The sequence below is a fragment of the Cetorhinus maximus genome, chromosome 3, assembly GCF_964194155.1.
Source record: "Cetorhinus maximus chromosome 3, sCetMax3.hap1.1, whole genome shotgun sequence".
Taxonomy (NCBI): domain Eukaryota; kingdom Metazoa; phylum Chordata; class Chondrichthyes; order Lamniformes; family Cetorhinidae; genus Cetorhinus; species Cetorhinus maximus.
Genome location: NC_135881.1, coordinates 203,756,919 through 203,829,007, shown reverse-complemented (window position 1 = coordinate 203,829,007; position 72,089 = coordinate 203,756,919). Strand labels below are relative to the sequence as shown.

At 44.6% G+C, this 72,089-nt stretch overlaps 1 protein-coding gene across 1 annotated transcript; it reads left to right on the top strand.

The window, feature by feature from the left end:
* The first annotated feature begins 21,799 nt into the window (after positions 1-21,799).
* Positions 21,800-71,041, top strand: LOC144679211 (glutamate decarboxylase 1-like). Its single transcript, XM_078539645.1, has 15 exons — positions 21,800-21,854; positions 31,352-31,513; positions 37,404-37,646; positions 40,589-40,679; positions 43,198-43,310; positions 45,700-45,815; positions 47,125-47,204; positions 49,086-49,140; positions 56,010-56,126; positions 57,542-57,606; positions 57,714-57,792; positions 60,227-60,376; positions 63,577-63,684; positions 67,768-67,857; positions 70,858-71,041. Exons 1-15 carry the CDS (start codon positions 21,800-21,802, stop codon positions 71,029-71,031), a joined length of 1,698 nt encoding a protein of 565 aa, XP_078395771.1. The 3' UTR covers positions 71,032-71,041.
* The last annotated feature ends 1,048 nt before the right edge of the window (positions 71,042-72,089 follow it).

The following is a 72,089-nucleotide window of genomic DNA, read 5'->3' as shown; positions in this document are numbered from 1 at the left end:
CCCCACCATCGGGAACATCCTTCCTGCATCTACCCTGTCTACTCCTGTTAGAATTTTACAGGTTTCTATGAGATCTCCCCTCATTCTTCTGAACTCCAGCGAATATAATCCTAACCGACTCAATCTCTCCTCATATGTCAGTCCCACCATCCCAGGAATCAGTCTGGTAACCTTCGCTGCACTCCCTCTATAGCTAGAACATTCTTCCTCAGATAAGTACACCAAAACTGCACACAATATTCCAGGTGTGGTCTCACTAAGGCCCTGTATAATTGCAGCAAGACATCCCTGTTCCTGTACTTGAATCCTCTTGTTATGAAGGCCAACATACCATTTGCCTTCTTTACCGCCTGCTGCACCTGCATGCTTACCTTCAGCGACTGGTGTACAAGGACACCCAGGTCTTGTTGCACATTCCTCTCTCTCAATTCATAGCCATTCAGATAATAATCTGCCTTCCTGTTTTTGCTACCAAAGTGGATAACCTCACACTTATCCACATTATACTGCATCTGCCATGCATTTGCCCACTCACTCAGCTTGTCCAAGTCACACTGAAGCATCTCTGCATCCTCCTCACAGCTCACCCTCCCACCCAGCTTTGTGTCATCTGCAAATTTGGAAATATTACATTTAGCTCCCTCATCTAAATCATTAATATATATTGTGAATAGCTGGGGTCCCAGCACCGATCCCTGCGGTACCCCACTCGTCAATGTCTGCCATTCGGAAAAAAACATGTTTATTCCTACTCTTTGTTTCCTGTCTGCCAACCAATTTTCTATCCATCTCAATACACTACCCACAATCCCATGTGTTTTAATTTTACACGCTAATCTCTTATGTGGAACTTTGTCGAAAGCCTTCTGAAAGTCCAAATAAACCACATCCACTGGCTCCCCCTCATTAACTCTACTAGTTACATCCTCGAAAAATTCCAGTAGATTTGTCAAGCATGATTTCCCTTTTGTAAATCCGTGCTGACTCTGTCCGATTCTGCCGCTGTTTTCCAAGTTCTCGGCTATTAAATCTTTTATAATGGACTCTAGAATTTTCCCCACTACCTACGTCAGGCTGACTGGTCTATAATTCCCTGTTTTCTCTCTACCTCCCTTTTTAAATAGTGGGATTACATTAGCTACCCTCCAATCTATAGGAACTGTTCCAGGGTCTATAGAATCTTGGAAGATGACCACCAACGCATCCACTATTTCTAGGGCCACTTCCTTAAGTATTCTGGGATGTAGATTATCAGCCCTGGGGGTTTATTGGCCTTCAATCCCATCAATTTCCCCAATACCATATCTCTAGTATGAAAGGTTCCATTAACACCTCTGATTGCTAGCAAGGTCTTATTAAAACTCTGGGAGATTTCTTGTACTGTGTTGGCATGCGTTATGAAGACAACTTATGTAGTTAACCCGTATGGGAGAGAGACCAAGATGAAGGAAACTTTGAAGAAGTGATGTGACCCTCGCAGTTTTGTTAGTTTAACTGATTTTGGCCTGTTTGCCTAGTTCCCATCTCAAGAACAGAAAAAGGAAACTGCCAAGGTTCTGAGCACGACCCAGAGTTCCAGAAAACCGGGTTGAATTTGTGTTAAAGGTAAAAGAAAGACTTGCATTTCTATAGCACCCATCAGGACCTCCGGACACCCCCAAAGTGCTTCACAGCCAATGGAAATACTTTTGACGTGTGGTCGTTGTTGTGAAGCAGGAAAACGTGTGAGGGCAGGTTCACAATCAGCTCTGACACCCCAGAGAGGGGAATATCCTAATAGTACAGACTGCGGAAGCAAGATGCCAGACTCCCCCGGAAATGGCGTCAACTCCACCAAATGGCAGACCCGAAGTGGGTGTATTCACCATAGACAGCTTTAGGCTGTCCCCACAATGCAGTATTCCAATATCGGTCAATCTCCAAGGTCAGCTGCCTGTGAGAAAGTGACACAACACTCATTGAAAGACCAAGCAGCTGACAAACATCCTCCATCAGGCCACGTTTCGTCCCTGACCCACCTTGGTAGACTGGAATGGTGCAATGGACCCACCTCTCGCACCGAAGCTGGACTTACAGAATTTGTGAGCTCCGATCTTCAGAATGTATCGAGTGTGAATAAAATCCTGCTGACCAGTCCTACAAGTGAAGCCCATTTTTACCAAGGTCAACTTCCATGTAATTTTGGTGCAACCATTTGCATAGATTAACATTATTGGGCAGAATTTTACTGTCCAGAGGGGAGATGGGTTCAGGTTCTAATGGTGTATTAAATCGGTTAAAAAAATGCCGACGGGTCGGAAACCTGGCCTGAGATTGCCCATTTCTGGGTTTACCAGAGAAAGTGATATCTAACCTGCCTGGCATTTCAATCATCCCTGATTTGATCTTCTCTGATGTCAGCCTTCACTGCAGCTTATGCACCTCTACCTGTACTTTTGATGAGGAACTATAGGAGCAACACCAGCAGCAGCACCAACAACACCAGCAGCAGCACCAGCAACACCAGCAGCAGCACCAGCAACACCAGCAGCAACACCAGCAGCAGCACCAGCAACACCAGCAGCAGCACCAGCAACACCAGCAACACCAGCAGCAGCACCAGCAACACCAGCAGCAACACCAGCAGCAGCACCAGCAACACCAGCAGCAGCACCAGCAACACCAGCAGCAACACCAGCAGCAGCACCAGCAACACCAGCAGCAACAGCACCAACTACCTTCTCCTCAGCCATATCCCCACTCCATAGTGCTGAGGGGATGGACACAAAGACCCAGCTCTAAGGAGGTGAAACCCCCCCCCAACACAGGGTCTACAGGCAGAGGGTCAGCTCCCTCGACGTGTCTGAACACCAGTAGCTCAGGGGGCTCGGATTCACGTGGCAGGCCACTGCTGACATCTACGGTATTCCGGCATAAACCAGGAGTGTGATAGAATATTCCCCACTTGCCTGTACGACACTCAAGAAGCTTGACGCCATCCAGGACAAATTAGCCTGCTTGATTGGCACCACATCCACAAACATTCATTCCCTCCACCATCGACGCACAGTAGCAACGGTGTGTACCATGGACAAGATACACTGCAGGAACTCACCAAGCCTCCTTAGTCAGCACCTTCCAAATCCACGGCCGCTACCATCTAGAAGGACAAGGGCAGCAGACACATGGGAACACCATCACCTGGAAGTTCCCCTCCAAGCCACTCACCATCCTGACTTGGAAATATATCACCATTCCTTCACTGTCACTGGGTCAAAATCCTGGAACTCCCTCCCTAACAGCACTGTGGGTGTACCTACACCACTGGGGCTGCAGCGATTCAAGAAGGCAGCTCACCACCACCTTCGCAAGGAGGGATGGGGAATGAATGCTGGTCTAGCCAGCAATGCCCACTTCCCATGGACCGAATAAAAGAGAAGTCTCCCGAATAAACTTCCTTCCCGGTGGGGCAGGTGGGCCACACATTGCCAGTGGTCCTCAAGGTGGTCATCACTGGATGGTAAACCCTGGTCCTCCATCTCTCACTGGAGTTTTGTGCTCTCTTCTCCTGCAAGGGAAGAAAACAAAGTTATGTACGTGAGTAGTAGGTTGTGTGGAGAGGAGGGAGTGACACCATTTGTGGAGGCTGATTATGAGGCATGGGTGACGAGAACACAATAAGTGAGGGCAAGTGTGAATGCTGGCTGTTATTATGGATCCTTGACCAGACTCCCAAGTGTTTGGTAAGATTTGGTTAGGGACCAATCACGTACTGTTTAAAGTAGACAAAGCTTGAGATTCAAGACATTGCCCAGTGAATAAAGCCACAAAATTCCATGGGTTTTTAACAAAAGTAAGCTTTACAAAACAAGGTCAGAAAGATAAAACAATTGACAATATCCATCTTATACTCTAACATTCATCGTTAATATGAGGTACATGTGAATTAACAGGCAAACTGTGGTCAAACACAACACCCTGCGCAATAAATGGCAAATGTGACCAAGAGAGAGTCCACGGATTTGTCAGCAACCCACCAAGATGTCAGTAACACTGAGAGTAAACCAATCTCACTGAAACTGTGTCTCTCTCATGAGGAATTCTAATCTGCACCTTCAAAGATCTAACCTTGGAATTCTCTCCAAAAGTCGCTCCACCTCAGACAGCATCAACAACAGTCCACCTTGCAGGGTTTCAATCTTGTTTCCTGAGATTCCATTCCCTGGATTCCCAAGTCTGCACTCAAGCACCAACTCACAAGCACAGCTTCAACACTTTGGCCGTGCCAAGCAAAACACCACTGCTCCAAAGGGGTACCTTCACCCCAATCTGCAGCGAAGTCACCAAACTTCAGCTGTCTTCTTAGATCTTCAGGGCTTCTCCTGAGCCCACTTTGCTTAAAGTCTGCTACTCGCATCCTTTTTCCTTTTTGGATCCTGTTTCTCTGCTCCTCTCTTTTTTACCTCAACTTAACAGAGACCTGTGTCTCCTACCTGGGAATTCCTGTTAGGACCTCTCCATGAACCTCTCTCCTTTTGGGACCTTTCCCTCTCCCGTCTCCCTTTGGGACCTCTCCCTGTCTCCCCTCCCTGCCCCCTGCCTGGGACACTAGCCTTCAATACCCCTCCACTCCCAGTCACCAGGCCTGGGTTTTGGTGCTGCTTTTTCTCCTGCCCAGGTGCACTGAGCCAACAAAATGCAAACATTGCAGAGCTGCGTGTGTGCAGCCCTCTCCCGGTCTGTGCAGATGTAAAAGCTCCGAGGTTCATCGGGAGTTAAAGGTCCCAACCTCCGTTCACAACGTTAACGTAAGTCGACTTTCATAACACTGTTCAGATGGGGTTGGGAGGAGGTGCCTGGAGAGAGAGGAATGAGTGAAGCTGCAAGATGTGTCATTCTGAGGACCGCTGTGCAGGAGAAAGTAGGGGAAGTCAGAGTTGGGGGCTTGGCATCTGAAAGTGAAAAGCACCACTTATCTTTTCCGCCCTTGTGAGGTCCTTGATCTTCTTGTGACACCGTCTCCAGGTTGGAGGGTCCACACTCCTACTGCTGACCTCCTCAGTCACTTCCATGCATGCCTGTTTTGAGGGTCTGGCCTCTTCCTTCTGTCCTTGGGAAACATCACCTAATTTCAATCCCTCAGATCCCACAGCAGGACCTCCAAGGAGGAGTCGGAGACCCAATGGTAGCTTTCCCACAGCTCCTTCCCATTCCCATGGTCACGGAATCCTCATGAAGCAATGTGGAATGCAACCAATCTGACCGCTGTCAGGTTCGTTTTAGGTAGGAATCCTTCCTTTCACAGATGGCAGATAGTCATCACCAAGACCGTCTATTTCCACCTCTGTAATATCACCTAAATTCGCCACTGTCTCAGCTCATCTGCTGCTGAAACCCTCAACCATGCCTTTGTTACCTCTAGACTTGACTATTCCAACACACTCCTAGACAGCCTCCCACATTCTACCCTCCTTAAACTTGAGGTTATCCAAAGCTCTGCTAGCAGTGTCTTAACACATCAAGTCTCCCATCACTCGTCTACCACCCCCTGTGCTCACTGACCTACACTGGCTCCTGGTCAAGCAACATCGTGATTTTAAAATTCTCATCCCTGTTTTCAAATCCCCCCATGTCCTCGCCCCTCCCTATCTCTGTAATCTCCTCCAGCCCCACAATCCACTGAGACACCTGCGCTCCTCTAATTCTAGCCTCTTGAGCATCCCCAATTTTAATCGCTCCACCATTGATGGTCATGTTTTCAGCTGCCAGGGCTCCAAGCTCTGGAATTTCCTCCCTACACCCCTTCGTGTCTCTACCTCACTTTCCTCCTTTAAGACACTCCTTAAAACCTACCTCTTTGACCAAGCTTTTGGTCACCTGACCTACTGTCTCCTTATGCGGATCCAGTGTCATAATTTGTTTTATAATTCTCTTGTGACGTGTCTTGGGAGATTTTAACTACATTAAAAGTGCTATATAAATAGAAGTTGTTGTTGTTTTTGTGTTGGTTAGGAGACCTGGAATCAGGGTGCTAATGCCGTGGCTGAATTAAAGAGCTAGGGCAAAACCTCCTGTGGAAACCAATGGATTTCAAACATACACTGGCCCCAACCCATTGAGGGCGTCTGTTATATTAAAATCTCACTCATTGAACCTATCCTGTGCAATAGTGTAAAACAGGCAATAGCAAGTCAGCAACCTGTCTTATAACCCTCCCTATTTCTGTATCTCCCCTGACTTGAACAAAAAGGTGGGTGGGTGGGTGGGTGGGTGGGAGGGTGGGAGGGTGGATGGGAGGGTGGGTGGGTGGGTGGGAGGGTGGGAGGGTGGGTGGGATGGTGGATGGGAGGGTGGGTGGGAGGGTGGGAGGGTGGGTGGGAGGGTGGGAGGGTGGGTGGGAGGGTGGGAGGGTGGGCGGGAGGGCGGGAGGGCGGGAGGGCGGGTGGGAGGGTGGGAGGGTGGGTGGTTGGGTGGGTGGTTGGGTGGGAGGGTGGGTGGGAGGGTGGGTGGGAGGGTGGGTGGTTGGGTGGGAGGGTGGGAGGGTGGGTGGTAGGGTGGGAGGGTGGGAGGTTGGGTGGGAGGGTGGGAGGGAGGGTGGGTGGGTGGGAGGGAGGGTGGGAGGGTGGGTGGGAGGGTGGGTGAGTGGATGGGAGGGTGGGAGGGTGGGAGGGAGGGTGGGAGGGTGGGAGGGAGGGTGGGAGGGTGGGTGGGTGGGTGGGAGGGTAGGTGGGAGGGTAGGTGGGATGGGTGGGTGGGTGAGAGGGTAGGTGGGAGGGTGGGTGGGTGGGAGGGAGGGTGGGAGGGTGGGTGGGTGGGTGGGAGGGTGGGTGGGAGGGTAGGTGGGTGGGTGGGTGGGAGGGGTGCATGTATTGGGGCGGTTGTTTCGCTATCACCCATTTTATCCCGTTGCACAAAGCCAAGACCTACCCCTCTCCATGAAACATGAACAAGCCTGTTGCAGGAGGCTCAATTTAGTTAAAAGAAATCTGTGGCACAGACAGTTCAAGGATATTGTAAATGATACAATGTCAAAACAGTCAGTCTGTGGAGGAGAAAGATTAATTTTCAATTTCATAAGAACTGCGAGACTGGTTGAAGCTGTTCCTCCTCAAACAGGATCATTGTCTAATTGAGAAGGGAACATGCAGTTTGATTACGTAATTCTTTAATGTATTTCCAAAAGCTGAAGGAATTCAAACTGATCACTCTGCTCTCTGAAACTGGGCAATAGGGAAAACTCAACTGCCCCACTGCCCTCTTGGCTGGCCTCTCATCTTCCACACTCCATAAACATCAACTCATACAACCCTCTTGTTGGCGGTGTCCAATTCTCACCAAATACCGTTCACCCATCAGCCCTGCGGTGGCTGACGAACACTGGCTCCCGATCTGGCAGCACCAAATCCTCACCATTGAGATACTGGATGAGATTACAGAGATAGGGAGGGTCAAGACTATGGAGGGACTTAATAATGTTCTGAAACCAAGGCCATTGCTGCAACGTGATAGAATTATTTCCATTGTTTTTTCTTATATTAGATTTTAGGATTTTAATTCATGTTTCATATCATATTTCACAATTCACAAAGATACAGTTCACTCAGGCATTCCCCCCTTTTACTGTCAATTCTTTGACTGTCATCCTCTCCTCTTCCTTCCTTGTTCACCCTACCTCCCCCCGAAACCATAGGTTTGGTATCTATTTTCCCTGCTACTCCCAGCAGTAGGTTATGTACAGAACAAGCTCTTCTCTTGTTTGTGCATTTGCACTATGATTGCAAAATATTGCACAGTATTTACATCCCAGAAACAGGCCATTCAGCCCAACTGGTCCATGCTGGAACTGATGCACCGCATGAGCCTCTTCCTGTTCCCCTCCATCTCACCCCATCAACACATCCTTCCGTTCTCTACTCTCACATATGTTTATCCAGCTTCCCCTTAAATTCATCAACACTATTACCCTTGATCACTCCTGTGGTAACAAGTTCCACATTGTAACCACCAACCACTAGGTTGGAAATTCGTGGAACACAGATCGTGCACTAAGAGTCAGATAGACACCCTGAGGCACTGCACACACAGGAAGCATTACATTTTATTCCTTTCTCCCTCATGTAATTATCCAGCTTCTTCTTAAATGTACCTGTACCATTTGCCTCAACCACCCCAGGTGACAGCATGTTCCACATTCTACCTGCTCTCTGGGTAAAGAAGTTCCTCTTGAATTCCTTACTGGATTTATTAGTGACTATCTTATATTTCTGACCGTTAGTTCTGGTTGCCCGGAAGTGGAAAAGTCTTCTTTACATCTATCCTATCAAACACTTTCTTAGGTTAACTGTTTGGAAGACTGAAACCATTGTTTTCCGGACCCTGCTCCAAACTCCATTCCCTAGCTATCAAATCCATCGTCTCCCTGTCGATAGGCTGAGATTATGCCGGTTAGTTTGCAACCTTGATGTCACATTTGACCCTGAGATAAACTGCTGACCTCATATCTGTGCCATCACTAAGACCGGCTGTTACCAATCATACGTCACCCAGCTTTGCCTCTATTTCAGCTCTCCTGATGCTGAACGCCTCATTCATGCCTTCAGCACGTCTAAACTTGGCTATTGCAATGCACTGTTGGCTGGCCTCACACATTCTACCCTCCATAAACTTGCTGCCCGTGTCTTAACTCGCACCAATCCTATTCCCCGTTCACCCCTGTCATCGATGACCTATGTTGGCTCCCAGGCAAGCAACATCTCGATTTTAAAATTCTCATTTCAAATCCCTCCATGTCCTCGCCCCTCCCTATCTCTGTAAACTTCCCTAGCCTCCAGGATATTTTTGCTCCTCCAATCCTGGCTTCCTTAGGATCCCCAATTTTAATCGATCCACAATTGGTGGCTGTGCCTTCAGTTGCCTCAGTCCCAAGCTCTGGAAATCCCTCCCTGTACCTCTCTGCCTCCCTCTTTTGAACCTCTCCCTCCTTAGAACCTACCTGATAGGCCAAGCTTTTCTCATCTGGCCTAATATCTCCTTATGTGGCTCAGTGCCATGCTTTTGATTTATAATACTCCTGTGAATTGCTTAAGGATTGTTTTATTAAGTTGAAGGTGCTACATAAAAGTAAGTTGTTGTTCTTGTTGAAAAGAGCTTTATCAGGTCATCCATCAGCGTTCTCTTTTCTACAGATAAGAGTCCCGACCTCCTCAATCTTTACTGACAGGTATATCTGCTCAGTTTTACCAGAACAGCTAACACAAAGATTGCTGCCTCTGTATATTGGGACTCAGCTATCTAAGGAGAAGTGATGGCATAGTGGTATTGTCACTGGACTGGGTTCAAATCCCACCACGGCAGATGGTGAAATTTGAATTTAATTTTAAAAATCTGGAACTAAAAGTCTAAGGATGACCATTGTGGATTGTCGTAAAAACCCATCTGGTTCACTAGTGTCCTTTAGTGAAGAAAATCTGCCATCCTTACCTGGTCTGGCCTACATGTGACTCCAGACCCATAGCAATGTGGTTGACTCTTAAATGCCCTCTGAGATGGCCTCCCACTCAGTTCTCAAGGGCAATTAGAAATGGGGAATAAATGCTGGCCTAGTCAGTGATGCCGTTACGGGGAGAAGGCGGGAGAATGGGGTTGAGAAACTTATCAGCCATGATTGAATGGCGGTGCAGACTCGATGGGCCGAATTTCTGCTCCTATGTCTTATGGTCTTATGGCCGACATCCCATGAACAAATGAAAAAAATCTAAGGGCCTCCCTGGAATTGGAACTTCTTTGCTTGTGGTCCTGTACTCCTGTTTCTCACTGAATGCTTTCAATCTCACCCTGTGTCTATTGCTGCCCAATGGCTGTTGGTTGCAAAGGAAAACTCACTCACTAGGGGTCAGCATGAATCAATGAAAGCAGCTGGTTCAACTTCCAGTGACACCAGCTGAGAACGTGCATTGCCAAATCACTCCCATCGGCGGCATGGGCCACCACACTATTACATTAACATGAACAGCAAGTTACTGCAAACTCTCTCAGATTTGCCAAATATCACTTATACTGTTAATCTCCAATGCACAAGCCTTTTCTCAGCATTTTGTGGGGCACACTAGTTTCTCCATTATTTAAGAACTCAGCTGCACGCTTAATGTAAAAATGGAGAAACTGGCATTGTCACTCGGACTGGCCTCTCATTGACTCTAAGGGAGCAGCTGAACACAAAAGACATCAAACAAACTTTAACTTTCCAATTACCAGGTGTTCCTAAAGTGAAACCTGCAGGTTTTTTTCTACTTTTCCTAATGCCTGCTGTGACAGTCAAAGTTGACATGTTATGTTCACCCAACAATTGGGGACCATGCCCTTAGCTGTTTGGGCCCTAAACTCTGAAGTTCCTTCCCTAAACCTCTCCACCTCGATATCTATCTTTCTTCCTTTAAGACACTCCTTAAAAGATGCCGCTTTAACCAAGCTTTTGGTCATCTGCCCTAGTATCTCCTTGTGTGGTTCGGTGTCATATTTTGCTTTATAATGACCCTGTGAAGCACGTTGGTGCCTTTTCTTGCATTATAGAAGCTATATAAATATAAGTTGTGAAGCAACTACATTTCAAAATGCATTTCATTCGCTGTGTAGTGCTTTGGAATGCCCTGAGTTTGTGAATGCAAGTTCTCATTCTCTCTCTCTTTCTCACTTTCTCTCTATCTCTCTTTCTCGTTCCCTTTCTCCCTTTCTCCTTTCCTTCTTTCACTTTCTTTCTCTTTCTTCTTTTATGATAAGGAAAAACAAGTTCTATTCAGCAGGCAATGACAAGACAATTTCAAACAAAGTGTTTAAAGTTGACAATAAGTGCAGCTTCATAACTGCAAGTGTTCCTGGGATTGTGTAGTTCTATGACCCCTGCAAGTCTCCAGGAAACTCTGAGCCTTTGGAAATACTGAATATAAACACAACAGTTCAATAAAGTCCGCTTTAGATGCACAAGGCTGTTTGTCTACTTTTGATTTATAAAGCGTTTTCCCTATATGGTAACTAAATTAATTATTAAATGGAAGCAGTAAATAAATTATTAAAGCAATTGGTAAATTAATCATGACATTCAGGCTTCAAACAAATTAATTAAATAGAGTGACTAATTTAGTTGTTAAGTATAATTTATTTTTTCATCCTCGATTAAATTTATGGAGTAAATTCTCAAATGGACTGAATGACTGACTGAACAGTGAGCTGTTAAGCTCCAGAAGAGATTTATTCTCACAGCTCAGCTCTGGGACTCCTACTCAACCCATTCAATTGACAGTCTGACAACTCCTGCCTTTGCTTGTTAACCTCATTTACTTTGCTGTTCTTTATCACTTCTACTAAGTTCCCACCTTCAAGACACTGTAAGACCAGTAAGACACTGCCACCTCAAAACTTGCAGCCCTGCCTGATTCCGTCCTGAGCTTCTGACCCTATATCACCTCCATTATCAAAATCACCCCTGCAGCGTTACCCATCTCCACCTCCGTTTCAGCTCACTTTCTGCTGAAACCCTCACTCATCCCTTTTGTCCTCCCTAGACCTCCAATGCTCTCCTCGCAGGCCTCCCACTTTGCACCTTCCGTAAACTTCTGCCCGTATCCTAACTTGCACCAGGTCCCATTCACCCGTGTGCTCTCTGACTGAATAATGGGTCCTGTTCCGGCAAAGCCTCTATTTTAAAATTCTCATCCTTGTTTTCAAATCCATCCAGGATCTCGCCTCTTCCTACTCCTGTAACCACTTCTAACCCTGCAAACCTCCCCGATCTCTGTGTTCCTCCCTAATCCCTGATTTTAATCACTTCAGCGCTGGTGCCCGTGCATTCAACTGCCTGAATCCTAAACTCTGGAATTCTTTCCCCAAACCTCTCTTACTCTTCTCTTCTCTTTTAAGTCACGCTTTAAAAACTACCTCTAAGCTCTTGGTCAAGGGCACTGAAATCCCTTTATGTGGCTCAGCGTCAAATTATGATTGATAATCACTCCTGTGAAGTTCCTTAGTACATTTTATCATGGTAAAGCTGCTATATAAACACAACTTGCAGTTGTTGTTGATTAATGTCTGTATCATGTTTTACAAACTTTTTGGGTCATTTTTCCACAGGAAGTGCTTGGAAACAATTGCGTTGTACATGCAAAGTCTTTCTGAAATTCCAGCACTTGTCCTCTTCTGGAGCTAGTGAGGCCATTAAGAGGGCGCCTCCATGGCATTGGACCCAGTGAGAGAAAGTACCAGTTATGTTGCTTCTTTTGGCGCCAGTCTCCCCCATGCCAGTCGAAATTTGGCCACCCATTCATGGAGGATGGCTTCACCTCTCATGCCACTATCTCGATATTTTTTTTTAAAAACCTTTTCCCAATACAAAGCTGCAGAAATAGATCTCTTTCTCCTAGAGTCTGTTCTATTCAAGTAGACATAAAATATCCAATGGCAGTGGCATTCAAAGGGGTGCAAGGGGATCCTACCCAGTATTCTGGCCAATATTATACCTCAATCAACATCGAAACACAGATCATCCGGTCATTATCACATTGCTGTTTGTGGGAGCTTGCTGTGCCTGAATTGACTGCCACGTTTCCTACATTGCAACAGTGACTACACTTCAAAAAGTGTACTTAATTGGCTGTGAAGCACTTTGGGATGTCCTGAGGTCATAAAACGTGCTTTATTGTTACGACTGGGTTAGGGGGAGTGTGCGGTTTCTCTAGCCCACTATTCCACAGGTCACACCATCAGTCTAAATGTTTAGTTTGCTTAGCATAAATGGCCAATTGTTTGCCTTTGCTAGTATTAGACTCAGAATAAGAAAGTCTTTCACCAGGTTTCTTTCAATAAACTCAGAATAATTGATTTATTATGAAACAAAACTTCTTTTTATAACAAGTTGCAAAACTGGTTAACACACAATTTGCAATGCAGAAGTGTAACAATTTACCTCTTAAAATCCCAACACAAACACACACACACGCACACACACGCATACACGCACACACACACACAAACACGCACACACACGCGCATACACACACACACACATGCACACACACACACGCACGCATACACGCACACACACGCGCATACATGCACACACACACGCGCACACACACATGCGCATACACGCACACACACGCATACACACACACACATGCACACACACGCGCATACACGCACACACGCACACACGCACGCACATACATGCACACACGCTGTGGGAGAATAAAATACATATACAGGATAACAAAGGGTTAAGTGGTTAAACTATATAATGGAATATTACAACGAAGTGTCCTTGAAACTAGGCCCATCCGTTTTCTCACTAGCACGTAAAATAATAGACTAGTCGCGCTATCAGCTACCTTCCCAGACTCATGGGTGCCAGATGGGTTGTGCAAGCGTCAGATGTGGTTGTAAACTAAAAGAACTATTGTGTGCATGCCAAAAGATATGTACTTTTTTGCTATAACTATGTGTGTACTCTGATGCTTCCTCAGAGTGTCAGCTAGCTCCATTGTATGCTGCTGGGCTCTCCATGATATCATGATTCAATAAAGACTTCCGAGACAAACCTCCTGGGTCTGAGTGTTCACTCCGTTTTCCACGACACACGCGCACACACATGCGCATACATGCACACACATGCGCATACACACACACACATACACATGCACACACACGCACATGCGCATACACGCACACACATGCGCATACACACACACACATACACATGCACACACACACGCGCATACACGCACACATGCACACACACACGCATACACACATACACACATGTGCATACACGCACACATGTGCATACATGCACACACACACATGCACACACACACACGCGCATACACGCACGCACACACACGCATACATGCACACACACACGCACACACACACATGCGCATACACGCACACACGCACGCACACACACACAAACAAAAAACAAAGGGCAAAACAAATAAGATCTCTGCAGAGGTTGGTATAGGGGGACACTTAATGAGAAAGGGAAAGTTCGAAAAGGTCTTGATGCTGTCAATTTGGTGTTCCTGCATGCGAAGACAGAGCGCTGGTCACAGTAGTTGCCTGGAAGCCTTTACCAAAGGATCTTCGGTGAAACACTGTCTTTGGAAACTCTCACTTGTCGTAGCCTCACAGGCTTTCAAATACAGACGAGTTATACTGAGATAAGAATTTTCTGGCTGAAGGGGAACACCCACTCTGTACTGTAGGCAATACAGGGAGAGAGAGAAAAGGAGAGAGAGAGAGAGAGACACACAATAAGTTCAAAAAGCACTTTCAGACAGAACTTCTCCCAGGCCAGGTATTTTTCAGCCAGTCAGCAGGACCCCACAGCCTGGCAACAGCAGTTTTTTTTTAATTTTAGCGTAAGTAAATAAAATAACTCTTATCTCCTCAGGTGTTTTGGCATCACTAAGCTGAAGGCATGCAATTTCCTGAAAAAAGCAACTTGCTGTCAAGCCAAAGTGAACTTGTAGTCTTTTAGGAAAAATACTCTGTAGGGTGCCTACATAATACAAAGTCCTTCCAATTTTTTAAAAGGCATATAATTCTTGGAGATATAGATTCCTAACAATATAAATGCAAATCTGTTTCTAATGCTTCTTCTAAATTGAATTTTCCTTCCACTAAATCATATCTCTCCATAATTATTCATGCTACTCACTCTCTCGTTTTATTTTTAAATGCTTTGCGGATTGACAATTAATCTTATTTCCAAATGTTAATCTTTTAGCCAGGATTTTCCTTTAATAAAATTCCCATTCTTGGGGCAATGTAGTGGCAAGTAAAAAGAGGCAGGGATCCATTCAATCAAAACTACCTCACAAATGTGACTATCACCATTCCCTTCCTGTCATCCTGATCTGCCCACCAGAAGAAAACCCAAAAAGAAAACATCCGAGAGACTTGAGCACTGAAATGTAAGCCGACACTCAGTGTGCTGCACTGCTGGAGGTGTTGTTTTCGATTTGGATGTAAACCATGTCCCCTCTGCTCTCTCGTGTGGGTGTATAAGGCTCCATGGCAATATTAAAAAAAGGAAATGAGAGCTCTCATTGGTGCTCTGGCCAATATTTATTCCTCAATCAACGTGAAAAAGCAGATGATCTAGTCATTCACCCATTGTTTGTGGGAGTTTGCTGTGCTCAGATAGGCTGCTGTGTTTCCTACACTAGAACAGTGACAACACTTCCAAAGTGCTTCATTGGCTGCAAATCTCTTTGAAACAGCCTGAGGTTGCGAAAGATGCTGGATGGTACCAAACTGATGGGGAAGGTAAGTACTGAGGAGGACTGCAACAAATTACAGGAGGAAATTAATAAACTTGCAGAATGTGCAAATGAATGACAAATGAAGTTTAACACAAATAGACGTGAGGTAGAATAATTTGGTAGGAAGAATAGGGAGGTCACTTATCCCTTGGAAGGTACAAGTCTAGGTGAGGTAGCGGAACAAAGGGATCTTGCAGTACAAATGCATCAATCACTAAAAGTTGGCCCACAGGTTAGCAAGACCATGGCCTGAATTTTTAGGTGGTCAGGCATGCGAGATTGGCGGGCCTGGGAACGGCCGAGAAACGGACACCCGACTGCGATTGGCCCCTGGCCGCGGTTTCACGCGTGCTGACCAATTAACGGCCAACCAGTGTGAAACGCGCACTGATAAGCTCAGCGCTGCCAGGGTATGGGGGGCAGGAAGAGGGCAGGCAATGATGTCACCGCTGGCGTGGGTGAGCACGGCGAGAGATCTCCCTGAAGATAGGCAGCTTCCTCAGGAAGCTGCAGACCTGCAAATGACGAAATGAAAGCGTAAAATGCTTCAAAAAAATGCCCGTGCATCACAATCCAGCACCTGAATGCACACCTCATAAAAATGCAGTCCACAGATATTTACTTTTATTTTATTTCCTAACAGAGGTTTCTTCCCGCCCTTGGATGAGGTTTGATGAAAAATGTAAAGGCCGCCCGGCCGATTGCCCCGTCCGCCAACCGTAAGGTCGGACCGGCCGTGAAAAATCCCAGACAATTGCGCCGTTAAAATGGGCTTAATTGTTGGCGGGTGCGCGCAAAAGTTGGAAGCGAAATATCGCGACGCTCACCCGACGTCATCTCGCGCAATTTTGTGCCCGAGTTAATGTGTGGGACTGGAGGAACAGCACCGCCCACATGGTGATGTAAGAGACACTCACAGGACTAAGAGTCTAGAAGGAGAAAGCCAATGGCTTAGACTGAGTAATCCTTTGGTCTTCTATAATCTGTAAATGATTATGATCATACAATAAGTCAATGATTGTTCAACATCTCTATGTCTCCGCAACCTTACTTAGCCGGGCAAGACTAACATACCACATTGTGGCAGCAGTGAAGGGACCCTGAAATCCCCAAAAATCAACTTTAAAAAGGCTTTGCAATTCTGACCTGAATAAAGTTGCCAAAACTGAAGACTTCAGTGAATCAGTTGCAAATCACCTGAAGAGCTCCATACAAGACTGGGAGGCTGAGAAGCAGAGAAGAGGATCAGCTGCTCAGCTTAGTAAGGGGCTACACCATTGAACGTGGTGGTCCGTGAAATGTCCCAGTCCGGCAGCAGAGTCAACAGGTCTAATGACGATCGAGGAAGGATGAGCAAACCTGGGAAAGGGCTCAAAGTCTTCAAATTAACAGCGCAGTGAGCAGGCAGCGCTGGCAACTTCCATTTTTAGGGAATGTGGGTTTCGATACACCCTGCAGTCCAGGTCCCAGATCGGTACCATTACACGTGGTGACCCCACGGCAGCGTTCAAAAGAAACGCTCAAAACAATGCCCCGATGGGAGGAAAGCAATGAACTGACCTCAATAATCACTTCCAGCAATTCAATTCAAAGTTCTGCAAAGTTTAGGAGCAGCTCCCAAAGAGCGTCAGTGACTGCGGTACATATCGGAGAAAGCCTGATCAATGTGGGGGAAAACTCCATTACCGCAATAGAAGCTTTCAAAACTCCAGGCAAACTTCCTAAGAGCTTAAAACAGCTATGGATCCCAAATTCACCTTGCCGGACCAATTTGGGCACATGGGAAAAGCCATGATCAGGCATAGAGTTGGATATTGTGGGTGAAGAGATTTTTAAGATTCAAAATTGCATCCAGGTTAAACTATGGCCAGAATTTCCTGACCCCTCCCCCCAGTGGGATCTCCCAGCCTCACCGAAGTGAATGGACATTTGAACGGCTTGCCGCGTCCGCCATGATGGGAGCCATCGGGGCCAGAAAAATCCCGGCCGAGACTGAACAGGTCACTATCTTATTGTACTCTGTTGGTGCAATTGCTGATGATGTGATGGCAGGACAAGGCAGTGATGAAACTTCATACAAATTCGATAAGTTCTCAAAAACTTTTAATCATTATTTTAATTTACGGAGTAACAAGGTCTTCGAATGAATCGAGTTTAACACAAGAGTCCAAAAACCTGGAGAACCCATTGATACCTTTATCAATGGCCTGTATTGACTGGTTGAAGGTTGTGAATGTGGTGATCTTAAATCTGAGCTGATATGAGACCGCATCATAGTCGGGGTAGCCGATGACGCCCTTTCTGGCCTAGTGCAATCCAAAGAGGACTTAATTTTGGAGAAGATGGTACAGTTAGACAACCAGAGGTCCGTCAGCAAAAAATAGAGCCATACTAAGAGGAGAAGACAAACCATGGTTCAAAAAAACCCTAATAACGATACAGCTTATTAAATAAAAGAATGTCAAAGATACTTCAGGGCAAAAATGGTCTTATGGAACAAAAGTCTTTCTCCACTGTGGCTTTTATCCAATTAACTCCTCCCTTTCCCCAATCACCCTTAGCCCTGTGCATGGGCATGCTTCCTTTGAACAATCAGGAGCAGGTTATGTGGCTGTTGCTAACCTTCCATATTTCTGTAAGTATGTGTGTACTATAGTATCTCAGTGCTTTCACATGCTGAGGATTCCTTCTCTGGCAGAGAAAGACATCTACATTCTCACACAAGCAGATTTTTCACAGACAGACTCCACTTTTTGCTACAAGTTAGTTCTTTTAAAACTTGGCAGAAACTCTCAGAATCTCTCTACCTTGGAATCTTTCTGTACTGTGTCCTATTTCTAAGTTTTCTCATTTTACTATCCCACAAAGAAGAGTACCTAAGAAAGTCAAGTGTTAGTAAACTACAAGGTTAGATGTTAGTTTCTTATAATAAGATAAATTTCAACAATTAGTATTCTGGTAGTAACCTTACATCTCAGACCAGGCCCCACTTAGCACCCCTCCCCCACTCACTGACTACTCCCTGACTACTCCCCACCCACCCACTCACCCACTCACTCACCCATCCACCCACTCACACAATCACCCACTCACCTCCTCACCCACCCACCCACTCACCCACCCACTCACCCACTCACCCACCCACTCAACCACTCACCCACCTGCTCACCCACTCACTCACCCACCCACTCAACCATTCACCCACCCACTCACTCACCCATCCACCCACTCATACAATCACCCATCCACCCACTCACCTCTTCACCCACCCACCCACTCACCCACCCACTCACCCACTCACCCACCCATTCAACCACTCACCCACCCACTCACTCACCCATCCACCCACTCACACAATCACCCATCCACCCACTCACCCACTCACCCACCCACTCAACCACTCACCCACCCATACACTCACCCATCCACCCACTCACACAATCACCCATCCACCCACTCACCTCCTCACCCATCCACCCACTCACCCGCTCACCCACCCACTCACCCACCCACTCAACCACTCACCCACCCACTCAACCACCCACTCACCCACCCACTCACCCACCCACTCACCCACTCAACCACTCACCCACCCACTCACCCACCCACTCACCCACCCACTCACCCACCCACTCACCCACCCACTCAGCCACTCACCTACCCACTCACCCACCCACTCACCCACTCACCCACCCACTCACCCACTCACCCACCCACTCAACCACCCACTCACTCACCCACCCACTCACTCACCCATCCACCCACTCACACAATCACCCATCCACCCACTCACCTCCCCATCCGCCCACCTACTCAACCACTCACCCGCCAATCACCCGCCCACTCACCCACCCACTCAACCACCCACTCACCCACCCACTCAACCACTCACCCACGCGCTCACCCGCTCACCCACTCACCCACCCGCTCACCCACCCGCTCACCCACCCATTCACTCATCCACACATTCAACCACCCACTCACCCACCCGCTCACCCACTCACCCACCCACTCAACCACTCACCCACCCGCTCACCCACTCACCCACCCGCTCACCCACCCACTCACCCACTCACCCACCCACTCAACCACTCACCCACCCGCTCACCCACTCACCCACCCACTCACCCACTCACCCACCCACTCAACCACTCACCCACCCACTCACCCACTCACCCACCCGCTCACCCACCCACTCACCCACTCACCCACCCACTCAACCACTCACCCACCCGCTCACCCGCTCACCCACCCACTCACCCACTCACCCACCCGCTCACCCACTCAACCACCCACTCACCCATTTCCTCATCCATTCAATAACCCATTGAAAAAATTGAGTGCTTTAAAACCTTACCTGAACACTGCAGCTACTGTCATAAAAAGAGGGCGTGTCCTCTATACGCCCATTTTCTTTTCACTTGGCAGTCTCCCCATGGATGTCTACACAGATCCCTCGATGCTTCAGCCAGGACCGGAGGTCTCAGCTGATAACTCACAATAAGGTGGTGTCACAGTAATCTTCAAGGGCAGCAGCAATGCACACAGCATCGCGCTTACCGGAAGGTCTGAACCATATCAACCTATGTGCATTAGATACTCATCAGTTAGTGTTAATATCCTGCTAAAGGCATCATCAGTGTGTTAATAAAGAAAATTAATTTACAGCTTCATTGACTGACTTCCTCTTGATTAATTCATTCACTCAATAATGGACAGGTCTGCTGACCGGTGATTGGTTGTGTAATGTTTCTTGGACAGTTGATGGTAGATGGGTCAAGTGAACCAAATTTAATAATTTAGCACCACCTTAGACATAGATGGTGAAATAAAAAACAGAAAATTATGGAAATACTCAGCAAGTCAGGCAACATCTGCAGAGAGAGAAACAGAGTTAACGTTTCAGGTCAATGAACTTTCATCAGAACTGGAACCAGGAACAGAAACACACACCCAGACACACCTACACACACACACCTACACACACACACCTACACACACACACATACCTACACACATACACACACAGACATGCGCACACACACACACACAAACCCACAGATCACACACACATATGCATAGATGCACACATATGGACACATGGACAAATAAGCACACACAGATACTCACACACAAACATACATACACATGTGTGGCCACACACACAAACACATGCACACACTGTGCACATACACAGACGGACACATACATATGGCCACACAACCACACCCACACACACACACATACACATATGGACGCACACACACATGCTCGGACTCATACAAACACATGCACACACACACACAGACACATGGGAAAGAATTTTCCCATCAGCGAGCGGGGTCAGGACCTGCTCACCGATGCGTGGTGGCGTTGGGCGGGTATCCCGATGTCACCGCGCGTCATTTAGTTTGTCAGCTTGGCGGGCGGGCGTCGGCTGCAGAACTGTCAGAGGCCTATTAAAGCCATTAAGAAAGTAATTAAAGTTGTTAAGAAAGTTGCCCGTCCACCCTTAAGGTTGGCAGGGGGCAGGCGAAGAGCCCAGGCGGCCTTCACATTTTTCATGAGACCTCATCCACGGGCGGGATGAGGTTTCATGAAGGGTTTATTTAAATTTAAAATTTTGAAAAAGTTAATGGGCATGTCCCAGCTCATGTGTCAGTTTCACATGAGGGTACATGCCCTTAAAAATTGTTTTCACCTTCATTAAATATTACACAACTTAAACTGAGGTGCCTCAGGGAGATCTCTGCACTCTTTGGCGCACACGCGTGAACGAGCGCAGGCCCTGACTCGGAGAATCCCCTGCCCGCCCCGCACAGGGAGCGCACAGCGCTTCCGGGTGTGCGGAGTGCTGGGCGGGCCTTAATTGGCCCACCCACGTAAAATGGCGGCGCGGCCCCGATCGGGGGCACCAATTGGGTTCACACCTGCCACCGCCTACTCCTGCACAACCCCCGCCTCCCCAACACCACCCCCTTCTCCCCAATGGGGGGGAAATTTTTCCCAAGAACACGCACACACACACACACGGATACATATACACATGGACACACGGACACACACACATGCACACGTACCCATTCACAAACACATTTCCCCAGAGGTTATTGGCTTGAAATCAGGAACAGGAACCCAAGATGTTACTCCTCCCACTTCCCTTCCCTGAGTTCTATTGGGGCTATCAGAAGCTGAATGCAGAACCATCCAGTCCATATGACTCAGTGCTATTGGTGGCACCTTAGCCCACTCTTCCATTGTCGAGAAACATACATTCACCATTTGTCCACACTCTCAATCATTGTAAAACAGGATAGAGGTAACAGAGTGAGAACCTTATCATAGAAATTAACCTGTGCGAGTCTCCACCCAGAGAGTAGCTACCTCATAAAAGAGGGGCTTTGGATTGGCTGAGAGGATACAATCGCACTGTTCAGTTTACATATAAAAGGGATGAGCAAAAAGCTTTTAACCCAGTTCCACGATTGCAATTAAAATACCTTCCAATGGGAGAAAGTGAACACCCAAGTACGAAAAGACTGGCTGCAAATATTGCAACAAGTGAGTGTTTGCCATATCTTTGATCGAAAGCTTTTCTGTGTAATGCTGAATGATCCGTGTTACCATGAACTGATAAAGGTGCTTTCTCCCATCTTTCAGAAATATTAGCCTTTGAAATGAAATCTGTTTAAAAATATAACTGGCTAAAATTAATTATGTTTAAACTTCTTTTAGTTGTAATTGTTTCTGTTGCTTTTTTCTTCTTTTAAGTAATTAAGTACATAGTTTGGAGGGAACTTAATTAATCTGATGATTTAATGGGGGCTTAGCTGAAATTTAGCTCAAAACCTAATGTCATTTAGAATTAGAAATCTGAGCTAATATAAATGAAATTATAAGATCACCAAATCATCCTTTTTTTTAAATTTAGTAATGGGACATGGGAGCTACTGGCTGGGCCAGCATTTATTGCCCATCCCTAGTTGCCCTTGAGAAGGTGATGGTGAGCTGCCTTCTTGAACCGCTGCAATCCATGCGGTGTAGGTACATCCACAGTGCTGTTAGTGAGGGGGTTCCAGGATTCTGACCCAGCGACAGTGAAGGAACAGCGATATATTTCCAAGTCAGGATGGTGGGTGGCTTGGAAGGGAATGTCCAGGTGGTGGTGTTCCCACGAAGCTGCTGCCCTTGTCCTTCTAGTGGTCGTGGGTTTGGAAGGTGCTGTCTAAGGAGGTTTGGTGAATTCCTGCAGTGCATCTTGTATTTGTATACACTGCTGCCAATGTGTGTCGGTGGTGGAGGGAGTGAATGTTTCTGGGTGGGCTTCCAATTAAGTGAGCTGCTTTGTCCTGGATGGTGTCAAGCTTCTTGAGTGTTGGAGCTGCACTCATCCAGGCAGGTTAATATTCAAGATTAATATTGCTGTTTATAGCATTAATTCAGTTACCTTGAGCCATCAAACTAAGTAGACTTTCCAAACCCATTCCCCCAAAATAATATAATAATATTATTAATAAAATAATAATTACTGGCTCAAAGGGCTGAATGGCCTACTCTGGCTCCTATGTCCCGTTTAGTCTCAGAACGACTAATGATGCCCTTAAACCAACATGGAGATTAGGAACAAAGGAACATTGGAACAGGAGTAGGCCATTCAGCCTGTCGAATCTACTCTGTCTTTCAATTGGATCATGGCTATTCAACTACCTCGGCGCCAGTTTCCCGCGTTATCTCCATATTCCTTGATGTCGTTAGTCTCCCAAAAACTATCGATTGCTACCTTGAACATACTCAATGACTGAGCTTCCATGGCCCTCTGAGGTAGGGAATTCCAAAGATTCACCACCCTCTGAGTGAAGAAATTCCTCCTCATCTCAGTCTTAAATGGCCAGACCCTTATTCTGAGACTGTATCCCCTGGTTCTAGACCCACCACCCAGGAGAAACATCCTATCTACTTCTAACTTGTCAAGCCCTGTAAGAATTTTATTAAGTTTCAATGAGATCACCCCTCATTCTTCGAAATTCTAGAGAATACAGGCCCAGTTTCCTCAATCTCTCCTCATCGGACAATCCCGCCATCCCAGGGATCGGTCTGGTGAACCCCCGTTGGACTCCCTCTATGGCAAGTGTATCCTTCCTTAGATAAGACGACCAAAACTGTACACAATATTTCAGATGCAGTCTCACCAATAAAAACCACGCGAAAATTTTTTCCCCCATTGTGGGGGGGAAGTGCGGGAGCGTGCAGGTGCCCCTTCGATCAGCGCCCCCGATCGGAGGCGCGTCGCCATTTTGCGTGGGCAGGCCAATTAAGGCCCGCCCAGCGTGACATCCACAAGGAAGTGCTGTGCGCTCCCTGTGCGGATTGGGGGGGGGGGATTCCCTCAGCCGGGAGTGTGCTCTTTCAAGCATGCGCGCGAAAGAGTGCACGGCTCTCCCTGAGGTTAAGCGCTGCCTCAGGGAGATCGTCTCCGATTTAAAACTTTAAATAAAGAGGTTTAAAAAATTTCCCTGCTATGTCCCCTCATGTGACACTGTCACATGAGTTGGGACATGTCCACAACTTTTATTGAAAAATGTGATTAAAATTTAAATACCCCCATGAAACCTCATCCCGCCCGTGGATGAGGTTTGATGCTTTTTCTGAAGCCCGCCAGGGCTCCCGGCCTACCCGCCAACCTTAAGGTTGGACGGGCAGGTCCATTAGTGACCTTAATTACTGTTTCAATGGCCTCAATAGGCCGTTGACAGGTCGGCGGGCGCACAGCTGACTGAGCTGCATCCCCGCCGACCTGAATATGGAAATGACGTGGGGAGACATCGGGAGTTCCGTCTGACGTCATCCTGCGTCATTTTGCACATCGGCGAGTGGGCCCTGCCCCCACTCAGTGACCAGAAGATCCTGACCCACTGAGCGATATAACAAATCAGACTAAGCCCACTCCCGAGTGCCTGAAGCAGCAAGGCTAGTGCCATTCACTGAGCAGCTGAACTTGTATAACTGCTGCTCTCACTAAATCCCAAAGGTCATTGTCGTTCCTGAGAACGAAAGTCCCTTTTATCCCAACTTTGGCAAAAAATGAACGCCAGCCTATCCCTCCCTCTCCATCCCACTGCACCCTTCCTTTGAGAGAAAAATATCTACCAAGGGAAGAGAAGGAGAGTGACCAAGAGGAAAATCATACCCCCTTTAGGGGAGAAGGTTGAGGGGCCACTTTGCTGCTGAGGTAGCTTCCTTGCCATTATTCATCCCATCGCAATTCCCCTGTGGTTGGAAGGGAATCACACCCACTTCCTGATGGGAGAGTTTACTGGTTTCCCTTTCCCTAGTCAGGGAATTACCCTGTCCCTGCTCCTCCTGTCCATACCCCCATAACTACCCCCCATCCCATTACTCCTCTTCCCCTCCACCTTCCCAACTTCCATTCTCTCCCCTTTCCCACTCTGCTCTCTTCAGGGAGCTTCGCAGCTCCTACAGGTACAGTGCTTTGATGAGACCACACCTGGAATACTGTGTGCAGTTTCAGAATTCCATATCTGAAGATGGATATATTTGCATTGGAGGTGGTACAGCGATGGTGCACTAGATTGGTTCCTGGAGCAGGAGTTGTCTTAGGATGACAGGCTGAGCAAATTGATCCTATACTCTCCGAAGTTTAGAAGAATGAGGGGTGATCTCATTGAAATTTCAAGATCCCGAAAGCGCTTGACAGGGTAGGTCCTGAGAGATTGTTTCCCCGGGCTGACTAGAACGCAGGCATATTATCTCAGGATAAGGAGTCAATTTAGGACTGAGATAAGGAGAAATGCCTTCACACAACTCTACCCCCAGAGGGTGGTGGATGCTCCATTGTTGAACATATCTAAGGCTGGGATTGACAGATTTTTGGCCTCTCAAAGTATTAAGGGATATGGGGAGCGGGCAGGAATGTGGAGTTGAAGCCCAGCATCAGCTATGATCATACTAGATGACGGAGCAGTCTTGACAGGCCATATGATCTACTCCTGCGCCTAGTTCTTGTGTCCTTGCCTGTGGTGAGAGCAACAGGAATGTAGTGGGAGCAATACTCTGTGCTGGAAAAATGCCTGTGAAAATAGCTGGATTGTCATGAAAACCCAGGAAGTACAAGAATGCCCCCTCAGGGAGGGGATTTGCTCACCCCTGATTGCCTGACCAATGTGTGACTCCAATTCCACACTGCACGATTGGTTCTTTCTATCCTCATATCAACTTGGAGTTAGCAACAAACACAGCACCACCCGCGTTCCCCACACTGCGAGAGCAAATTTTTTTTTTTAAATCTAATGGACTTCTCATTCATAAATCACTGCCACAAGTCTTACTATTAAAACCTGGGTCTGCGTTTCCTGTTTGCAGTTCTTATGTCCCCGTGTCATTTCAAGTTACCTTTTCCCGACAAATTGAATCACTCAGATACTTTCTAAAAAGTGTTGTTGGCATTTTTTTCTAACAATTAAAGTTCCTTTTGCCTAAAATAATGTTTCAAAACAATTTTTAAAAAGGCATATGTTGCAGCAACATGGTTAATTATACCCCAATTAATTACTTAAATTAACATTTTTAATATCAAGACCATAGCCTAGATTTGTGTTTTATAAACTCCGCACCAACAGGACCAAACTTTCAGCCTAAGCCTAACTTTCTAAGTATTTTTGGAGAAATTCCAGAATTATGGAAGGGTGTAACCTCATTCTGTGGGGACTCAGCTGTTTCTTTGCTTTATTTGAAAGATATTGGACATTCAAGTTGACAGGTTTAACAAATGTCACTCTTCTATTGTGAACTATTCACAAACTGACAGCACCTGGGGTTACAACATGTGATTTCTTTGTTGGCAAGTAAAGCAGATATCTTGTGTTACGGCGCTAGCTGATGTTATTACTGGACAAGTCAGATCTCAGAGTGAAACCCCCCCTGGCTTGATAGATCCTAATTTTTATTATTTTTAGAAACTGTGGAGGAAAGTTACTGAAAATATTCACAGGAGTCTACTGATGAACTTATAACACCAAGAATAAAACATTTATTAAACAAGGAAAATGAACTACATTACACCAGGCAAAAACAGCACAATGCAAATGAAAATGATTCAAATATTCACTATCCCTTCACCCCAGCTATATCTTTACAGACAAATACAAATTCGGAATATTAAAACAATTTGCCATATCTACCTTATACTCTAATAGTCAAGGTGAGTATGCAGCACATGTGAATTAACAGATGAACTGTGGTCAGACACACCACACTTCAAAGTAAATGACAGATGCTACCCAAGCAGATGCCGTGGATTCCTCAACAACCCACCCAGGTGTTCATCACACCGTGAGCCAACTAGCCTCACTGAAACTTTGTCTTTCTCACAAGGGTCTCCAATCTTCACATTTGCGGAACTCTCCTTGGAATTCTCTCCAAGCATCGCTCCCACTCGAGTGGCTTCAACAAGGATCGACTCCAGGGTTTCAATCTCACCTTCTGAGACCCCTTTCCGCTGGCTCTCTGAGTATACTCAAGCTTCACTTTCCAAGCACACCTTCGGATCTTTGGCCATTCCAAGCAAAATACCATTGCTCCAAAAGGGGTACCTTTGCCCCTAAGGCCACAACATGGAGTCACCAACCTACAGTTGCCCACTTGGATCTTCTGGGCTTCTCTCGAGTCCACTTTGCTTCATGACTGCTCCCCAAAGCTTTTTCTTTAACTTGGAGTCTATTTCTCTGCTCCTTTCTCTCAACCTTGCTTAACAGGATCTGTTTCTGACCTCGATCTTTTTTACCCTTACCTGACACTTTCTCCTGAGACCTCTTTCTGTCCCCATCCAAGGTTTGGGACCTTCTCCCTGCACCCCACCACCCCTCCTGCCTCTTGCTCCTTGGGACACACTCTGTGCACAATGGCGCTCCGGTTCAGGTCACCTGACCTCCAGTTTTGCACTGTTTCATTTCTTTGCTTCCGTTTTCCTCTGCGCATGTGCTCAGGGCTGGTTCCCAGCCTGAAATGGCCAACAAATACTAACTGTGCTTTTGCATATATTTCCCAGCCGGCACATGCACAGAAATCTTGAGGCCCGCCAGGAACTGTAGGTCCCGAACTGAGGCTGCCATTTCAAATCCAAGGTAAGTATCTGATTTTTGTTACACTTGTTGAGAATAGGTTATTAGAACATGTGTTGCAAGTGATGTAAACAGGGTGAGGGCAGTAACCTGATGACTCTGACACTGGACTGGCAACCCAGACGTCTGGTAATTTGTCACTAGTTAGCTAGTTACCTCTTTATTTGCATTGAGAACTCGGTTTAAAAAAAACTTTCTCTACTGAGCTACTTTTGAGATGCAAAGGAACTTTTCTTATGATGACTTGGAAATTGCATAATTAATAAACCTTTTAATATTTTATGAACTAATATTTGGATACATAATAGTGTTATAATCAGGTAAGAAGGAGTGAGGTGGCTCCCCTTCTATTCAGCCCCCTCGGTTGGTTGCAACAAAGGTTTTAAAATTTCTTTTCCCCATAAATGCCTTTTCCAATCCAAATGTATTCATTTGTTAATAAGGAGCCAATCAAACAAGGTTTCTTGAGTCAAAGAAAGAGTAAGTTTATCAGTTACTAAACCCGAGAAAAAATAATAAAGACATGATGACTCACACACACACACACACACACACACGGATATCAGAAGTAAGAAGGTTAGCGTCCAATAAACAGTTAAAAGAATATATGACCATTGCTGAGAAAAGACATTTTGTCAAAGCTTTTTGTCTTGCACTCATCAGAACAATCACAAGAATACCAATGTCCGGGAAAGCAACAACTTTATACTGTATGAGAAGAGAGTGCTGATTGGTTGGCAAGGGGACACTGATTGGTTGAGGCGTTGCCATGGAGAATGCACCAGTTAATGGTGACTGACAGTTAACTGCCAAGCTTTGTTTGAAATTTTAAACCAGCCAGCTTGACTCTGATTAAGTCCTTTGCTTGTCTTTGAGGTGTAGTGTTATGATCCCAGCTGATGTTACTAGTGGACAAGCCTAATCTCTGGGTGGAACCTGGCTTGATAGATCCTAACTTTAATTTTTTGTTTAGAAACATGGAGGGCGGCTACTGAACAGAGTCACAGGAGTCTGCTGATAAACTTTTAACAACAGAATAAAACATTTATTAAATAAGAAAGGATTAACTATATTGCACTACTCCTTCACCCTAACTTTACCTTTGCAGATATATGCAAATTTGTAAAGATGACACAAGTTACAAAATCTACTAATGTAGAATGTAGAACTCTAATGTAAATATACAGTCCATGTGAACTAATAGGCAAACTGCCGGTGGACACCACTCCAAAACCAGGTTTCCATGGATCTCTCATCAACCCCCCAGATTCTTGTCACACCATGAGCCATCCGGTCTCACTGAAACCCCATCTTTCTCATGAGTGTTTCCAATCTCCATGCTCGGAGAACTCGCCTTGGAAATTCTCTTCCATATGCGCATTCTCTTCGATGTCTCTAACAAGGATCCAGCTCTAGGGTTTCAACCTCTCTTTCCAAGGTTCCATTCCCCTGGATCTCTATGTGCATCCAAGCTGTACCTTCCACGCACACTCTCAGAGATTCAGCTGTACCGAACAGAACACCACTGCTCCAAAGGCAAGGAGTCACCGACCTTCAGCTACCTCCTCAGATCTTCTGGATTCTCTCAAGCCCACCTCATTCCAATTCTGCACAACGCAGCTCTGTCTCTTTAATTCAGATGTTTTTCTTCCGCTCCTCACTTTCAATTCCACGTCACAGGGTCTGATTTAGATTCCTGTCCTTGTCCCTTAACTTGACTGCTTTCTTAGGGCCTCATTCTACCCACTCCCTGGCTTATGGGACTTTCTTCTTATCTTTGGGACCTGCTCCCTGCAGCTCCCGTGCTGCCTTTTCTGGTACTTTCTGTGGATTGGCATTCTCTTCTAGGTCACCTGACCCTCTTTTCCTGCTGTTTGACTTTCTTCTTTGGTTTTCCCTTCTGCGCAGGCGCGCAGGGACAGTTTCCAGCTGGAAAAACAAAAGAAACAAATTGCGCATGTGCGCAGGACCGTATACTGACCTGTACCCGAGAATATGCACGAACTGACCAGAAGCCAAAGATCATAAAAAAAGAATGGTCTGGGCATGTGCGGCCATTCTATGACCGGTTCATAGACCGCCAGTTTTAAAAAGTAAGTTTAGGTTTTTTCACTTTTTCCTTTGGGTTCATCACATACAGATTGTTGAACGTTGCGACTGTTTGAAGTCAACTGGTTTCCTGTAGAATTCTGGAGCTGACTTGGTTCAGGTCTGCACTTTGTTGAAGAAACTCCTTTTAGCTTCAACAATAGAAAGAGAGAGAAAGAGGGAGAGAGAGAATGAGATACTCACTGCTCTCTTCCAACAGCGTTTTCATATGACTATGATGTTTCTTCCTCCTCCTGAACCTGCTTGGCAGAACCAGTTTTTAAACCTCCTGTCTCTATATTCTCAGAAAGGAATTTGACTAGCATGTCTTGCAGTCATTGCTGCAGACCAAGTAACCCCATTTTTTGATCTTTTCATCTCCAAAACATTTGACACATTTCAAGCTAGAAATCAACAGGAGATGGGGTTATTTCATCCTCCACAGGGGGTTTTGAATGTCTGATGATTTTCTGGTTGATTAGCAGTTTCCATTGTCTAGATAGAACTACAGCTGATCAAAGTCCAGCACTTAGCATTTTTTAATGCTTTCCTTTCAAGAGAGTCCCTGTTCGAAGTGGACCTTGACACCCTCCAGCTGTGAAATTCCATGCAGCAGTGCAATTAATACAGATACTTTCCAGGAAAATGGTTAACTTACAGTATCAGACATCAGGTGACTTGTGGCAGCCATTTTTGATCAGTGCCTTTTCTTGTTTTTTTTTTAAACAGGTCTTCTATAAACAGTTCAATATGTTTGTTGTTGGCTGGTGAAATTGTAAGTAGCTCTCACTCAGTCACAATTTCCCATCGTCGTGACAAAAGCATAAGAAATAAAAGCTGGAGTAGGCCATTTGGCCCTTTAACGCTGCTCTGGCACTCACCAAGGTCATGGCTGATCTTCCACCTGAACTTGACCTTCCTGCCCTATCCCCATATTTCTTAATTCCCTTAGTGCCCAAAAATCTATCAACCTTCGTCTTGAATATGCTCAATGTGTTACGAACAGGTGAGAAGGGGTGAACTGGCTCCCCTCTATTCAACCTCCTCGGTTGGTCACAACAAAGGTTTAAGTTTCTTTTTCATGTCTTTTCCAAATCAGAATGTATTAGCTATTTAAACTGTGAGCAGCAAGGAGCCAAACAAACAAGGTTTTTATTGAGTCAAAGGAAGAGCAAATTTATTAACCACCAAATCCAAGAGGGTGATTTGTTTTTTTCTCACCTTCACAATGGAATGTTGCCTTGCAACTTTGGGCAGTTTTCCCTGTCTCAGTTCAATTTGCAAAATTTCCAGCCAGTTGAAAGCAGAAAAATCATGTTTTCGAAAAGTTAACAGGCATTGACTCGTGACAAATGATTGAATCCACAATCCTCTGGGGTATAGAGGTCCAAAGATTTAAACCCTCTGATTGGTGAAATTTCTCCTCATCTCAGTCCTAAATGGTTGGCCCCTTATCCAGAAGCTGACCCCTGGTAAAAGGTGATAAATGAGATCCCATTTGCTCTCTCAGGTGGACGTAAAAATTCCCATGGCACCATTTCGAAGAACAGCAGAACAGTTCTTCCTGGTGTCCCGGCCAATAGTTATCCTTCAGGCAATATTGTTAAAAAAATATATACAGGTTATGTGGTCATTATCCCATTGCTGTTTGTGGGAGCTTCCTGTGCACTAATTGGCTGCCACGTTTCCTACATTGCAACAGTGACTATGCTTCCAAAGTACTTCATTGGTTGTAAAGCACTTTGGTATTAACTGATGTTTAAAGTACAGTTTAATTCATTTGAAATCTTAAAATTAAGTACTGAGCTTCCATCACAGTTTGTAATGTTGCAGGGTTCCTGGAAAGAACATCTAAAGGTGGAGATAATGGCCTGAATCCAACCTCTTTGAGGATATCGCCAAGGTCTAGTGCCTACTGTGCGTGTCAGAATAAAGACAACAGAGACCCTATCACTAGACGCAATGGTGCAGATTTTTCCACCATTTTTGCACAAGGTACAATGTGTTGGCTTTTGCTGTACCGCGTTTGTGACACAAGAGTGGAAAATGCTAGAAACAGAGTAATTTAGAAGAGTAAGGGTGATTTGGTCTAAGTTTTCAAGACAATAAAGGGAACTGACAGGGCGGATGTACAGAAACTATCTCCGCTGGTTGGGGAGACTAAACATAGAGAACATGGCCTAAAGGTTAGAGTTGGACCTTTCAGGAATGAAGATAGGAAATACTTCAGCACACAAAGGACGGTCAATGTTTGGAACTCTGCCCCACAAATGGCAATCGATGCGAGATCAATTGTTAATTTTAAACCTGAGACTGGTTAACAAAAATCTGTCAAAGGTCTTAAGGGATATGGGACAAGGGTGGGTATCTGGAGTTAGGTCACAGATCAGCTACGATCTCATTGAATGGTGGAACAGGCTCCAAGGGTTAAATGATCTACATCTCGTCCTATGAAATGCCTGCACCTGTGAAGAGAGGAGACAGGGTCAACATTTCAGCTCACTGACATTTTATCATATTACAGCATGTTGCTTTAAAAGTAATGCTTGTAAGATATGGTAGCCTGTACCAGGTGATGTCATGGTGGCTGGGTAGTGCAGGGGATTAATGACTTGCTTTTATATTTCTGAAAAGAGAGGTAAGTTGCCAAAGCTTTTCACCTTGCAGTCATCAGGACAAATGCAAGAATGCCAAATTTCAAATGATCAAAATAATTTATACTACAGGAGAAAAGGGTGTTAATTGGTTGTCAAGTTGACACTGATTGGTCGAGGCATTGCCATGGCAAAAACAACGGTAGGCTCCCCAGGCTCCTGGGTAATTCAGAAACGTTGGAAGACTTGAACATATTCCTTTAGTATGCAGAGAACGAGTCCCTGCATCTGAACAGGTCCTTGCTCCCAGCAAGCATAAATGAACAACATTAAAAACTCGATAGATTATCTTAAATTGGTTGTTAGTGTAGCTATTAGCACATGACTTGCTTCAAACTTGCAATTAGAGTGAATCCAGCCTTGACTTCTACCAGCTGAAATGATTTTAAGCAACTGTGATGTTATGTGTACATTTTTATATTTCTGTGGTTATGTAAATATTCTGTGTAAGGGTAAGCTGTATCTCTGTGTGTCCATGGTTAATCAAAGAGTCTGATTGTCCGTAGCATCTAAGAAATGAAAGACCAAAGCTGTTATCTTCTTGCATTGTGTAATGAGGCCTTATGGTGGGTGTTAATTTACAAGGAAACAGAGTAGATCTGAAATTAGCATTTGGGAATAAGTTTTGACGTTGATTTGTAGCTATTGCATTTCAAAGGGGTCTCAAAGGTAGGAAAGAGCATTTGCATTTTACAGGAGATTGGTGAGTAAACAGGGGAAGGCATTTTAAATTTTATTGACCTGAAATAGAGGGTAAAATAGGAACATAAAAGCTTTTGACATTTGGGAACCTGAGTTTTCAAAGAAATATTTAAAGACAATGGAGAACTAAGATGAAAGGAGTGAAAAGGTATTTATGAAAACAGCGTTTCAGCTGTAGTGAGTTGCTGTTGGGGGAGTCCCACTGAAAGCCAACTCCTGTGTGTTTTGGACTCTGCTGAAAAGCTGTGCAAATATTTTACTTGAAGAAAGAAACTCAGTTTTTGGCCAGGAGAACTTTTGTCCTGAGTTTATTTTAAATTTCCCTTCGGAAAACTCACAATGTAAACTGTTCACAATTACCAATTGCTGTTAAATTAGCTTCATGTTCAGAAGGCCCATGAAGCGGGTTGGCATGAGACATGAAAAAGGAATCACTCCGGGGTACAATGTCCCTTTGAATCATTGTCGGTTCGGAGCATGCTTTAGAAAATTGAGCAGTGCTCAGTACTGACAGAGATAAAAGTTTTCCATTCCTGAGAACCGGCATTCCCAAACTTAGGCTGGGATTTTCCGGCCCCCGTTGTGGCGGGACCCACTGCCGGAGATTTGGCAGCCCAACCAAAAGTGCATTGACTTTCGGTGGAACCAGATGGGGCGGGGCCATGGAACCCCACCCTTAGTAATCACATGTTTACATAAGTACAAGTGTGGGCTTTGTTTCAGATCAATCCCCAGGAAGAGGCCTGCCTAAAGCTAGGTCAATGAAGAGAAATCGAAACAGTAAGAAGCAATGAGTCACTTAGATAATTCAAAGGCAACAAAAGTTCTGAATTCTCTCTGGATCTGGGGTTCCCCTCCAATACAATGAAGGAAGGAGAAAAATCAGACAGGATCTGAAATTACTTGTAACAGGATAATTTCTGATGCTGCCTGGTAGGCCAGTACACCTAGATGACCTAATGACTAGGTCAATTTTAGTCCAAAACGTTAAGTTCGAGCAGAGGTTGGCACTGTAATCAGGGGAGCAATGTGCATGGGGAACAGTGTTTGAAATAAAAGGCACAATAGCCTCAAAAACCTGTGACACCAGCAGAGAGATAGGGCTGGATTTTCAAGGTGAGGTTGGGAACCCAACACCCGGGTGAATTCCAAGTACTGGCCCTGCGCCCGAGATGCGTCACTCAAATGTAAATGGCTTAATTGGCCAGGAGGTGAACTCGACACCGAATTAGAGGCACCAAGCAAGTCCAGGAGGTGGGAACTGCCTGCCCAATACCAGTCCCAATGGTAGGGGCTACTGCGGTCTTGCTGATTAGAACTGACAGCTCCTTAGAAGGCCAGGAGCTGGAAGATGGACAGAAGTAGCCATTCAAACAAATTTAACAGTCAATCCTGGACTTGACACCAGTTCACCCATCATCCTTCAGCTGTTTTTGACAAATAAAAATACAATTTCAAATGTTTCCACAATGAACCTGCCATCTGGGCATCAACAAAGCACTAGACTGTCTGGATTCCCTGAAATAAAGATTGAAAATCACGTTCCTGACACCACATGCCCTTTAACAAACTCTTTGAGGAGTTTAATAGCTCAGTGATAGGCAGTAAGTAGGTTACACGCTCCCTCCACCCCTACCAGCCCTTTGAAAATTTGGAAATGTCTTGGAGGCGTAGGATCATGAGACAACCTCAGGAACCACGATTTTCAAATTACCCCTGGACCGAGTCCCAACCCGACAGACATTTGAAAACCCAGTCCTTCGAGTCAGGTGGGGAACCAAAGATAAAGGAGTTGGGGGGTTAGAAAGACCATTTGGGAAGTTGCTGGAGGGGCAAGTGAGGTTAGTGAGAAAGGAGAGGGATGTAAGTGAAAGAGGAGTCAAGACAATGATCAGCAATTTCTTTATCTGTGTTTGAGAGCTTGTATATAGAGCACTAATGAGGGGTGATAAGGTCAGGGGATGGCAAAGATGGAATGCAGGTGGAGAAGTTCATTTGAAGAGTGAGATTGAAAGGAGGATAGAGATCAGTGAAGTTGGAGGAAGATGGGGGGGAGGTTTATGATTTAGAGTGAAATCACCAGAGATGAGAAGTTGCTGGTATTGAATCAAGGGGAAAAGAAGCTGGATTGCCTCTCAGGAAAAGAAGCTAGCATTGCATTTAGGAAGGATTTGAACTGATAGGCCTGAGGACTGAAGAAGGAGAAGATGCAAGAAGATTATACGGAGTGCCCAAGGTGTAACTTGCTGATTAAGTTGGCAGCAGATCATAGAGAATGTAAACTCCTGCTCATTGCTTCATTTGCTGATATCCACCATTATAATCAGATGCATCATCCACGAGGGTCTTAATCTAGTCAGGAGACTCAAATTTTGCGGAACCATCACTGAGTCACTCTTTGCCCAGCCACCCCATGCTGCTGGGGAATGGGACCCGGGTTCCTAGAGGATTTTCATTCTATTTTCTACACTTACTCTGCATCCCAGGACCACCATAGGGAAAGTGGAGGCCAACATTGGCTTTAGCAGTGATGGGATAACAGTCTTACTCCGGTTTCTGCCTAATCTCTTACCTGCTGAAAGTAAGGTGAGATTAGGACCGTGATTCTCTTTTTGGATCTTTTTAAGGTCTGTCATTGTAATGGTGTCCCTCTGCACTGCCATTGTCGCTCCACTATTAGCACTGATAGACTCACAATGGCGGGAATCCCACCAGATGCCTACTATGCGTACAGGATAAACCACAGCTTAGGGAAATGGGAAGGGTTGGAGGTGGTTAGTAGGAAAGGGAAAGAAGTCCCATCCTAGAGAGGACAATCACAGCTATGGGGAATAAGATATCAGGAAATCAATCACTTGTGCAAAATGAGGCTGGTCTTCACCATGTGTCTCTCTAGAGCTGATACTTAGGGCCGAATTTTCAGAAAGTTGCTCTGGGTTTTGGCCAAAATGGCACCAGAGCCCTGATTCTGGAAGTCCCACCCCCAAAGCCAGCGCCCACCATTTTCCCTGTGGAGGGGGAAGGGAGACAGGATGTATTTCGCACATCCGCAGTGCGCGGAGACAGTGACACATTTAAAAAGTAAGCTGCCTTCACTCAGAAGCAATTTTTGCCATCGAAGTTTCTGAAACTTGGCTTGTGGCATTTACGAATTTGAGCAAAAGGCCTAAACCTGCAGGAGTTCTTTCAAGAGATCAGGTGCCCTTTTGGAAAGGCCAGGTACCCTTTGGGATTATTAAGAGTAGACATGAATGTGCATAAAAAGTGGATAAGGTCTGTGGTACTATCAAGCTGCCAAGTCATTTAATTCCCCTTTCCTTTAAATTTTGGGGGTAAAAAAAGCTTGCAATTGAAAAAAAATCGGTGCTTGCAACTTCAATATATGTTCTGTTGACATAAGCCTGAGGGTTTTCACTAAAGTATTATTATGGCGTGATTGTTTCTACAACTTATCATTATCACACTGGGGATTTGTAAGCTCACAGTTTGATTGACAGCTCTAAGTAGTTATAAAGGGATTAGTTGTCTTTGATGTGGGGCCAAAGATACAAATGTCTGTTTTTATAAGGGATTAAGTACTTGAAGGGATTAAATGTCTTAAATGGGCTTTTCTTAATGAGTGTTTTTTTTAATATAGTGAAGTCTGTAATAGATACTTAGAACTTTATTTTATTTCATCTCCAGATGGTTCCTAAGGTTTGCCCATGGTGGATACTGGGTGAATTGGTATGGAGGGTGCAAGGGAAAGGGTGGTGTGTGCGGGACATGCATTGGCATTAGGTGGCACTAGGTTGGAATAGGGGCTATAAAGAAATATGGGGATAAGTGGGGAGTCATGGGCTGGCATGGAGAATATGAGGGGACATTGGGTGGGTAGAGGGGCATAAGTTGGCATGGAAGGTATCAGGGCTATGGTGGCGGGTGGTGTATGAGGGGCCATGGGGATTGGTAGAGGGGCATAGTTTAGCATGGAGGGTGTAAGGGGCCATAGGGGTGGGTATAGGGGCATAGGTTGTCATGGAGGGTATGAGGGGCCATGGGGAGGGGGGGGCGGGTGAAGGACATGAGGTGTCATGAGTTGGGATGTATGGGGCATGGGAAGTGTGTAGGTGCTGAGGGGCTATGAGGAGCGAGGGTTAAAGGGCCTTACTGTTTTTATTCTAACTGGAACAAAGACCAGAGCACAGAGGCAGGCCTTTTGACCAGGCCGCCTCAGCACTTGACAGCCCCTGTGGCTGCCTCCTCACTGTTTCCGGGGGCAACCCTAATTAGCACCCGCCCCCTTCCACCGCCCCACCCCCCAACTCCAGAACGAAAACCCAAACATTCAGCAAAGCTTCCCCCAAATCAGGTTTGGGCAGCCAATTTGGGAGTGAAAATTCAGCCCTTAGTCAGTTTCAGGTTGTGGAAATTAAGAACAGCAACAGGAAAGCTGTTTTGTATGACTGAAAGCACATTCACCGGCTTCATGGGATTCTTTTTCACCTGCTTTGCTCCAAATGAATAATTAATTTTACATTTGTTCATAGATTTGCTACCAGATAAAAATGGAGAGGAACACACTGTTCAATTTTTAATGAACGTTTTTGAAGTTCTCCTGAATTACATCAGAAAAACATTTGACAGGACATCAAAAGTTCTGGATTTCCACTCTCCCCACCAGTTTCTCGAAGGAATAGAAGGTTTCGGCCTGGAATTGTCTGACCAGCCTGAATCTCTCGAGCAAATTCTTGTTGACTGCAGAGACACTTTAAAATATGGAGTCAAAACAGGTAACAACAGCCCGGGTTCCTGATCACAACCTACAATTAGACCGATAAAGATAAGTGCTGCGCATCAAAGAATCCTGTCTGGAGCAACAGTCATAGTGGCAAAACTGAATTTCTCGTTTAAAAACTAAGGGCAGGATTATCCCCCCCTGTCTGGGGCGAAGTTGATGGGCGGGCGCGTGGAAGCGTGCTTCCGATCGGTGCCCCCGATTGGGGGTGCGCCACCATATTTACGTGGGCGGGCCAATTAAGGCCCACCCAGCGAGACATCTGCATGCTGTGCACTCCCGGTGCAGGCGGAGTGGGGGGGGGGAATCCCTAAACCCAAGAGTGCGCTCTTTCACACATGCACACAAAAGAGCACACTCATCTCCCTGAGGCTAAGTGCTGCCTCAGGGAGATCATCTCTACAGTAAAAAAATATTAAAAATAGAAAAAAAAATTCCCTGGCATGTCCCCCTCGTGTGCCACTGTCACATGAGTTGGGACATGTCCATAGCTTTTAACAAAACTTTAATTAAATTTTTAAAAACCTCATCCCGCCTGTGGATGAGGTTTTATGCTTTTCCTAATTCCCGCCTGGGCTCCTGGCCTGCCCGCCAACCTTAAGGTTGGACGAGCAGGTCCTTTGATTGCTTCAATGACTCTGTCAATGGCCTCAATTGGCCATTGACAGGTCGGCGGGCGCTCAGCTGATTTTGCTGCGCCCCCGCCTACCTGAAAATTTAAATGAGGCGCGGTGACGTCGGGAGTTCCACCCAATGTCACCATGTGTCATTTCACGCGACGGCGAGTGTGCCCCATGTGTGCTCACCGACTGAGGAAATCCTGCCCTAAGGCTGGGTTTTTCCGGTCCCACATCGTCACGGGCGGGATGGGGAAATTTGGAGAGCGGCCAAAAGTAAGTTAACCTTCTGTTTCTTTTCTCCTTGTGTTTACCCAGCTTCCCCCTTAAATATATCGATAGTACTTACCTCAACTGCTCCCTGTGGCATTGAGTGGCATTCTAACCACTCTCTGGGTAAAGACATTTCCACTGAGTTCCTTCTTGGATTTATGAGTGACAATCTTATATTGATGACCCCTAGTCCTGGGGTCACCGACAAGTGGAGAGATCGTCTCCACAGCTACGTTATCAAGCCCTTACATAGTCATATAGACCTCTATCAGGCTTTCCAGAGAAAACAGTTTAGTCTTTTCTGATATAGCTCTATCCCGTCAGCAATGGTATCACCTTGTAAATCTTTCTTGCACCTCCTTCAGTGCCTTTATTACATTTTTATAATATACAGACCAGAACTGTGCACAGTACTCCAAGTGTGGTCAACTCAAGGTTCTACACAAGTTGAACATAACTTTTCTTTTAATTCTATTCCTCTGGAAGTGAACCCCAGGGTTTTGTTTGCATTTTTATAGCCTTTTTAACCTGCTTTGCTCCTTCTAATAACTTATGAATCTGTGCCCATCAATCTCTATGTCGCTCTACCTCATTTAGACTTGTAATTCACAGAGGAAGAGATGACTTGCCTATACCTCCTACACTTCTCTACATTGAAATTCATTTGCCAATTACGTGCCCATACTGCAAATTTATTAACTTTTTTCCCAGTGGGTGTCTTGCTGGACCATCCTATCTGGAGTCTTAGTTTTCTCAAGCATCAACACTCCTACACCGTGTGTGTTTTTTTGTATTCTGTATTACGAAGCAATGTAAAGTACAGTTTGCTACATAAATTTGGATTTCTGATTGCTGTCCTGACATTAAGATGCAATAGCCCCACAAAAAATGCCACAAATATAAAAAGGCAATTGGTCTTTGGTATAGAAAGACTAAATAATAATTCATAAAAAGCAACATTAAGAACATTGTAAATTTCTATCCATTAGTTGGAAGTCCGCATGTGCACGTTTTAAATTTAATGCAAATTTTGGCAATAGGTAGGCTAATCAGTGCATCATGATGACTGAGATTTGATATGTTTAAATTCAGATCAGTTACAGGGACAATGTCACGTGTGGCACATTAATTACACCCGGGGCCCCACTTCAATCTAATGGCATCACCACAACTCAGCAGGTACATGATAAATTCAACACTTCACGACTGCTGCTCTGTAATGAAATAGTATTGTACAACAATGTACTTCCGATAACTCTCACATCAGCGCCTTCAGCCAATTAGCTGCACTGCATTATTTACCACTTTGAACTGAACATCAAGGAGGTGGGGCTGGGTGGGGACAATGAACAGGTCAGAGGATACAATGACAATGTTAAAGTGCACAGTACATTTTTTTCAATTCCAGATAACATCTGCCTCAATAAATACATATTAAAAATATAAATAAGCAGGTACCTTACATCAAAAAACAATGTTAAAATCTGTTCGGCAACACCAAATTAAATTATAGATTCACAATCAATCCTAACAGGGCACATTTTGATGAACCTTAGAAAATTCTTACACAATTTGCACCAATTCAGAATTTCAGGGCAACATTCCGATGCAACGTGCCATACTGTTGTGTACAACCCTGACCATCTCAAGTTTATGTAGTGCCATGTCACCCGTTATTTACGTAGGCACAGTGGGTGCACCAATTTAGAAAATGGTCAACCATGCTTCAGTGTAAGCTTTCAATGGGAAGGAAATAAAATTAGCAAACTGTGAAGGGTGAATTCCCAGAGAGGTTCTCCCAATCACCTGAAGTAACTTGAAGAGCCCTGGCTGGATAACTATTTGCATTAAGTTGCAAAGATCTCCACAGCTTCTGCAGTTGAGGCAGAACAACAAGAGAGAGCTTTTGAGAGTTCACTCCCATTGTACCTACAAAAGAAAATTCAAAGACCAACTGTAAATGAAATGCTTCCCTCAGCAAAGAAAATAAAGCAAGTGTTTACACAATAGTAGAATAAGGTGTGTGACATATCCTCTCCTTCCACAGGCCATCCTCGCTTTTTCAATCAGCTCTCCAGTGGTCTGGACATCATAGGGTTGGCAGGAGAGTGGCTGACTGCTGCTGCCAACACCAACATGTAAGTGGTTGTTTGTGCAAAATCAGATCGAAAAAAGGAGAGAAAACATTGCATTAGCGAAAACAGCAAGTGCTGGAAACATCCAACAGGTTAGGCAGCATTTGTGGAGAGGAAAACAAACTTAATGTTGGATGACCTGAAATGTTAATTCTGTTTCTCTCTCCACAGATGCTGCCAAACCAATATTTGTAGCATTTTTTTTTGTATGTTATTTTTAGATTTCCAGCAGCCGCAGTATTTTGCTTTGTGGTATTGTTGCTTTGAAGCTGCCAATATAGAAATAACAAGCAAAGGATTAATGTCTCCAACCTTAAACCTCTTTTATTTATCATCATTCATTGACTCATTGTCTCTCCCAACTCAAGTGAAGCTTGCACAATACCTCAGTGGTGAAGCTGTTCTCACTTTTGCACAATAAAAGATTCTTTTCCTCAGAACATCTGAAAGCTCTCCATAATTATCAAGCACATCCAAGTCTTTCATTTTAATTCTGAATCTCTGCAGGCTCTTTTTGCACCTTCTCCCATCCCTGAACATGATCTTTCTTCCTGTTTTATTCGTTCACGGGATGTGGGCATCACTGGCTAGGCCAGCATTTGAGAAGGTGGTGGTGAACCGTCTTCTTGTGTCGCGGCAGCCTCTGTAGTGTAGGTACACCCACAGTGCTATTAGGGAGAGAGTTCCAGGAATTTGACCCAGTGACGGCGGGGCAGAATTTTGCCCTCGGATGGCGGGCGGGTCCCACCGGCTCGGCGGCAGGCGGACAGCCGACTCCCGCCAACGAAACGGGGCCCGCCGCCATTTTGAGTTGGCGGGCCAATTAAGGCCCCGCCCAGCGGCCTGCCCGACGGGAAGCGCTATGCGCTCCCTGTGCGGGGGAGGGGAGGGATTCCCCATCTGTTAAAGTGCGCACACTGCTCCCTGAGGCAAAGTCCTGTCTCCGGGAGTCTACTGACAGTCAAGAAAAGTCAAAAAATAGAGAAATATTAAAATTATTAACATGTCCCCCTCATGTGACAATGTCACACATGTTGATAATAAACACATAAAATGTATTAAATTTTTAAAAAACGGATATGAAACTTCATCCCACCAATAGATGAAGTTTCATGAATAATCTGGAGCCCGCTGGGGCTCCTGGCCTGCCCGCCAGCCTTAAGGTTGGACAGGCAGGTCTTTAATTATCTTAATGGCCCTGTCAATGGCCTCAATTGGCCATTGATAGGTTGGCGGGCGGACAGCTGATTTCGCTGTCCACCCGCCTTCCTAAAAATTTAAAGGGACCAGGATGGCATCAGGGATTCCTCCCGACATCATCCCACGTAATTTTCCCCTCGGCGAGCAGGCCCCGCCCCCAAATCGCCGACGGGAAAATCCTGGCCCGTGAAGGAATGGTCATATAGTGCCAAGTCAGGATGGTGAGTGGTTTGGAGGGTAACTAGCAGCTGGTCATGCCCCCATACATCTGCCCTTGTCCTTTTAGGTGGTAAAGGTCACAGGTTTGGAAAGGGCTGTCAAAGGAGGCTTAGCGAATTGTTGCAGTGCATCTTGTAGATGGTGGATGCTGCTGCCATTATGGTGGAGGGAATGAATATTTAAGGTGGTGGAGGGAAATCCAACCAACCAGCACAAAAGAACCTTTCAATTCCAGAGAACATTTGCCTCAATGAATAATAATATAATTAAGCAGGTCCCTTACATCAAAAAACAACAGTAAACTCTGTTCAGCAACACCAAATTAAGTTACAGATTCCCAATCAATCCTAACAGGGCACATTTTGATGAACCTTTGAAAATTCTTACACAATTTCCACCAAATCAGAAATTTCAGGGCAATTTCAGGGTCCTGGATGGTGTCAAGCTTCTTGAGTGTTGTGGAAGCTGCACTCATCCAGGCAAGTGGGGAGTATTCCATCACGCTCCTGACTTATGCCTTGTAGATGGCGGACAGGCTTTGGGGAGACAGGAGATGAGTTACTCACTGCAGAATACTCAACCTCTGACCTGCTCTTGTAATAGGTTGGAGGCTGAGACATGGCAAATCTCAACCTCTGCAACATGAGGACCGGGAGATTTAACTCCCAGGCCCTCAGTATCAGGTTTAGGCCTAGAAAATATAAAATATGTGCATTTGTATTTGTTCATGTGAATACCTGGCTAGGCCAGCCTTTATTGCCCATCCCTAATTATTCTTGGAAGGTGGTGGTGAGCCACCTTCTTGAACCGCTGTCGGTGCTGTTAGGGAGGGAGTTCCAGGATTTTCACCCAGCAACAGTGAAGGAACACCAATATAGTTCCAAGTCAAACTCATGTATCAAAGTATCACCTTTTCCTAAGAGATAAATTTTGAGAACTATTTTATTGAAAATGCTCTGCTTGTAGCTCAATATCATATATGACAAGGTTCCATCAGATTAATTTTGCTTGCTGAATATCCTGTGCTTTAACTTAATTGAGTTTCCAAGTATTTTATTGCCTCATAGTCTCCCTTGTGTTTTTTTTATTAACTTTGACATAGGTTCACATATGAAATTGCTCCAGTGTTCATCATCATGGAAGAAATTCTTTTGAAGAAAATGTCTACAATGTTTGGATGGTCACATAATGAAGCAGATGGCATTTTTTTACCTGGTAGATTTGCCAGAAGGTCTACAATTGTGGGGAAACAAAAATAGAAATACCTGGAAAAACTCAGCAGGTCTGGCAGCATCGGCGGAGAAGAGCAAAGTTGACGTTTCGAGTCCTCATAACCCTTCAACAGAACCAGAACAGAACAGTTCTGTTAAAGGGTCATGAGGACTCGAAACATCAGCTTTGCTCTTCTCCGCCGATGCTGCCAGACCTGCTGAGTTTTTCCAGGTATTTCTATTTTTGTTTTGGATTTCCAGCATCCGCAGTTTTTTGTTTTTAATCTCTACAATTGTGGGGGTCGGTTAGCTCAGTTGGATAGTTGGCCAAAGTGTGATGCAGAATGATGCCAACAGCAATGGTTCAATCTACGTACTAGCTGTGGTAATTCACGGAGGGCTGCCTCCTTGCCTTGCCCCATGCTTGACGTGGAGTCTGCCCATCAAGCTAGATTGCTAATTGTCTCTCTCCAATGGAGTGAGATGCCTCTGGCCTTTTGTGGACTGCGGTTAATTTCCATTACTACAAGTACTATAGGGGATTTTCCCAGTGGGATGTCACAATCCAAATTTACCCACTTACTGCATTGATTTACTGTCTCTGATGAAAGTGCCCGACATCACCATGCGCGTCATTTTATGCATCGGCGAGTGGGCCCCGTCCCCGCTCACCGACGGGAAAATTCTTCCCATGGTGTAACTTCTGTTCATACACTATTACAAAAATGAAGAACACTCTTGGTATGTCATACAGCTACCACCTTGGAGTCAGAAGGCTATGGGTTCAAGTCCCACTCCAGGATTTGAGCATAAAAATCAAGGCTAGTACCTTGCCTAGCACTGCTCTGTCAGAGGTGCCATCTTTTGAATGAGATGTTAAGCTGGGGCCCCATCTGCCCTCTCAGGTAGACATAAAGGATACCACAGCACTATTTCAAAGAAGAGCAGGAGAATTCTCCCCGATGTCCTGGCCAATATAGCCCTCAATCAACATCACTAAAAGAGATTATCTGGTCATTAGCACATTGCTGTTTCTGGGAGTTTGCTGCACACAAATTGGCTGCTGCATTTCACACAATACAACAGCAACTACACTTCAAAAGCACTTCATTGGCTATAAAGTGCTTTGGGATGTCCTATGGTCATGAAAGGCACTATACAACTGCAAGTCTTTCTTTCTCCTCACTGAAAAGTACAATCTCTCTGTACCCTGCTCTGCACAGTGCTTGAATCTCTCCGGAGCCTTTTGCTGTTCTGCTGACTTCCAACACTAGGGTGTGAAGTAACTTTCTGAATAATCAGAGATGGCAAACATATTGCCCATTATTTGGGTGTCTGATAGAATCACCTTCATTTTTATTCATCAACTGACTGAAGTTAATGCCTTTCAGGCAAGTATTTTGCTAAAAAGGAACACAGCTCACATCCAAAGATTCCTTTTGAGAAAATGACCAAAAATCCCAAACTGTGTCACTGGAATATGTCTTTAGTTAAAGCTCACCAATGGAGTAAAAAGAGAAAAGTGAGTTCACACATATACTTAAAAGTGAGATATCCGCATTTATTTTAAATGTGCCACAATTAAATTACAACCAGAAATATTTCAAATAATTATTTTCCTAAAATGTATCACATTAGATTAATGAGCATCATTTAAATAGATTGAGGCCAGAAATATTCGAAGTAACCATTTATCTAAAATGTATCACATCATATAAACAATCATAAGCACAAAGAGAAATAATGTTAATCAAAGTACCTTGTTGACAATGTCCAACAGAATTCTAATAGATTTGTTTGCAAAGGTAAATGGTATTTTTTTTTAAATTTATTATGACCTGGCAGGGCATTATGACATGGATTTGAGTCTGGTTAATTTTATACAGGTACTTCTTTATATGAGAGGCTGGATAATCAATGAGGCATTCACATTGTCAAAGTACAGAATTGGTAATGTCTTGGAGTAGATCCCCAGATTTTGGGAAGGCGAATGCAGTGTGGGGGAACTCTTCAAAGAGAAATAAGATCACAATAAGAACATAAGAAATAGTAAGCCATACTGCCCCTCGAGCCTGTTCCCCACTTAATAATATCACAGGCAATTTACCTCAACTCCACTTTCCCATCCTATCTCCATGTCACTTGATCCATAATGTCCAAAACTCTATTGATCTCAGTCTTGAGTATAGTCAACGACTAAGCATCCACAGCCCTCTCAGACAGAAAAAGCATCCTTACTTTTGGTGACCGAGAAAATAAAGTTCAGAAATTATTTTCCTATTGGTATGATAAAGTCGGACTATGTGATCTTGAGGGGGAAACCTGTGGTGTATCCGGGCATGTTGGCACCAAACTCAAAGATGACAAACCATAAACATGTTTCTGCTTTATAGGGGGGGCCATGTCAAACTTGTACAGCATCCTCGTTGCTCGCTACAAGCGCTTTCCCGAAGTGAAGACTCAAGGTGTAGCCAGCCTTCCCAGGATGGTCTTATTTACTTCAGAACTTGTAAGTATTTTGCAGCCTAGGATAAGACATTTAACTAGAAGTTTATCTGAAAAGGACACTTATTTATTCATGCATATAGGAGTCAAATGATAGCACTTAGACCCCAATGCACATTGGTCTCTCTTCATGTGACCAACATCAGTTTTTTTAAAGTCTTTTTTAGACTCTAAAGAAGAGGAGAGTCATACAGACTTGAGGCATTGGCTCTGTTTCTCTCTGTGCAGATGTTGCCAGACCTGCTGAGTTTTTCTAGCATTTTCCGTATTAATATTTATTTTTGTGATATGAGCATCGCTGGCAAGGACTTCATTTATTGCTTATCCCTAATTGCTCTTAAATAGGTGGCGAACCACCTACAACTGATGGGCTTGGTAGGCCATTTAAGAGGACAGTTAAGAGTCAAACACATTGATTGGGTGTGGAGTCACTTGTAAGCCATATGACTTCAGAGCATTAGCCTTTGCCTTTGGATTACTAATCCAGTAACATTGCCACCATGTTACTATTCCTGCTTTTACTCAAACTATGGACAGGACAAGTCAGGTGTGGCCATTTTCAATGATACTTAAGGGATCCTCAGTTGCTGTCAGGGAAAACTGGACAAAACGTTTGGAGACATCTTTTCTGGCAGACACTTGTAGCTTTTACACCTTAATTGTTTAGAATATTCATATGCTTGCTGCTCTAAGCTGTGTATTCATGCTGCCTGGTCTTCACAATAATGTTGCTTTGCTTACCATTTCTATCAGAAAATGCACCTTCCCTTTAAATGGCCTTAACAAACAGCTGAACAGGAGTGGGTTTGATCATCAAAACCAACATTGACAGGTGTGAGAGACAATTGGGAATTATTCTGGTGGCCTCGCCAACAATAAAGAATTTCACTCCATTTATGTCTAAACAAACATTATAGTCATACAATTTGCACCCAGGTCCAGCACCTGTTCCTGTTACCTTGGAGATCCATATGACGCATCTTGATGTTGGATTTCCAAGATCAGCAGATAGAAACATTCTATTATGCATCTCCATGCTGCTTGAATAAGGCCAGAGCTCTATAGTCGGTGTCATGCTGAGTAAGTGAGATAGATGCAAATCAATGGGCAGATGGACATCAACTCCATCCAGCTGTGTTTCATGCAAACCTACTTCTTTCTTGAGCTGACCCTGCAGAGGCCAGAAGAAGATGGTGATGATTGAAGGACACTTGAAATTTTGGAAAATAGTTGTTAGTGAAAGTGTTACACTGCTGGTCACAGATGTTACTTTTCCCAGATTACATAATAACTTACTTTCTGATTTGCCTTAGAGCCACTATTCAATCATGAAAGCTGCCGGAGTGCTTGGGTTTGGCACAGACAATGTCGTTCTAGTAAAATGCAATGGGAGGTAAATAACCATTATGTAATAATGATAACTCTGCCTAAAGGTATAAAATAAGCAACAATTACCATGCTTTTCTTTTTAGTCACTTAAGAATTTCGGGAGGCATCATCAATTTCTGAAAGAATTTACACCAAGTACACATGAGCCATGTTGGCAACCACAGCAAGTTCCCAGAGGCTGACGCTAAACAGTTGTAGTACGAGCTTTCTCAAAGCAATTTAAAACCACAACTTATATTTATACAACACCCTTAATGCCATAAATATTACAATCTCCATAGAGACCAATAACTTTTAAAAAGAAATTTGAACTTCTAGTTAATAGCGGAAAGGATGATGCAAGATTTCGCATCTTAAATCTTTTACTGTAACAAAAGGCTAAAAACACTTTTTGACTAAACACTGGGCAGGATTTTACGCCCTGCGGGCGGGCAGGTGCGCCCCCGACCCGATCAAGCGGTAAAATAGCACGTGATGACGTCATCGTGCACTCACGCGATATTTTGGTTGGCGGGCGGGTGCCAGAGTCAGCAGCGTGCCCGCCGACAATTAAGAGGCCTAGTAAGGCCATTAATCAATTAATTTAAGCCTATTTTCCGCTGCCCATCCAACCTTATGATTAGCGGGCAGGTGAATTGGCCAAGCGGCCTTTGGATTTTTTAGGAAACCTCATCCACAGGGAGGATAAGGTTTCAAACATTCATTTAAAAAAAAAAAATTTTTTGACATATTATTTATAGCACTTATATGTTCATGTCAGTGAGTCCTATGCAGGGACATGCTTTGCACATTTTCAGATTCTTTATTTGTGATTTTAATGTCCTTCAGCTCCCTGAGGTAGCTCCTGCCTTCAGGGAGATTTCAGTGCGTGCTCCCTCGCGCATGCGCAGGCTTTTGCGCTCACACTCCTCCGACCTCCATCCCAGTAGCGCTGAACCTCTCAGCACGCCTTTCACGCTGGCTGGCTGTTAATTGGCCAGCCAACATGAAATCACGGTTGGGGGCCGATCGCGGAGGGCGGACCCCATTTCCCGGCCGCTCCCAGGCCCGCCCACCGCACCCGCCCGAAGACCCGAAAATCCTGCCCACTATGTAGGCAACTTATACTTGAAACCACAAAATGGAACATTCCCCTTTTACTTTTAGCACAATGGAAAGTACACTTCACAGACTCACTTTAAGGGAGATTGGAGAGAAGGCACCTCCATCTTGAAGTGCGCTCTCTCTTACTTACCTTCTATTACAGCCTGCTGCTGATTTCAAGCTGGAAGGATCTGACGGGCACAACTGTTCTCCCCAGTTCACCAGTCAGTCCTTTCCTAATTCCCTATAATTGGCTATTCCAAAGTTCTTTACCATAGCTGTCTTCGCGAAGCATTTCCAGGAATATTCCAGGGAGAAGGCGGGAGAATGGGGTTGAGAAACTTATCAGGCATGATTGAATGGCGGAGCAGACTCGATGGGCCGAATAGCCTAATTTCTGCTCCTATGTCTTATGGTCTTATCCAAAACCCAATGGATGGAAAAGAACTTACTCTGATATATTTGCCCATTGATGGATTGCTCTCCCACTTCCCCCTCCTCCTCCCCAATTTGTTTCATTTTGTCAGTCTCTCTGCACATCTTTCTCTAGAGGCCTGTAGATAAGGCTTTGTCCTTGTTTGGTTTGACAATGCTCCTGTGAATCACCTTGGGACATTTTACTATGTTAAAAGTGCCATATAAATGCAAGTTGATGTTAGCTCTCAGAGGATATCAGGATATAACTGGATATTCAAGTGCTATAACACTCAATGAACATTTTGTAATTTTATTGAGCAGTGTAAGTAAGAACCACCTTAAGCTCTTCCATTAAATTTTTATATTCCTCTACTTATGCTCACAGAGGGAAGATCATTTCAGCTGAATTAGAAGCAAAAATAATTGAAGCTAAAGAAAAGGTTTGTTACTTGTACGAAAGTGAATTAATATCCAATATTTACATTTGCTGTTAATCTTTCCATGACTAATGAAAGTATGAAAAACTGAATTTCAAACTAAGATAATTTAGTTAATGTAAGTACCATGGATGTGTTTTCATTTTGTGATTGAAAGGTTAATTGGCCTGTATGTTAATTATATTAATAGGGCAAATCAAAATGGTTGGTGTGTTTAGTTTGGCTGCAGATGAGTGTGTGCGATACAAATTAGGTAGTGGGAGGTCAAAAAATAATGTTTTTCATATACTTTTCAATTAGGTTCTCTGTAATCAAGTCATGGAGTGCTCATTACTTCAATGGATCAAATTAGAATATAGAAAATGGCAATTCGCCCACAGGACTGAAAGAGATTGTGTTTCCCAATTTAGGGAAATGCTGTTTCAAGGGAAATGGGATACGCTCCATTCCCTAATTACCGAAAACTCAATGGACTAAGTGATGCCCATGCAAATAATTTGATTTTGATATGGGTGGTTTAAGAGCAAATGTAGCAGCTTAAGCAGAAGGTTGGTTGACAGGTGGGGTTAGGGTAAATAGCTGTTGTTAAAACTTGGACAAGGGGTGGAGGTGGGACTTTCAGGGGTCAGTGTTAGATACAATTTTTGTCAGTGATTTGCGCTGGAGAAGACAAGCAGGAAATTTGCTGATAATGCAAAACGTAGGAGTTTGATGAGGAGTAGGGAGGACTTAAAAGACTTCAGGAACACAGATAAGTGAACAAATTGGGAAGTGCAATCGAATTTGAAGTGACACATTTTGGGAGGAAAAACAGGGAAGGGAAGTATACACTTAAATGGAAAAAATACTGGAGGGTGTGCAGGCACCTAACAGTCCAATTGCATCAGTCCCTGAAACTGCAAGTGGTGAACAGAATATGGTGAACAGAGTTTAAGGTTTTATTCTATGAACTGATACAGAAGAAGTATCAGGGGGAGTGCAGGAAAAGATATAATAGGTAGTGAAATTGTGTTGTAGGTGGTGGAAATGGTGGAAGGTGTTTAGGTTGATAGGGCCCCTGAATTCATTTCCAGTTTTTTCTGCTCACACCCCTCACCTTTTCATTCACCCACGATAAGGTCTCTTCTGTCCTCATCTTCCAACACAAGGTTGTGGGTTCAAGTCCCACTCCAGGACTTGAACACTAAAATCAAGCCTGGCACTCCAAGGTGGTACTGAAGGAGAGCTGCATTGTCAAAGATGCCGCACCTGTTTGGGGCAACCATAAACTAAAATAATCAAATTTACCAAATGACCCCTAAATGAAGAAATGACCAAACAAGGTTTCACTTCTTGTAACTTTTACTTTAACATGAATCAGAACCAATGCAAATTGAATATGAATTAATAGGCACATGATACTTCAAATAAAAAGGTACATTTCACTTTAAATAGTCAATACAACAAAGAGACATTTTATACAACCACAAGCATCCACATTACTCCCCATAGACATGTGACCTCACATGCAGTTACAAAGTTCCCTAACTTTGCTTCTGGTACATAGAATCTCTCACTTTCCCACTCAATTGATCAGTCCTCAAGTCACATTCATCAGCAGCTGTATTCCAGCCATCACTGGAGGTGGAGATGGCACACACCTGCTTAGCTTGGTTCACGACAGTCTTGATACCACATATTCCCCAAAGACTCCTTTACCTAAACTGTTTAATAAACTCCACTAAACGTTTGGTCAGCTCTGGCAAAACTGAAGCAGCAGAAGTAAATTCGCCTAAATCACAATCTCTGCTCTAACCCTGTCTTCAGTTTTCTGCCCTGTTTAAGTGTAGTACACACATAAGAGCTCCTTGTAAATGTGCCCTCTCTGTTCTCCTATCTGCTGCAGCTCTCCTTTATCTATAGCTCTCCTTTATGTCTGGTCACATGGCTTTCACATGTTAACTTCCTTCCTGTTAGTATTGCTTCCAAGTCAAGGGAACCAGGTCACATAGACCAGTATTTAGTCCTTTTGGTAGTACAGAACTTGAGTATTGCTGAAAAAAGAGCCATGCTAAAGCTTTTCATCTTGCATTCATCGGGACACTTCGCAAGGATACCAACTAAAGGGGAAACAACAATTTATACTGCGTGGGAAGAGTGCTGATTGGTTGGCAAGTGGACTCTGATTGGCAGAGGCATTGCCATGGAGATTGCACCAACTGATGGTGACTGACAGTTAACTGCCAAACATTGTTTGAAATTTAAACCAGGCAGCTAGACCTGATTGGTCAAGCCATTGCCCTGAGGAATGAGTCAGCAATGACTGTCACTTACTTTGTTTAGCTAAAACAGGCGCTGTGTGTGCACATGTGATGTACAGTGTGAATCTAGGTATGTAGGCCATACGTCCCAAAGACTGGCGGATCATATCAAACAGCATGTCCCAGCCACTGTTCACAACAGGCAAGGCATCGACTGTGCCCAACCAGCCCGTGCTTGCAAAACTCAACTCACAGTGCCCAACATTAGATGTGATTCCGTGATTGTACAGCATTTGATGAATAATCTTCAGTGAGCTAAAAAATTACACTGACAACCAATTTAAGATTGTCAGTTGGGCTCGCAGTGTGGAGCATCTGTGTGTACTGGAAGCTACATATATTAATACACAGGGCCCTAAGAACATGTTGCAACCAAGTTCAACAGAAGCCTAAGAAAGAGTCGTCTGTCTTTCTCCTGGGTATTCTAAATTCTTCTGATATGAACATTCATCTAAATTGCTTGACCTTTAGCTAGGTCCACCAATTCCTGTGCAACAGACATTGTTAAGATATCTTAGGTGCTACTATCAGCTTTAGAAAGGAATGGAGACCATGTGGTCTCATTTATCAAAACATAGACTCTGCCTCACAAGCCAGGATTATGTCTAAGTCTTCTTTGTGGTTTCTATGTTGAGCTTGAAGTTACTGCCTGTTTTCAGAATTTTTTGCTTGAATTTCATCTCGTGCATCTGCAGAATTTTTTTGAAAGCCTCCAACTTGACCCATTTCCCTTCATTGATCCTGTAACATTTTGGGACACTTTACTCTTATGACCTGTGAAGGATTTTGTTGCAATTTGTGTTATGATATTGCTCTAATGTTAAATCCTTACTTTAAGAGCTAAACCCACAAAGCCAGCCACATTGCATTGTAGTCTGCTGCTATAGCAGTTGAAAATGTCAATACCAAAAAAAATTGAACTCAATCACTGGCATTTCTCGGCATGAAGTTAGAACAGCTCTTGGCCCTGAAACTGTTCATTTTTAAACACTTCTGGAACTTTTAAACAATGGGGGATCCCTTGGAAGTCAGTTAGATAAAATACTTACATCATTGAGTAAAATCTTCTTCAGCCATCGACATAATTGGTTTTCTTTGTTTGCATTCAGCCTGTGGAAGGGTCCTCGTGGGTGGCTACACTAAAAAAGGCTTTTATTGATTTGAAAATCTAAATGGGGCTGAGGGATCGCCCTCTTTCACTCTGACTCTCTGGCCAAAGATTCCTGGCTTATTATATGAGTGCATAGCCTATAATGGAAAAGATAGAGCCAGCTGGTTTAGAGACAGCTAATCTGAAGTTTGATTTCCACTGAGAATGGACACGCTGTTTTTGCTGTTCTTCCTAGGATGAGGGACAATGAGAATTTAACGGGCATTGTTATGCAAAGCTTATCCTATTAATTTCTGTATTTGATGTAAACTAAACTGATCTGTTGATTTACAGTCATGCCACATCTCTCTAGATGCTTTCTGTCTTCAGTAATGACATGAGAATGCGCTTGATGGCATACGAGATAATACAGTACATATCGTGCAAAACAAAGGAAAATGGGAGTAAAGGTGAACTGCAGGCTGTGGGGATACATGGTCCACTTATGAGAGGCCCCAGTAATACAAAGCCCAGAAAACTTGAAGCAGACATTTCCCATGCAGTTTCAATGTCTGAATAATTTGTACTTTCTTTTATACTCAGTTGAGAAAATCGTTGACGTTTTGACAATATTGTAACTGCTTTATAATTCACACAGGTGCGGCAAAACATAGAAGCTCATTATTTTTCTGATACTAGAATAGCTACTAGGTCTTTGAAGAGTGATTTTAAGAAACAGCAATTGTCACTCATGCAGCATGGTTACTGGAAACTAACCAACGTTAGTGTTGTTCACTTCAACAGAAGAGTTAAAGGCAGGCAGAAAACAAGACAGATTGCTTACAATAAAATACAAAGGGAAAACTTGTATTTATACATTATACAGCTGTTTACCCTCTCCCTTAGAACTACATCAAAGTAATTGAAATAAAATTAATTTCTTTGAAGCTTTGTTTACAATGTGGTGCTTTTATACACATCAAGGTCACAAACGGTGCAATCAGATCATTGGCTTGTTACTCTTTTTTTTGTGATGGTGGCTGGGAGAGGAATCGTCATCCTTGTTTTCAAATCCTTCCATGGCCTTGCCTGTAACCTCCGCCAGCCCTACAACTCTTCCAGATATCTGCGCTCGTCTAATCCTGGTCTTCGGAATATCCCCAATTTTAATCGCTCCACCATTGGCGGCCATGTCCTCAGTTGACAAGGCCCCAAGCTCTGGAATTCCCTCCTAAACCTCTCCACCTCTTGACATCTCTTTCATTCCTTAAGATGCTACCTAAAACCTACCTCTTTGACCAGACTGTGCATCTTCTACCTTGGTGTCATATTTGGTCTGATAACAGCCCTGTGAACCACCTTGGGATGTTTAAATATATCAAAAGCAGTATATAAAGAAAACATTTTTTATGCATTCATGGAATGTTAGCATTGCTGGCAAGGCCAACATTTGTTGCCCATCCCTGATTACCCTTGTTGTTGCTGTTGTTGCCCAGTATACATAAGAATATAATAAATAGGAGCAGGAGGAGGACCTTCAAGCTCTGTCATTCAATCATAAGTGATTTTCTACCTCAACTTAATTTTCTCGCCATGTCCCCATATCCCTTGATTCCTGCACAGCAGGATTTTTCAGTTGGTGAGCGGGAGCAGGCCTGACACGCCAACGTATAAAATGATGCACGATGACGTCAGGCGTCCCAATGTCATCGTGCTGAGTTGCGATGTTTGGTTCGGCAGGCACATGCCGGAGTCTGCTGCGCGCCCACCAATATATAAGGGGCCTATTAAAGCCATTAAAGAACCAATGAAGGTCATTGTCAACGCTGCCCGTCCAATCTTAAGGTTGGCGGGCAGGTGAAAAGGCCAAGTAGTTTTGCGTTTTTTAGGAAACCTCATTCACGAGCGGAATGAGGTTTCCTAAAGCGTTTATTAATTAAATTTTAAAATTTTCATAAATATGTCCCACATGTCACACATGTCCCATCTCATGTGACATGGTCATATGAGGGGACATGTTTAAATAAATCTTCCAACCATTTATTTAATTTTTTCAACATCGATCCAATCTCCCTGAGGCAGCTCCGTGCCTCGGGGAGATTGAAGTGCCCTTTCGCGGGCATGCGCGAAAGAGTGCAGCCCCAACTCTCCCTCCTCTCCCCCACCCGCACGGATAGCGCTGAGCGCTACAGCTCGCGTATTACGCTAAGCGGGCCTTAATTGGCAAAACACAGGCCCAAATCAGAGGCCTGATTCCTGACTGAAACTAGGCCTCAAGCCTCACTGACATCAACGGAGCGAGCAAGCCGCCCGAGCTATCGTTTCTCTATGGGGAACACGCCCATTTGAGTAAAAAAGTATCGGCTCATTGGTCTGACCACCAACATCCCCAAAAGCTCAAGTCCTGTAAGGGGGTCTGGAGCAGTATCGGAGGTGGGGAGCAAGCAACCGGGGATATGGCGGAGTCGAGAGAGAGAGAGCACTGCTGGCCGCGCAGCAATGTTTCCTAAAAATTCCAAAAAAGAGTCATTTTGCTTTTTTGATGGAGGCGGCTGCCCAGACTAATACCTACTCACTCTGCAATATCGCAGTTCTGGAAGGGGCTCCAAAGGCAGATGTTGGGCCCTTCATTTACACGTGTTAATGGACCCAGTGCTGTCTGAAGCGGCCACCCAGCAAGTGTTGAAAATTTGGGGTTGGATGCAGGATTTTCGGGTCGGTGTGGGGGGGGCGGGCTCTGCTTCCCTGACGCATAAAACGACGCGCGGTGATGTTGGCCGGGCGTTCCTAACGTCACCACGCATCATTTCGATTTTTCAGTTCGGCGAGCGCACAGCTGAGTCAGCTGCACGCCCACCAAATTATCAAAGTCCTATTAAGGCCATTAAGAAAGTAATTAAAGTGGTTAAGAAAGTTGCCTGTCCACCCTTAAGGTTGGCGGGAGGGCAGGTGAAGAGCCCAGGCGGCCTTCACATTTCTCACGAAACCTCATCCACGGGCGGGATGAGGCTTCATGAAGGGTTCACTCATCGAATTTTAAAATTTCAAACATTTGATAAACACGTCCCAGCTCATGTGACTCGTCCCATGAGGGGACACGTCTGAATAATTTTTCTGTCTTTAATAAAAACTTTCATTCCGAGCTTAATGGCGGCACGGCCCCCGATCAGGTTTGCGCCCGCCCGTCCCCGCACAACCACCCCCGCAACAGGGGGGGGGGGAATTTCTTCCCCAGGTGACCGTGGAGCCCAGGATATTGGTCACTGAAATTGGGCCTTGTTGAACCTATTTTCGGGAGCAACGAATTTGCCTAGTTATGTTAATAATTATACGTGCAACAACTAGAAACAAACCCAAAATGAAAACCTGACTAAACCCACAGCAAAAACTATTCTTTCAACCGCAGGGGGCAGCCATTTTTTTAAAGCTGTATAGAACACGTACACATCAAGCAAGGGACTAATAACAGGTTTCTCTTACAGGGCATTGTTCCTTTGTATGTCAACGCTACAGCTGGGACCACTGTGTTTGGAGCCTTTGATCCCCTCAATGACATTGCAGACATTTGTGAAAGGCACAGCCTTTGGATGCATGTTGATGTAAGGATCTTTCAAATACAATAGGATCGGTTAATCACACCCGTTCGAAGATTTGATACCATGATCCACTCGCTATGAATACAGAGCAGAAAATGCAGAAGTACCCTTGCGTTGGAAAGCAAACAGAAAGCAGTGACTCAAACGCTGAAGGCTCCACACGGTTTGGCCGCATCCCAGTATTTCCCTGCAAGCCGCCATTTTCCAATAAAGGAGGAAAAGCTTGTTTTCTTATAGCACATTTCACAAGCACAAAGTGTTTTACAGCCACTGAAGTGCTTTTGGACAGTAGTCAGGGACACGAGAAATAGGAGCAGGGGTGGACCATACTGCCCAGTTACTGTTGTAGGAAACAGAGCAATCAGTCTGCACGCAACCGGCAAGGTGACCATGACCAGATAATATTTGGTGTTGAGTGGGGGATAATTATCGGCCAGGACTCCAGCAATAACTCCCCTGCTCTTCTGACAAAGGGTGCCATGCAATCTTCTATATCCACCTTACAGGGCGGGCAGGGTGTCAGTTTATCATCTCATTCAAAAGACAACACCTCCTCCAGTGTAGCACCCCCTCAGTACTGCACTGGAATGTTAGCATTTGGTTTTGGTTCTCAGGTCCCAGGGGCAGGATTTTGTTCTTGGCGTGCGGGCGTGGTCGGTGCGCCCAGAAGCAGCCGGGAATCAGGCCACCACCCGCGATCGTCCCCCAACAGTGATTTCACTCTGGCTGGCCAATCACCTTCTGTCGCAGAGCTGGCTATTACCACCTTCGACTAAACACTCAAATGATGTGCTATAATAAGTGACTGCTTTTCCTTTTGGACCCTCTGCTACAATGTGCGATTCTTTAGGAGACCCTCAATATTTAAAATACCACCACACACACACAGTCGGCACTCTTAAGGAGAAAATATTTCCAGCGGTGTGTCATTTTAGCTTCTTTTGGGGATGTGGGCATCGCTGGCAAGGCCAGCATTTTGTTGCCCATCCCCAAATGGGTTTGCTAGGCCATTGCAGAGGGCATTTAAAAGTCAACCACGTTGCTATGAGCCTGGAGTCACATGTGGGTCAGACTGGTAGGTAAGGATGGCAGATTTCCTTCCCTAAAGGGCATGAGGGAACCAGATGGGTTTTTACAACAAGCGGTGATAGCTGTCATTGTCACCATTACTGAGACTAGCTTTCAATGCCAGATTTTATTCATTGAATTTAAATTACACCAGCGGACGTGGTGGGGTTTGAATCTGTGTTCTCAGAGAGTTAGCCTGGGCCTCAGAATTACTAGTCCGTCGACGTAGCTTTCTGAGTATGTAGTTTAAAATCCATAACAGCTTCAGATAAAACAACATCGCTAGTGTTTTGCATGACAAACGCATTGCTTTTTCCTATGAAAGTAATCTTTGTTTTTTTTTAAAACAGGCAGCTTGGGGTGGTGGTTTATTAATGTCACAGAAGCATCGTTATAAATCAAATGGGATTGAAAGGTAAATTTCTACGCATTTCGCAATGCCCACGGAAATCATTGTGAATATAAAATATACGTGTGACAATTTTACTTTTCCTGCTGCTACAAGGCTGTTCTCTGTACTAGGGCCAACTCTGTAACCTGGAATCCACACAAGATGTTGGGTGTTCCCCTGCAGTGCTCTGCAATTCTGATCCATGGAAAGGTATCTAAACGTCGCTTGGTATTACAAGAGCTTGAATCTTGCTGAAACGAGAGACATGTTGCCAAAGCTTTTCATCTTGCACTCATCGGGACAAACGCACCAATTTCAAATTTCAAAACAATCACCACAATTTATTCTGCAGGGGAAAAGGGTGCTGATTGGTTGGCAAGTCATCTCTGATTGGCTGAGTCATTGCCATGGAGAAAGGAATGGGGAATGGGGGAGGCAGTGGCGTAGTGGTATTGACACTGGGCTAGTATCCCAGAGACCCAGGGTAATACTCTGCTGACCAGGGTTCAAATCTCACCATGGCAGCTGGTAGAATTTCAATTCAATAAAAATCTGGAATTAACCATTGCCGATTGTCGTAAAAACCCATCCCGTTCACTAATGCCCTTTAAGGAAGGAAACCTGCCGTCCTTGCCTGGTCTGGCCTACATGTGACTGACCCACAGAAATGTGATTGACTCTTAAAAGCCCTCTGAACAAGGGCAATAAAGCGATGCCCACACCCCATGAACAAATCCCAGAAGCTTGTTGTGATCATCTAAAATTGGGCACCACCGTGGTGAGGGGGAGAGCTGTTCTTACTAAAGTCGGGGGTGGGGGGAGGAAGCAGAAAAAAGCATTAAGGTCCAGATTTTAATTGTCATATTCTGTATTGAGTGGGAGGAAGGATCAGAAAGTCACAGAGAACCCAGAGTCAGGAGTCCACCCGGAGGCTGTGGAATTTTAACTTCACCGCGTGTACAAGATGTAGCTGTTTGGTTCCCCACCCAGATACCAGGCCTGATCAACAGGGTGGATTCCAGTCAGGCAGGGAACTGGGCAGTGAAGGCCTCAGGACTAGGTACACCCGTGACAGCGAGGGGTGTATCAGACTGGGGGAGTGTGGCACAGTGAGTCGACCTCTGAGCTGCGGGGGGAGCCCGTTGATCTCAGAAGGGGTAATGATTGTGAGGGAGGGTGCAATCCCCTGGGGGAGGCCAATCCCAAGGTCATAGGGAATGGATCAGAGGCCTGGAGGTGCAGGGAAATCGGAGGCCTGAAGGGAGGTGGGCAGAAGCATATTTGGGGGGAGTTCAGGGATGAATTGGAGGCCCGTTGTGGGGGTTTGTGGGAAGAGGGTGGTGTTGGCTGGTGTGTTGCCTTAAGAGCTGGCAGGGAAGTCAGGGGAATCAGAGCTGTGAGGGAGGTGGGGGGAAAGGATCGAAGGCCTGGGCTTGAGATTGAAGCCTGCAGGTGGTAGGTCCGAGCTCTTAGTGGGACAGGATCGAAGGCCTGGGAGGTGGGGAAGTGGGGAAGGTCGTGTGGGTAGTGACCAATCGCAGAGGCTCCTCAATCAGGCTGGCATGCTATATCCAGGATGTTGGTGTAAAGGCACCTCCAGGATCCGACAGGGCCTTGCCTGGTGTAACTGTAGGATTTCCTGACACTCTGGAAATTCAGTCAACAACAGGTAAACTCAAAAAGCAGAATAAGATGAGGCTTGCATCTTCATTATCATCTTTAAAGTCCCAAACTGTCCCTTTGGAGCAGTCAGCACTTCAGAAGATACAGTTGTGGATTGCACATATGTTATTCCGATGGGAATTCTGCTATTCCTATGTATTGAAGTAGAGGGCAATATGGAATGGCTAGTTAGGAAGTACTTAGCATGATACATCAAAGACCTTGCTCAGATTTCTCTGAACTACCTCAGAAGGCTGGGCCTCATCCCTCAGAGGGAATTATGGGAATTATGTCACCTGCTGGCTGATGACTGGCAGATCACTTACATGAGGAGAACTGTGTTATCTGTACCTGCAATCTAATTTTATTATATAAGGAGTTTCCTGCTCATGCACTGGGGATTTACAGCAGTGTTGTTCCTCTTCCAGTTCTAGTTTCTGCTGTTGACCTTCTGAGACCTTGATTATGAGAGAGAACAACACTAGAGGGAATGTGAGTGGCATGGGGCACTTATGACTTCCAAATGAGCGTGTGCCATCCCATGGTGATGAAAGACATAGGTGCATCGTCTCTTCAAGTAACTTGTCCATCAAGTCTAGCAGCCATTGTGAGCTGAATGAATGGTGGAGATTTAATTAATCATTCCCAGAGCTTTCACTTTGAGTAAGTGTGTTTCCTTGACACCCAGTCAATGATCGGAAAGAGCATGAGAGATAAGGAAGTGCATGTTAACACTGATGCAGCAATCCTATCCCCCTCTCCTTCAAAGGAATACAACTATTGCTCCTAACCTGCCCAACACACAGGAGGGAGCTTCGGGGCAGGATAACAGTGGGCGTACACGGACAAACAAAATCTAAGCTGCCAACGTCATATAAAGGGTAATTATTGTAACATAAAATGGAGCGTATAGCAAGTAAATAACTATGTGTTAAAGAAAATATTGCCTTGGTGTTTTATCAACTGTTATGATCTTTAACAGGGTTTGCTCCTGAACTGCAATAAAATGTGTGCACAGTACCTGTTTCAGGATGACAAACCATATAACACATCCTATGATACAGGAGATAAAACAATTCAGTGTGGTCGTCATGTAGATGTCTTCAAATTCTGGTTGATGTGGAAAGCAAAGGTAATGAAGATTGGCAGAAAGTGAAGATTAATTCTGAAATATACTATGAGATGCTAATATGTGAACACTTAATATTCTCATTTATTTTACAATTATCATAGATATACACACAATCTACAGGATGGAAGCAGGCCATTCAACGCAATTGATCACTGCTGCTGTTGATACTGTAAGCAAATTACCTCCTTCCAACCTTCGCTAATATCCCATTCCCTTTCCCTCATCAATGCACCAACCCTCTTCTTAAATGCATCAACCCTCCCCTTAAATGCATCAACCCTCCCCTTAAATGCATCAGTCCTCTCTGCTACAATCGCCCCGTGCAGCAGCAAGTCATGCATTCTCAACATTCTCAGCGTAAAGAAATTCCTCTGATCTGTTAGTGACTATCTTATGTTTATTCCCCTTGTTCCGGACTCACCCACAGGTGAAACAGTCTCTCTACATTTACGCTACTGAACCCTTTCATAGCTATAAAGACCTCTGACAGGTCTCTTCTCTTCTCCAGAGAAAAGAGCTCCCACCTTTCCTGTCTTTCCTCATAGCTGTGGCCTCTCAATTCTGGTGATCATCTTTGTAATTTCTTTCCTCTATTATCTCCAGTTCCTTAACACCCTTTTTATAGTGTGGGAACCAAAGCTATGCTTGGGACTCCAAGTGTTGTCCAAACAAGACTCTGTATACATTAGATGTGACCTTCCTCTAGAAATCAGCCCCAGTACGTTGTTTGTGCTAGTTATGGTCTTAGCAACTTGTATCATTATATTTAGTGATTTGTGTATTGGTAGCCCCAGGTCTCTTTGCACATCTACCCCATTTGGTTCTTACCTCTCCTCACTCCACCTACTGAAACCACCTCACATTTCACTGTATTGAATTTAATTTGTCATTTACCCCACTACTCTCCGTTTGGCCTTTTATGCCTTCCTGCATTTCGGTTCGATTCTCCGCCTCCTAAGCTTTGCCACCCCCATTTGGTATCATCTGCAAGTTGTGACAGCAAGGCTCCAATTTCTGAGTCCCAATCATTTATCTATATGATTAACAGTTCACAGAAAGCGGAAACTGTTCCTCCACAGGGACCCCCACTCGCACAACTCAACACGTGCTGAAATAGAGGTTCAAAGATAAGGGACTAAACTCAGGATAGGTACAGCTTGCAGGTCCATTTTAATATCCTTTATGGTGAATCGTGTCATTATTCAAGTCAATTTGGCCCAACAGGTCCGTTTGATTTAGCTGCAAAAAGATGTCAAATTTGTGTCATCCTTACTTTTGGAAAATGACTATGTTTCAAAAAATGGTAACCTGGTTTGGTGGCCACCATCACTCAGGCTTGGAATATTTACATACAGTTAGAATGTAGAGCACAGAACCAGGCCATTCAGCCTGACAGCTCCATGCCAGTGTACATGTCCCATACCAGCCTTCATCCACTTCCTTTTCATCTAACCCAGGCAGCATAACCTTTAAGGATTCTAAGCCAGCCAAAGATCTTTATTCTTTTTTTTATTCTTTCATGGGATGTGGGCATCACTGTCAAGTCCAGCATTTGTTGCTCATCCCTAATTGCCCTTGAACTGAGTGGCTTGCTAGGGCATTTGGGTTAAGAGTCAACCACATTGTTGTGGGTCTGGAGTCACATCTAAGCCACCATCTCCTCACAATGTTGACAGATTAAACTCAGCGGGAAAATCTGCACCGTCAAAGTGCCCAGCATTCAAAAGTTATTTAAAAGTCAGTATAAAATAAAGAGAAGGAAATGAATTTTTAAAAATGTTAAGCATTACAGCTTGGAAGCCCATTGTAAAACCAAAAGTTAAATAACACAGGGGAATCTTGAACAATGCTCACACACAATATTTTTTTTTTATTCTTTCATGGGATATGGGCATCACTGACAATGCCAGCATTTGTTGACCATCCCAAACTGCCCTTGAACTGAGTGGCTTGCTAGGCCAGAGGGCAGTTAAGAGTCAAACACATTACCCTGGGTCAGGAATCACATTAAGCCAGGCCAGATTAAAATTGGCAGACTTCCTTCCCTAAACAGCATTAGGGAACCAGATGGCTTTTTTTTACAACAATGGTTTCATGGTCACCATCACTTAGACTAGTTTTTCAATTCCAGCAAATGCCAAGGTGGGATTTGAGCCCATGCTGCCAAAAACATCAATCTGGGCCTCTAGATTACTAGCCCACTGACATTACCAGTGCATCATTATCTCCCACTGGGTTAACTGAGTAGAATTCTACACTGCTCAATGAGTAGCAGCTGTGGCCCAGTTGGTAACACTCACACTTCCAGATCCTGAAAGCTGTGGGTCCCAGGCCAATTCTGGAAACTTAGGCTGAGGTTTTCCACCCCCACCAGCAGTGGGTGTGGGTAGATGGGAAAATTAGGAAAGCCATTGACTTTTAACAGCTCTCCAAATTTTCCCATCCTGCCTGCGATGATGCCCGCGAGTGTCAGGGCTGGAAAATCCCACCCTTGACCACAAAATCGAGGCTGTTACTCTAATGAAAGGCTGAGTACTACACTCTGAGAGGTGCTGTCATTTAGATGGGATGTTAAACTAAAGCCCTGACTGTTCTGTCTTGTGTGTGAAAGACACCACAGTGTTATCTTGAAGAAGAGCACGGGAGTTATCTTCTCAATTTTTATCCCTTGATCAACATTGCAAAAATAGATTATCTGGTCCTTATCATATTGCAGTTTGTGAGTGTTTGCTGGGTGCAGATCATTTGCTATTTTTCCTACATTACAATGACTACATTTCAAAAAGTACTCACTTCATTGGCTATGACGTGCTTTGGGAAGTGTAGTATAATGGTTAATAGAGTAGTTATGCTCATGAATTAGTGATGTGGATCATAATGTAACAGTGACACTGTTATAGAGACTCTGTAAAGAAGATGGAACCTCAAGGGAGCTGTGTCCACTGAGAAGCTCATTATGTATGTGGTGTACATAGTGCAAATAAACCAGTTTGGAGTTACTACCCGAGTCAGGCCACAATTCGTTAAGATAAGGTAAGCCACGCAGCCAGCATATGAAACAAAGTCCTGAGGTTGCGAGAGGTGCTACACAAATGCAAATCCTTCTTTCTAACGAGCAGTCCGTTTTGTCACTGAAGTTACCACATGCGATATCAGAGCACAGTTTGAAAGAAATCAACTTTTCCTGTTATGTTTTACAGGGTACATCAGGGTTTGAGAAGCAAATCAATAAATGCCTTGAACTTGCAGAGTATCTCCACAGCGAGCTCAAAGGAAGGGATGATTTTAAGCTGGTGTTTGATGATAAAGTAAGTTTCGAAGCATTGTGCTTTTATTGTATACTGTACATAGTGAAAGAGAACATTGGAACAGTACCTTGGATTACAATCCAATAAATAGGGATGAATAAAGGGTAAAGTTCCAATGGTAAGGATCACATTCTATGCACACATATTGGAATATTGAGGCAGAAGGTAGCATGCTCATGATGCAACCTGACCAATTTTCTATCTAATTAAAATAGTTTAACAGAAGATCAGGCATAAAGAGATCGCAAAAGTGAAAAAAATGACCCATCGTTTCCTTCTGTACCTGGTGCCATCTTAAAGGGACAATTTTATGAGGACATGGCCTCAGGGGCAAGTTCTGTCCTCCCAGGGAGGTACATATCGAAAAGATTATTTATCCATGAAACCTAAAGCCAGCAAACTGTGGTGGTGGGGTGGGTCGGCGGGGAGGGGTGGCAGGGGTGTGTCACATCCTTGCCATTCACCCTGTTATGCCAGCTTCTGATCTGTGAAGCTCCAAACTGGGAGAATGCATACGTAAAATTACCCTTAAGCGTTGCTACCACCTGTCCCCGGGCGAGGTCCTCCAGTCTGGTAACTTCCTGAACAGGACCCCAACTTTGTTATGCCCCCGGGTGAGGGGGAATGAGCTGGCTCCCCTTCTTTATTCAACCCCCTCGGTTGGTCGCGACAAGCTTAATTTAAAACAAGTCCCTTCCCCACCGTGGATATTTTTTTCCCAGTCCGCATGTATTTTATTTTTTTTAGATGGAGCCAATTTAACCAGGCTTTCTTGAGTCAAAGAAAGAGTAAGTTTATTAGTTACTAAAACCCGAGGAAAATAATAAAAATGCAACACACATCAGAAATGAAAAGTTGAGTCCAAATAAAAGCTAAAAAAAAAACAAATCAGTCTTTGTCTTATCTGTGAGGGGTAGATGGCGGTACCTTGCGGCTATTAGGTTGGGTGATTCCGGTAGAGCTGACTTTGGCCGTTTCACAGTTAATTTTGGAGACACGTGGTTGTACAGGGAAGCTGAATGGCCTGTCCTATTTCTTTTTTGATTGTGGCTTCTGCTGAGCCTTGCCTCCAGCAACAGAGAGAGACAGAGAGACTTCACCTGCAACTGCAGGGGTGACTAGTTGGTCTTCTTATGCTTGTCACTCTCCCAGCACACAGTGTATATCCTGCACTGCCCTGCAGCTAGCTTCTTAACCCATTTTCTCTGTGTATTCCATGAGGGAAATAGTTGTCTTGCATCCACCTCAGAACTATTTACATATTCTGAGATGTCAATCAATGGGAGATGAGTTTTTGGGTGACTGCCGAGACGTGCAAATCAGTCTTTAGTCTCTTCAACCACAGGAGATTAAAGTTCAGTCTTTCGCATATTTCCTATCTCCCTTTCCAGTGTCTCTGTTTGAAGAAAGCCATGGCACCTTTTCAGGCACACATTCCATATTCTCTCAGGACGGGTCCGTCAGTATAATTCACATAGGAATTTTCCAGAAAGTGGTCACGTTACATTATCAGCCATCTTTTGCTCAGTGTCATTATTGTATTTCTTTAAAAACACACAAGTCTTCCTTAAAAAGTTCAATATGCCGGTAAGTAATTCATGGCTGTAATCAGCTTTTCATGACAGTGTTCAGATGTGTACTGCTGTCTTCCCTTAAACGTTGGCTTTCAATCAGATACCAGTTTGTTGATTGGAGCTTGTCTACTGGGGCATGTTGGCTGTGTGACAATATTATTGAAAATAACTTGTTTTTTAATCTTCTCCCGTCCTATATCTCTCCATACTATTCACCTTTTCAGCTAAGAGGACAGGCTGAAGTCTTTTATTTCGGCTTTCATCGGTAGCGTTGGGAAATGTGCGTGTCTGCAGAGACTGTCCCTTATAATTCCCATCACACCAGCCAGGATTTCCCAGTCGGCATAAAATGATGCGGGATGATGTCGGGCGGAACTCCCGACTTCACCCCGCCCCTCCCCATTTCAATTTCCAGGTCGGCGGGGGGGCTCAGCCGAATCGGCTGTGCGCCCGCCGACCTGTCAATGGCCAATTGAGGCCATTGACAAAGTAATTAATGTAATTAGTGGACCTGCCCATCCAACCTTAGGGTTGTCGGGCAGGCCGGGAGCCCTGGCGGGCATTGGGAAAAGCATCAAACCTCATCCACGGGTGGGATGAGGTTTCATGTATGTTTATAAATTTTAATAAAAGTGAAACTGAAAGTGATGGACATGTCCCAACTCATGTGACAGTGTCACATGAGGGAACATGTCAGGGAATTTTTTTTTTCTGTTTTCAATATTACTTAATGTACAGCCAATCTCCCTGAGGCTGCACTTAGCCTCAGGGAGATGAGTGCGCTCTTTCGTGCGCATGTGTGATAGAGCGCACTCCCGGCTGAGGGAATCACCCCCGCCCGCACAGGGAGCGCATAGAGCTTCCTTGCGGACATCATGCTGGGCGGGCCTTAATTGGCCCACCCACATAAAATGGCGGTGGCACGCCTCCATGCACCAGCTCTTGAACTCTCCCCCACAACGGAGGGAAAATTCTGCCCGCTGTATAGGGAGTATGCCTGGCTACCGCTCAGCTTTTTCCCACAGCTGCCCATGTGCACAAGTGTAGGTATGGACCCATCATGATCCGTCATTCGGTGGTATATTGCATTTGAATTGTTACCCAAACAGGTAGCCAGTATCATGGTATTGGAGCAACAGACATTCCACCAGAATTCTGTCAGGTTTCTCCAGTTGGCGTTGCTGTGCACCTGAAATTGGCAACTAGTGTCTGGGTAGAATTGGTTCCAGGGATAAGGAAGCTTAGGGCCAATGTTAGGCTGGAGGAGCTGGAGGATTTCCCCTTTGAGCTAAGGAGGTTGAGGGAAGCTCTGGTAGAGATGTAGAAGGTTCAGATAGGAGAGACAAAGAAAAGCTGTTCCCATCAGCTGATGGTGCAAGGACTAGGGGATCACAGATTTAAGGTTTTGGGCAAGGCACACAGGCAGGCTATGAGGAAGACCTTGTTTTAAAGGCAGTGAACGATAATGACCTGGAACTCCTTGCCTATGAGTGTGGCCGAGACGATCAATGATTTCAGAAGGAAATTGGGATGGGCATTTGAGGGAAATAAATTTTTGAGGCAACGGTAATATAGCGGGGGGGATGGGTCTGGCTGGGTCACCCTATAGAGAGCTGGCCTGAAATTGATGGTCAAATATCCTCCTCCTGTGCTGTAACGCTTTCTAACTCTATCGCTGGGATTTTCCGGCCCCATCGTTGTGGGACTTGCCGCAGGGAATGCGGTGGCCCAGCCAGAAGCACTTTCGGCGGGACTGGAACATCCCAGCCCATGACTCTAATTGGCTTTGATTCTCAAAGGCCTGTTGGATTTCAGGTCTGATCAGCAATATAAATAGTGCTCTATACTGACCAAAGGAAACGACTTCTTGGCTCGACGCAAATCCCATTGAGTACGAGACCATAATACAAGCATGCCTTCTGAAGATGCTCCTTCACCGGGATGCAGAGTGTGGAAGTAAAGCTATCCATTCTACGGTAGGAGAGCACTGTTGGGAAAATGGTGAAGCAGGTGCATCACAACGTTGTAGTGAATCAGATAAACCTGCGAAAGTCGCTACTCCCAATGCAAAGCACATCCTCGGCACCTGATCACTGTTGAATCACTGGTATTGCAAAAAAAAAGACAAAAATTGGGACCTCTTTTCCATTCAGTATTATGATCAGATGAAAGCTTGCAAGGCGACATGGATTTGGCCCTGCTTTTATATTTTGAAATCAGTGACAAAAGGACATTGCGGGTCGGAGTATAAAGCAAGCTAAACTGGCAGTCGCCCATTTTGCACTTTTGCAAAGGACCGATTTCACCATCCACAGTGTCAAACCTGTCTGCTTCCTTATGTTGATTTGTGATTTGGATTGATACATTACTGGTGCAGAGTTTGGCAAAGGTTTACTCCTCAGATTGGCAAGAAAAAAAATAATCCTGACACATTAATCAGCGGTTTTCCATAACTACTTTTGAATAACAACAAGCATTTTGTCTGTTTTACTTTCCCGTTCCCACTCAGCCCGAGCATACCAACGTGTGTTTCTGGTACATTCCACCAAGTCTCCAAGGAACGCCTGAAAATGCAGAGCTGGGCAGGAAGCTTCATCAGGTATGCTTTCAATCTGGTGTTATTGACGAAAGTGTTCACTGTTTGGCAATATGCAAGAGCGAGCTGGATATCTGGCCTGTGTTTCTCTCCATGGCCAAAGACAATTCAATCATCCAGTAGAAGATGCAATTCAAATAAAACAATGTGCCGATTTTCCCTAAACCTCTCACATGAAACCAGAGAGGACCAGTAGAAACCTGAAACAATGACATAAATGGTATCTTTTCTCGAAGATTTCTGCCCATCTTCCTCTGATGTTTTGTCTGGCGCTCATGAAAATCCCTTAAACCCACAATCAAAACATTATTTTGCTGGTGTCCGTACACCACATCAGACATACTTAATCACAGAAAGATGATCCAAACCCCTTTTTGAAACAAAAGACAGTAGACTATGATATTTTTCCTGGTTGCATTGGATCACGATTGAACCGGTAGCCTATGCTTGTCAATGGCTAGGAGTAATGTTCGGATTCAATGTCAGCACTCTCAGAGTCGGCCACATCGGGGTAGTCCCAGGTTTTCCGGCCTGCCGTCGGAACACCACCACCAGCATTCAGTTCAACCCAGTGGAGGAAATGTAACTGGGTTTGGACCCTCACAATCCATTCCATGCAGCTGAAGACTGAGATATGAAGAAATAAATGCTCCCAAGGTAGGAATGATGTGTTTAGGAATGAAGCCCACATGAAGTCATCGATATCACAGGTACAAAGAAGAGTCACAACAACTCGTGCGAGTACAGCAGAATTCACGTGGATAGCACCTCAGAACCTTCATCTGACAAAAATTCACACCAAACCAAAGAAGGAAACATGAGGAGCCTGATCAAAGCACTATGGTTTAAGGAGGGTTTTAAAGGAAGAGAGAAACATAGAGAGATAGAGGGGGTCAGAGTGGGAATCCCAGGGTGTGAGACTAGATGGCTGAAGGCATGGCCACCAATGGGCAACAACTTGAGGGAACAGCACTGGGTGGATATACAGGAGAATGGCTCCAATCTGTGGTAGAGATTTTATGCTTTGACAACAAAGCTTAATTTTACAGCATCTCTTTGAACTTCTAAATATCACATAGAGAAGATATTTCTCTCCTATAAAAATATGAAAGATAAAGCATATCCATCAGCATTTGTTATAACCAAAGATTTGATTGCATCTGCAACATGTCCCAAGTCCTTGAGAAAATGTCACAAGAGTAGCCCAATAAGAAGCTTTACCTTCTGTTGAGGAAAGGTTGTGAAGAAGAACAGAGAGAAAATTTGGCCTGAAAAGTACAGTCAGAAACTCCCAAAGTTATTAATGCTATATCCATCGGCAATTTTACATTTGCTGATCACTATCTTTAAACTTCACTATTTCTAAAGTTCAATGTATCATTTTCTTGCAAAGTAAAGGGGGTACATTTTAAGTGCAATCGAACATTTTTTTGTGAAGAGCGCTTCTCACCACTCCCAGTGGAGGTTTTCCTCTCAAATAGCACAAGTTCGATTGGGCCAAGGTTTACTGTACTGGGTGAATGAATGGTTCTTATCTTACCCAGTTCATTTCTGTGACTTTTTTTTTGTGTTGGAAGTTGCTGCAAGTTCCACAGCCAAACAGCACAGTGCATTGTACAGGGCAACTGGGACTTGTGCGAACCAGGTAGGCAACTGCGTGTCTCCTTAACCAATCAGATTGAAGTATTGTGAAATGAGCAGCACAGAGTCTGAAGCACCATGTGTCAGTTACAATATCTAATTTGTCTCAAATAAGGCACAGAAAACAAAATAAAATGAGGAAAGGAAAGATGGAATTAAGAGAGTTTGAAATAAGAGACAGAAAGTAAAATAAAATTCTCTAAAATCCCCAACAATAATTAAAACCTGAAGGAATAATGTTCCATACTTGTAAAGTTAATTTTTAGTGCCAGAGTTGTCCAATGGTAATTAAGACTGATTGCACCTTTAAAATGGTACTTAGACTGTAATGAACAAGCCCTAACTTTCTGTGGCAAGTTTAGTCCATATCAATGGCATCTGTACAGGAACTTCACATCGTTCAATACTTTTGAGTAGGGAGCCAGGCAGCGAGATCACAAAGCTTACAGAGCAGCGGCAATTGGATATCAATATGCAGATTTTCCACACTCGTTGGAAGTTGCTGTCTGATTTGCACATAAATTACAGTGAATGTCATTATTTCTACAGTAAATCCTGGCCTCTAATCTCACTCATTGTATACTGCCATTGGGGTTTCACTGACTGGCAGAACCCAAAACACCTATTAGACCATAAGACCATAAGACATAGGAAAAGAAATTAGGCCATTTGGCCCATCGAGTCTGCTCTGCTATTCAATCATGGCTGATAAGTTTCTCAACCCCATTCTCCCGCCTTCTCCCCGTAACCTTTGATCCCCTTACCAATCAAGAACCTATCTATCTATACATCTATCATCTATCTATACATCTATCTCCATTTCTTCAATACTTATTGCATCTGATCTTGCCTGAGAAATCAGAACTGTCATGGGGAAAATCACAGGTACTTGGGGACTGTCTAAGTTTCTTAGTGATGGTAGCCTTTATATCTAAAATTGATATTTCAATAGGTTATTTTATAATTTCATCCTGGTGTGTTGAACCTCGCGTATACATTTTGTTGCCAGTCTGAGCAGTTTTTGTCTGTTTTATTTTCTTATAATCCACAGGAAGGCAAATGAAAACCATAACTATTTTGCCAGTTAATCTGTCCCACAGTTAAAACTGTGCCTCCAGCAACCCCCTCCCCAAATCCCCTGCCCCCGCTCTTCCAAACTGACATAAAAACAGGAAGTGCTGGAAGTACTCAGCAGCTCTGGAAGCATCTGTGGAGAGAGAAACAGAATTAGCGTCTCAGGTCAATGATCTTTCATCAGAACCTGGCTGATTGAGAATTCCTGTCATGAAGCAGCTGCCTTTCCAATGTCTCATTTTTATTTGAGCCACAAAATCATGAACTTAACCCTTTGTCAATATTCAGGTGGCGCCAAAGATTAAAGCTCGGATGATGGAGGAAGGATCGTCAATGGTTGGGTACCAACCACAAGGGGACAAGGTGAATTTCTTCCGGATGGTTTTTTCGAACCCAGCTACAAGCACATCTGATGTCGACTTCCTGATTGAAGAAATTGCAAGACTTGGGCGGGATTTATAAATTCAAAGCAGACACAAAAACGATCACAGCCTTTCATGAAATGTTTACCGAAACCTTTCTGCTTACCTCTACTGTGAATCACTCCATTTCTGAGCAAATTAAAACTAATTAATTAGAATATTGACTCTCTGTGCTGTTCGTTTGCAGGCCTAAGCAAACTATTGCCCATCCATAATTGCCCTTGCACTGAATGGCTTGCTAGGCCATTTAAGAGGGCAGTTAAGAGTTAACCACATTGCTGTGGGACTAGGGTCATATATAGGCCAGACCAGGTAAGGATGCCAGGTTTCCTTCCCTAAGGCACATTAGCGAATCAGATCAAGTTTTACAACAACCTAGTAGTTTCACTGTCACCATTTTGTGATTTATTTAATTAAATTTTAATTCCACAGCAACTGCGGCAGTATTTGAACTTCCATCACTGGATCACATCTCTGGGTTGCTAGTCCAAAAATATGCTGCTGTCCCTTGCTCGCTTGGGTTGATTTTGAAAAGCCATGGTGTTGTAGGATGGCCGAGTTGTACTATTAACGATAGAGTTGATCTCCAGACGCTTCTTGGGTGAAAACATCAAGTTTATTTACAATGTACTCAGCAGCAACTACACGCGTGCTTTCAACTCCAACTCTATCTGCACTGACTGCTGAGGTAGCCCACGCTACTCTCCTATTGGTTACTACAGATTATGTGATCCTCTCCTAACAAGTATTATTCTTAAAGGTACGTTACACAATAAATAAAACCGTAATTACTACACATGGCGTCTTTTTTCACATAATAGTGGCAAAAAATCAAATCAAGGCCTGAATTTTCCTGTTGGTGATTTGGGGGCGGGGCCCGCTTGCCGAGGGGAAAATGATGCGGGATGACGTCGGGAGGAACCTCCAATGTCATCCCGGTCCCTTTAACTTTTTAGGAAGGCGGGCGGACAGTGAAATCAGCTGTCCACCCGCCGACCTGTCAATGGCCAATTGAGGCCATTGACAGAGAATTAAAGGCCCTGCCCGTCCAACCTTAAGGCTGGCGGACAGGCCAGGAGCCCCAGCGGCCTGTAGATC

Excerpts from the sequence above, each read along its gene's own strand:
- LOC144679211 (XM_078539645.1), top strand. The coding sequence starts at position 21,800 with ATGGGAGAAAGTGAACACCCAAGTACGAAAAGACTGGCTGCAAATATT. Across the intron at positions 21,855-31,351 it reads GGCTGCAAATATTGCAACAA|GGTTCCTGGAAAGAACATCT; the intron begins GTGAGTGTTTGC and ends GTAATGTTGCAG. Across the intron at positions 45,816-47,124 it reads TCTTATTTACTTCAGAACTT|AGCCACTATTCAATCATGAA; the intron begins GTAAGTATTTTG and ends GATTTGCCTTAG.